The sequence below is a fragment of the Chiloscyllium punctatum genome, chromosome 27 (genome assembly GCF_047496795.1).
Source record: "Chiloscyllium punctatum isolate Juve2018m chromosome 27, sChiPun1.3, whole genome shotgun sequence".
In the NCBI taxonomy this organism is placed as follows: Eukaryota; Metazoa; Chordata; class Chondrichthyes; order Orectolobiformes; family Hemiscylliidae; genus Chiloscyllium; species Chiloscyllium punctatum.
In genome coordinates this window covers 22,925,124-22,986,071 of record NC_092765.1, presented here as the reverse complement: position 1 = coordinate 22,986,071, position 60,948 = coordinate 22,925,124, and the positions used below count along the sequence as shown (strand labels likewise).

Here is a 60,948-nt window from a genome sequence, read left to right as displayed (position 1 = left end):
CTGAAGCATGGAGAGATAAGCTAGAGGAGGGTGGGGGTGGGGAGAGAGTAGCATAGAGTACAATGGGTGAGTGGGGGAGGAGATGAAGGTGATAGGTCAAGGAGGAGAGGGTGGAGTGGATAGGTGGAAAAGAAGATAGGCAGGTCGGACAAGTCAAGGAGACAGTAACTGAGCTGGAAGTTTGAAACTAGGATGAGGAGGGGGAAGGGGAAATGAGGAAGCTGTTGAAGTCCACATTGATGCCCTGGGGTTGAAGTGTTCCGAGGCGGAAGATGAGGCGTTCTTCCTCCAGGCGTCTGGTGGTGAGGGAGCGGCGGTGAAGGAGGCCCAGGACCTCCATGTGCTCCCACCTATTATTTACTCCTACCTCCTCCCTATCCTCTCCATAAATAAAAAGCTTTTTTCTAGCTTTTTAAGTTCTAGAGAAGGGTGACTGGACCCGAAACTTTAACTTTGATTTCTATATACAGATGCTTCCAGACCTGCTGAGATTTTCCAGCAATCTGTGTTTTTGTTAGCTTCATCTTTGTTCATGTGCACTCTTTGCACCACCTAGAGGTGACATTTGTACAATTTGCAGCCTTCTCAAAAACCCAGTCTGCACTCTGTCTAATGCCTTCACCCCCTTCTTAAAGTGCAGTGCTCAAAACTGGACACCACACTCCAGCTGAGGCCAGAGTTACTGGGCTGCAGACTCTGGTGTGCCACTTCACCCTGATCACTGAGATCAGCGCAGATCAATCACACTGCATCCCATCATTGAGAAGCTATGGTCCTCCCAGCCTGTAGGCGGCGGTGTCCGTGGAGGAAGCGGGGGGGGGGGGGGTGTTGAGACGGCGAGCGGTCCTGGCTGCCCGCTGGGTGGCACAGCTGAGTCCAAGGCGGCAATTGAGTCCAAACCCGACCTCGAGTGACGCCGGAAAGAGCCGAGCGTTTCCGGAAAGAGCCGAGTTAGACAGTCGGCAGTCGCTGGGGCGAGTGAGCCGTCACGACAGTGTGTGTTTATCGGCGAGGTCCGGTGCTGGGGTGTGAGCCATCATGGGAGCCTGCTTGGCAATCTGTTCGCTGGCGAGTTGTGTGAGTATGTGTATCCCCTGTCCTTCTGCGGGAAGGTATGTGGTGTCCCGGGCCTCTTGCTGTACCCCAGTCTGGGGGGGCTCTCCCCCCGGTCTGGGCCTGGGGCTGGGGCCTGTCAACCCTTCACTCTACACCGCCAGTGGCTGTGGCCTCCTCCTCCTACACAACCTAACAATAAACTCCAGCCTTTATGTCTGGAGTTTATAGACAGGCTTTCCTTTCTATAAATTTGACCACTCCCTCCCCACATTAATGAATTTCTACTTATTTGTAAATGTGCATTTAATTATTAGCTTTCTCCCCAGGAGCTGGGAATTGTACAGTTGGATTGTTTTTTTTGTGTATAATAAAGATCTCACTTCCTGTTTAATGAACTTGGTGTCAGACCAGATTGGGTTTCCTCATAACATCTTTCTTCCTTTCTTTGCTTTGTTTGTTTTCGTTTTGATTTTGTTTTAAGCAACAACGTTCTTGCGGTGTGTTTTGTGGACATATTTTATCCGTATCGGAGTAATAGTTTGTTGTTTTCTTGGAGCTCACATTTGACGATGTAGTTTAGGATTTGCATCGTCACAAGTCAGATGTTGAATTTTCCGTCGTGACATTGTCCTTTTTTAGAGCAACACTTCCTGCTGGTAAAGAGGAATGCTGTTTGGAATGAGCCCATGATGGCACTGAGTTGCAAACACACTAATCGTTGTAGCTCACGTAATTTTATTTACTTTCACTATTCTCCTGAGAGTAGACGTCTGACAGCAGCTGAATCTCAGCGGGGGCGGCTCAAAACTGCATTGCTTTTGAACTGGAACATTGGGGCTGCTTGTGAGAGGTATCATGATTATTTGAGAGACTTGATTCTAGTCCCCTCAGTTAATTACACAGTCATGCTGTTGAGATGAGCTTACACATATGTTAGGTGTACAAATATTATGGGTGGTTATCAAACTGACCAAATATTTAAGTACTAAATTAGAATTGATAGGTTATTTATTTGAATTATTAATTTATCTGACTAGGTAACAATTTGCCAAACTGCTCCTCAAAACATAATCAAAGAGTAATATTTGCAGTAAACTTTGCACGCCAAATCAATGTGGGTGTTTAAGCTGCCTCCCGCTATTAACCTGTCATTGTTCTTCTTCTCCTTTCATGCTCATATGTTTCTCTTATTCTACAATGTATGTGTTCATCGCCTTAGCTATTCCTTGTACTGAATCCCATTCTCTGGTTCAAAATCCTTTGTCCTGAATTCTCTGTTTGGTTTATCAGTGATGTGAAGGAGCCGGTGTTGGACTGGGATGGACAAAGTTTAAAAATCACACAACATCAGGTTATAGTCCGACAGGTTTATTTGGAAGCACTAACTTTTGGAGCATTGTTCCTTCAGGTGGTTGTGGAGAATGAGGGCATAAGACACATCTTATAGCAAAAGATTACAGTGTCATGCAAGTGAAATGATATTTTGAACAAACCTGGATTGTTGTTAAGTCTTTCATCTTTTAGAACAGGTTGCAGGTTTCGGTTCATTAATATGAACAGCATGGGTCTGTTTCCATGCTGTACATCGCTGACTCTACAAAAGACTTAACAAACATCCATGTTTGTTCAGTATATTATTACAGTTGCATGACACAGTAATCTTTTGCTATAAGTTCAGTGTCTTATGATTTTATACTCTGCAACCACCTGATGAAGGAGCAGCGCTCCAAAAGCTGGTGCTTCCAAATAAACCTGTTGGACTATAACCTGGTGTTTGTGATTTTTAACTTGGTTTATCAGGTGAGTATTTTATATTCATTGGACTTGGAGTGGTTTCTCCTTGAAGTGGGAATGTTTTTGATTAGATTAGAAGATTAGAATCCCTACAGTGTGGAAATAGGCCCTTCTGCCCAACAAGTCCCCACCGACCCTCTGAAGACTAACCCACCCAGACCCATTTCACTCTGACTAATGCACCTAACACTATGGGAACTTAGCATGGCTAATTCACCGGACCTGCACATCTTTGGACCCGGAGGAAACCCATGCAGACGCGAAGAGAATGTACAGACTCCACACAGACAGTCGCCTGAGGTTAGAATCGCACCTGGGTCCCTGGCACTGTGAGGCTGCAGTGCTAACTACTGAGCTACCGTGCTGCCCCTTCTGTAAGATCATCCTGTTGCAGTTAATTTCCTAAAGGTGCATTCACCCTAATGCAATTTTAATAAAACTATTTTTGAATCTTCGCCAAGGCCTTTATTGTTTTTGTAATCAACTTGTTCAGACCTGTTATGACATGCATCCAGGGCAAATGGGGTTGAACCCTTCTGGCTCAGGCAGGGACAATACCATTGCATTGCAAGAGTTCTAAAAGCATTTAGTCTGATTAGAGATGTTTTTATCAACCTATTCAGCAATGTTATGACACCCCTTTGGAGTGGATGGGCCCTAAACCTTAGCTCCAAAGTGGGTACTATAGAACCATAATACAGTGCCTTTGTATACTTTGATACAATGGAGAACTTCACACATATTCCCAAGCAAAGTCTGACCAAGGTTCCACATGAGCATAACATAATTTCTCAGCTTTTTCATTTTATTTGTTCTAGAAATGTTTTTTTAATATAAAAAAAATCAATCACTTTTAGAGTTTTGTGTGCCTGTACTTAAAGAATCTTTGACTCCATGTTCCTACTTGTCTTTCAGGAGGTATGTCATAGAGTCGTAGAGATGCACAGAACAGAAACAGATTTTTCAATCCAACTCTTCCATGCTGACTAGATATCCCAAACCAATCTCGTCCCATCTGCCAGCCACCTGGCCCCTTCGGTCTCTTTTATATCTTTCCCATCTCACCCTAAACCTGTGCCCTCTAGTTCTGGACTCCTCCCACCCCAGGGAAGAAAAACTTGTCTATTTATCCTATCCATGTCCCTCATGATTTTATAAACTTCTATAAGATCACCCCTCAGCCTCAGATGGTCCAGCCTCTCCCTATAGCTCAAATCATCCAAACCTGGCAACATCCTTCTAAATCTTTTCCAAATCCTTTCAGGTTTCACAACATCCTTCCGATAGGAGGGAGACCAGAATTGCATGCAATGTTCCAACAGTGGCCTAACCAAAGTCCTCTACAGCCGCAACATGATCTCCCAACTGCTGTACTCAATACTCTGACCAATAAAGGAAAGCATACCAATCACCTCTTTCACTATTCTATCTACCTGCGACTCCACTTTCAAGGAGCTACGAACCTGCACTCCAAGGTCTCTTTGTTCAGCAACACTCCCTAAGACCTTACCATTAAGTGTATAAATCCTGCTAAGATTTGCTTTCCCAAAATGCAGCACTTTGCATTGATCTAAATTTAACGCCATCTGGCACGCCATTGGTCACAGATCTCCAATCTGAAAAACAACCCTCCACCACCACCCTCTGTCTTCTACCTATGAGGCAGTTCTGTATCCAAATGGCGAGTTCTCCCTGTATTCCATGAGATCTAACCTTGCTAACCAGAATCCCATGGAAAACCTTGTCAAATGCCTTACTGAAGTCCATATAGATCATATCTACCGCTCTGCCCTCATTAATCTTCTTTGTTGCTTCTTCAAAAACTCAATCAGGTTTGTGAGACATGATTTCCCATGCACAAAGCCATGTACGATCTACCAGTTCTTCCTAGAAATTAGTGCTTTGCCTTTATCAACATTGCAGTTTATTTGCTAATTAACACTCATTCGGAGGGTAGAAGAAGGCAGGGAAAGAGTTAAGTTCTGAGTTTTGTGAAACAAAAGGTTCAGCTGAGCATGACTCAGATCAGATGAGAACTTACTGTTAACAATGGTATGCTGGAGGCAAAGGCAATGGGTTAACAAGGTGGAAAACCAGTCATTATGTACAGCCGTTCAATAATATTGGAACCATTCAGTATGTGAGGTCAGCTAACAAGGGGAAAAGAATTCATTGTATGAATCCAGTTAACAAGGTTAAGAACACCCATTATATAACAGTAAAGGGCTTGATCGCTACTATTGATACTTGTTGATTGTAACGGTCTCCCAATTAATATGTATGTTGCCTAATCTGGATGCTTCGCCCCGTAAAATGACTGTATAGTTCATTGAGAAACTGCTGTTCCAGAGAAGACTCTGAATTCATGTCGTTGTGCACATGGGTGATCATCCTCTCTCCCGCCCAGGGCACAGAATAAAATGAAGGAGATAAAACCGTACTGCCTCTTTCTGAGTGTTTTGCTCCAAGTGAGGCGGCGGGGGGAGAAACGGGACAACAATTCTGAACGTTTATTTATGTCTTCCTGTAGTTTGTCACACTTCTCCTTTTATTAACTTAGAAGTTGTACTCTGAATTTGGCAGTCCAAATCATTCATAATGTTGGAAAATCCTAGGGCTGAACAGATGTAGCATTCCCTTTTGCTGTGTAGCAAAGCTAGTATTCAATCATTTACTTCTACCCTAAGTAGGATTTGGGCGGATGTTGCTGCAAGACCAACATTCGCAGACCATCCCTAAATTGCCCTTGAGCTGAGTAAGTTGTTAGGTCTCATAGATAAGTTCTTGAATGCCAAGGGGATCAAAGGTTATGGGGAGAAAGTGGGAAAATAGGGTTGACAATCCCATCAGCCATCGTTGAATGTCGGAGCAGACTCCATGGGCTGAATGGCCTGATCTCTATCCCTATGTTTTATGGATATTTCAGAGAGCTGTCAAGAGTCAGCAACATTGCTGAGGGTCTGGATTCACATGGAGGCCAGACTGGGTATGAATGGCTGATTTCCTTCCCTAAAAGGCATTAATGAATCTCTGTGGTCCCTATAACTGAGATTTATTGGTCCTTGCTCTTTTGAGCTCCCCACCTTTATTCTAGTCTATAACCCAGTAAACCATGTGGTACTTGCTGGAAGTTCATAAGTTTCAAACTTTTAAACTCTTGTCCAAGAGGTAGATTCAGTTGTGTTTTTACTTGGTTATTATTATTGCATGACTCTGTTCCCAAAATAAATCCATCAAGAAGTTATGGTTATTTGTTTTTTCAGAATGTGTCGTGACTGTACCTGTACACTCTCGATGTGAATTTTTAACAAAGGGTGTGCACTGAGAATCAAATACACACAGTAGCTTATCTCTAGCATGTTTGAATTTGATAAAATTTAACTTGTGATTGGTCCTGGTCAAGACAGAGTTATAGTTTAAGGTTATGGGATAGGCCATTTAGAGCTGAAATGAGAAGAAATCTATAAAACAAATGAATTTTGAGCCTGCGGAATTCTCTGTCATGGGTGGTTGGTTGAGGGCAAAACATTAAATGTTATCAAGTTGGAGTTTGATATCTGTCTTAGCACTAAAGAGATCACAGCTTGCAGGGAGATAACAGGAACAGGGATAATCATATTGAAGTAGGCTCAAAGGGCCTAATGACCACCACCTATTTTCTATGCTTTGAAAAAAAAACAAACTTTAAGGTACAATAATGCCTTAGCTTTGAATAACACAGTAGTGTATATTCCAAAAGATGCTTTATTTTCTGTCTGATTTAAATGTGTACCTATGTTTCAATTTTAATTGGTTCATTGTTTCTCAACAAAATTTAGATTTTAAAATATTATTCTTGGGCTATGGTGTAACTGGCAAAATTTGGATTTATTGTCTGTCCCTAATTACCCTGAAAAGGTGCCAGCAGACACCCTTCTTGAGTTGTCAGGAGCAGTTTGAAACAACAGAGTGGTATGTGAGGCCGTTTCACAGTGCATAAGGGTTAACCATGTTGATGTGGACCTTGAGTTGCACAAAGCTTGGGGTTAGTAATTCTTCCTTTTCAAAAGCCTATTGGCTTCCATGACTAGTTGACAACAACTTGATGGACATTTTAACTGATGCTCGCTTTTAGTTTCCAGATTTGACTCAGACGTTGTTACAGTTTAGACAGCATTAGCATGCCTTTAAAGATGTGGTGAATAAAAAGTTTGGATGTAAAACATAAGTTACAAAAGGTGCAACAAATACAACTTGTTGCCATACATCATGCTGTCTACTTGGATGTTTCAATGTAATTATAAAAGCATTAATAATTGCAGTGTATGTTTCCATGTGAGACTCAGAGCAAAACATTTGAAATTGAAGTAAACTAAAGTATTCTGCAGGCACATTGTTCCACTCTGACATCAATACACTTCCAGTACACTTAATGTTCATATTGTACATCAAGTTCCACTGACTCCAATCCTTGATGTGTTACGTCTGAAAGCCTTTAGACAGAAGTATTTTCCATTCCAACTCTGCAATAACTGCTCCAAATGTTAATGTATTATTCAGTAAGTCATCCTGTACCTTGGACTGTGCTAGTTTGTACTTCTTCATTAGGGACAAATATGCACAGTGGAACGAAAGGAAGTTCAGGCATTTCAAGTAAAGTTATGAATGAAATTTCAAGATATTTAGGGAGTTACTATTCCCATTTTATTTTCTTACCGAACTCCAGTTTTATAAGAAAACCTTTTTTTTTGTGGATGCTGGAGATTTGTACTAAAGGCAGAAAGTGCTGGAGATTCTCAGCAGCTCTGCCTGTATCTGGAGAAATAAGTATTCTGTTTCCCACTCCATAGAATACGATATGACCTTCTGTCCAAAGTTCTGAAGCAGTCATCCTGGATATTAACTCCGTTTCTCCAGTTTTACATTTTTCCCCAAGTTTTTGTGACAGCTTATCATAGAATGAGACAACACAGAACGAGACAATCATATTAGCACCAATTCTTTGAAAGAGCAATCTGATTCATCCTGCTCCTGTAAATATGAAGCATGTCAGTATAAAAATGGTGCATTTTATTTTCAACAAAATGTGAGTATTTGAAGTGCTATGTGACAGCTGGCCACTCTGGAAGAGCCACATGCAGATTTTCCTGTGAAGATAAATTAACTGAGACATGAGTCATGTTTGGTATGGATCACATTGAGTGTAAATAAATTTTGGTGAGATCAGCCATTATATTGCAACATGTCCTTGCTTTCTACCCCATTTGGTGGCATTCTGAGTCAGAAGGCTGTTATTTCAAGATCTTGCGTACATAACCTAAACTGGCACTTCTGTACAATAATGAGGGAATGTTTTATCATTTGCTGCAAAAAATACCTCTTCCTCTTGCCCACGTAACAGTAATTTGCATTGCCTTTGCATTAATTGTGTACAGAAATGCAAGTATCATTCAGGGTATTGCTAGTGAGTAGTATGAATCAGATGGGATGGTGAAGGAGTTGGATGACTATGTCAGGGCAATCAATGGAACACCAGAAGTGTATGCAGCTTGTTTGAAGACGCAGCCGGTGGTGACACAAGACTTAGTATTGGTGCTGATATGATTATTTTCATTATTAGAACTGACAAAAGTTGACAGGATGGTCTTCAATTTTATTCCCTCTTCATAGATTCTCAAGTTCGTAAGAATGCAAAATGGGCTAATTGAAGTTGAAGTTCTTCAGTTTCTTAGGGCAACTGCTGAGGGGTCTGTGTCTTGGTGTTGGACAAGAGTTGGTGATCTAGTAATAAGATTAGAATGAATTTATTTGCCCTGGGATTGTGGTCGCTGTGTCTAGAATACTCCCCAGAGGAGGGTGGTTACTTAATTGTAGTATATTCTCAAGACTAAGATTGATCAATTTTTGGGCCCCAAGTGAGAGAAGCTACTTCAGGAAGGGTGGGAGAGATTTTGAGAGGATGCAGAACAGATCTGAGAATGGTTTCAAGAATGGACATATGAAATTGAGGATAGACTGTAGAAGCTTTAGTTGCTTTCCTGAATAGAATTGTAGATTGAGGAGACATTTGATTGAAGTTTCAAAATAGTGTTGGTCTGGACAGAATAGAAAATCAGGGGACACTGTTTTTAGTTGATTGTGAAAGAATTGACAAAGAGCAAATAAGATCTGGATTGCAGTGTCAGAATATGGTGCATATAAGTACATTCAGCTAACAAAAAAGGGTGTTTGGTAAAACCCTTGGTAGGGCTGGAGGGAAAGACATGGTACTCAGAATAGTGTTTTTGCTGTTGCAGAGAACTGGGTGTGACATGACTGACAATGGCGTCATTTCGATAATGGGGGATGGGGAAAGGGAAGTGAGGTGGAGTTGAAGTAGAAGGCATGCCATGATCTTCTTGAATGTTAGAATAGGGTGGAAGCTGCATTTTTAGATACATTTACGTGAAAAGGGAATAAGAAAAATCCAGCCATAATTTCATTAAAATGTTGTAGATTGAGGTTTCTGGTATATAGTGAGGTGGTGTTTTGGAATTGAAATGATGGTTTTGGTAGTGGATCAGCAGTATGATATGCTCCTTTGTTTTGGGATGTTTGAAATAAAAATGAGGCATTTATAAATGCAAGTTCTTCATTCATCACAAGCCCAGCGATTTTTGGTAGTTTATATGAAACCGTGAGAAAGTGAACATCTTGAAGCCTGTTGCAGTTCAAATGTTTGTCAGTGAGTAGGAGATTTTTATTTGTTCATCTGTTCAAGTGCTTAATTTGTTTAGCCCCTGGAGACGAGGGAAAGAACTGGCAAAAACAAAAACTGTATTGAAATATCTGAAGTGTATATTCAGATGGCTTAAATGTTTTTGTACTCTGGAGAAAATGGGAATTTGATGAAACTGAATGTGTGATGTTAAGAATGTAAACAACAATGCAAAGATTTGTGCCTTTCTGTCAGTTCTGCTTTCAATGTGATAGTTATTTGTTGCTGATGTGTTATCAAAGCTATGATGCAGATTTGTGGCCATTGCTTAGTACGGAGCAAATTGGTCATATTGCATTTGTGTGCATGTCAGCTGATTGGAGATTCAGTTTTGCAAAGATAAGAGCACCTTACTCATTTCTCTTGGGAATCAAATAACGCAGAGCTTTGAAATCTAGAGCATGCAGTCATGTTTTCCCTGCACTGATGTTCAGCATACAAATTATGATCATGGTATTCTCATGAATTGAAAAGCATTCACAACATTAGCCCTCCGTTCTAGAGGCAGAAACTCATTCATTTTGGGAAGTAAGTGGTCTCCAACCTTTAACTCTTAAACTGTCAAAATGTATTCTAATTTTAATGTTTCCTCATTTATTTTTGATTAGTTTCTTCTCTTTATGTAGTTTTCATGCTTATATTATTAATTGTTTTCTCTGATACTTAGTATTAGTTAATTTGATTGAGGAAACTTGAACTAATCATTCAAAACTAGAGACTTGCAGGTTTGTTTGAAGTTGATTGATTTTTAATTGAGTTGACGGACAGCCTTTAGGATTCAGAAGGGGAGCTCCTCTCTGCAAAATTCCCATTCCTTGAGCTGCTCTTGTAACCACAGTGTTTATATGGCTGTTCCAGGTCAGTTTCTGTAACTGTTGGTGGAGGATTTAGCAATAGTAACACAGTTAAATGTCAAGGTGAAATGGTTAATTCTTTTGTTTGAGTTAGCCATTTCCTGGTACTTGTTAAGTATGTATGGGCACAATGATAGTAGGTGTCTTATATCTATGGCGGTTGCAGGTATAGGAGAGAAAATGAGGTAGAGTTGCTTCCCTTAAGTTTTGTTTCCATTTACTGCTGTTGGAAACGTAGTGCAAGGACTGGTTCCAATTTTTTGTGTTGCCCTTGTGATTAAATAATTGACTCTGCCTGATCCGGCTCACAGACGGAAGAATGGATTCTGTGGGGTTAGAACATTGCTGTCTCACAGCTCCAGGGACCTGGGTTCGATTCCCACCTCGGGCTGTGTGGAGTTTGCACGTTCTCCCCCGTGTCTGCATGGATTTCCTCCGAGTGCTCCAGTTGCCTCCCACAATCCAAAGATGTGCAGGTTAAGTGAATTGACCATGTTAAATTGCCCATTGTGTTCGATGCATTAGTCAGGGGTAAATGTAGAGTTACTCTTCAGAGGATCATTGTGGACTTGTTGGGCCAAATGGCCTACTTCCACACTGTAGGGAATCTAATGTAATCTAATCTGGGTATGTGCTTCATGAAGAGAAAACTTTGGTAGCAATGAAGGAAGAAAATATTCTGCTTGGTTGCCGAATAACCGCAAAAGAATGCTGATGTCTAAAAAGAAGAAATGCAGCGCGACAAAATAATACCATTTTTATGAACTCATCTTGGAATAATGCTCTTTAACTTAGTTTTAACTCTACAACCAATCCACCCATGTCAATTAACATGCAATAATCTCGTTGCAGGTATCAAATAATTGTTGAGGTCAGAGAATTCACAGTTCTTAGGTTAACCATATCTGACGGCTTTGGAACAGGGAAAGATATTGAACACTTAATATGGGAGATTTATTGCATCTGAAGCCCTCTGGGTGAAACTGTGTGCAGGCTTCAAAAGATACTGGTCTGAAATTTGTAATCAGCAAATCAGGAATGACAGTCAATTTTCACTACTTGCATAGTTCCCATATGTTTTTGTACAGGATGTTGAGTGGAGACTTGATTTCATTGAGCAGCCTATCGAAGTGAATTAGTATGTGTGAGAAAGGCAACTGGTCAGTGGTGTGCGTTTTCATCTAATTCCATCCTGAAACTTGCAGAATCTAAACCAAGAAGTAGAGTTGAGCTTTAAATAATTTATAGAAACTAAGCAAAAAGTGAGGTTGAGAGAGAGGAAAAAGACCTCACATTTCCACATCTTAAATTCTAGAGGAATGAGCTTCCAAATTCGTAATCCTGCCTGTGCCAAAGTAATTGTTTCACAACAAAGGTGACTTGTTGCACAGATTTAAAATTCATTTACATTTGAATGCACTAATCCTAATTTTTGTTTAGCGGTTTTAGCAGCTAAGTGCCCCAAACTCTCCTGACTGTATGAATCTATCAATGAATTACTGTTGTAGATCAACCCATGACGAAGCAGGATAATTACAATGTAAATTTTGGATTTTACACTTGGCTGCATGTGGCTACTCTGGAAATTGCTGTCCATAGATACCATGATAACAGTGAGTGTTGTTGGCTACGCTTATTTTTAATGTTAAATCTGGGCCAATGGTTTTGTAAGTAAAAGGAATGAATGTTAAAATAAGGCTCTCTAGTAGCCTAATAATTTGATAGGAACATTTTAGTGATGGCCAGTACCCTGTTCATCTCTTTTCCTTTTCTTGCCTCTTTACATGAATCTCTTTTCCCCCAACGTTGGCACTATTTGTCTAAGATTAAGCATGGATGCATTTTCTTAACAAGCATTCTAGGGATGGAAATCAAGTCAGTATGTACAGTGAAATATCTCCCAACTCCTCCCTTGGTTATCCACTTTTAGGGAATGAGAGTCATTGCAGTTCATTATCGAACAAAGGGAACGAAAAATATTGAGATTGTTATGCTTTACAGGTTTAAAACAAGACAGTGACTAATGACTATTTTAGTTTTTGTCAAATGCTGTAGGTTTCATTTAATACAGTAAAAGTAATTTTTAAATGTAAATTATTATTTAAAAAGTGGATTGAAAGTGGTATTGAATTATATTTCTGATTATTTTCTATTTTAGGCTTCGTGTCTGTGTGGAAGTGCATCATGCCTGCTTTGTTCCTGCTGTCCCTCTGCCAAGAACTCTGTGGTGACTCGCCTTGCCTATGGCTTCTTCTTGTTCCTAGGAACAGTTGTTTCGTGTATTATGATAGCACCAGGCATTGAAGCTCAACTAAAGAAGGTGAGTATGTAATATTTCTTTGAATTTAGTCCAGCCTGTCAAAAGTCTCAGTGCTGGGATTTGCTTTGTTGGAATCCAGCAGCCTAACAAATGCTTCACTGTAATTCTTTGTGTGATGTATGATGCAGTGCATGAAAATTATAAAAGGATAGGAATTCTGGAACCTGAAACCCTATCCTAATAAGTCATATTTTTAAGGGAGTAAATTAATTTAAGAACAAAAAACAAGAGACTTTTCACATCAAGAATACTTTTTAAAATTAATTTCTATACAAGAGAGTTCAGTTTGATCCTTAAGTTAGCATTTTATATCTTGGAATTTATCTATGATTCTGTAACCTTACTTGCTCTGCCCTGTGCTTCCTACAGAATATTAATTTCCTCTTGAAATCTAGATGTTTTAAATGGCACACAGAATTTGACGCAATATCATTCCTTTTATAGTTCTAAGAGTAAAGAAACCTGTTTGACTTGTCAGATGCTTGAGGAATGTATTATAGCATCTTGTTGAATGTTGTTGACAAATCGCTTGTTTTACTTGAATCTTTGATTTGCTGACTATTACAATGCATGCTTCTTTCTACCATATGGTATCCACCCACTGCACTGAATTCATGTTTCCTGTACCAATGGGCATTCTGTACAGTTGTAAGGTTATGCAATATCTGACACACCTTAGTTCATCGGATTAGTTTCAGTAGATCGGTTTGTATACAGCTTAACAAAAGATCCCCATTGTCTTACAGGACCATAGAGCATCTGTACCATTGGAGAGAGAAGTGACTGGTGATGTCTTAATTTGGGAGTCACTGCACCTCTAGTTGATTAGTTCAGTTGGCTGGATGGCATGCTACCAGTATTGCAGGTTCAATTCCTGCCTTAGCTGAGATCGTTGTGAAGGTTCCGCCTTCTCAACCTCACCCCTTTAGCCATGGCCTAACTAATGTCTTGTACAGTTCCATCATCATTTGTCTGCTGTTATATTCTGTGCTTCACCTAATAAAGGTAAGTATCCCACATGCCTTCATAACCACCTTATCCATCTATTCTGCCTTCAAGGATTTAGGAACGTAAGCATTAAGTTCCCTTGGATCATCTGTACTTTATTGAATCTGATCATTCATCCCTTGTTACTCCTCCATCATCACCTTACACTTTGCTGGATTAAATTCTTTTTGCTACTGTTCTGCCCTTCTGACTAACCTGTCCATGTCCTGTAGTCTAAGCCTTTTGGCTGTTTACCACACCAGCAATTCCCATGTCATCTGCAAACTTGCTGATCATGCCTCCTACATTTGTGTACAGGTCATTAACGTACATAACAAACATCAGTAGACCCAGCACCAAACTCTGGAGCAAGCCACTGGATATGGACTTGCACTTACAAAAACAAACCTTCTAATGTCACCCTCTGCCACGTGCTACTAAGCCGATTTTGGATCCAATTTGTCAAATGGCCTTGGATCCCTTGGCTCTTATCTTCTTGATCAGTCTTTCATGTGACAACTTGTCAAAAGCCTTACTAATGTCTACATTGACTGCACTGCCCTCATCTGCACCTTGTCACATCTTTGAAAAACTCAACAAAACCTGACAGACATGATCTCCCTCTGATATAACCATGCTGACTACCTTAACTCTCCAAGTGGAAATTAATTCTATCCCTCAGAAATTTTTCCAGAAGTTTCCCTTACCACTGATGTTAAACTCCTTGGCCCATCATTCCCTGGTTTATCCTTGCCACCCTTCTTGAATAATGCATTACATTTGCTGTCCTCCGCCCTCCTAATACTTTCCCTTTGGCCAGAGAGGATTTGATAGTTAATGGTAGGGCCTCTGCAATTTGCTCCCTTGCCTCCCACAGCAACCTCGGATACATCTCATCTGAATTAGGGATTTATCGATTCATATCACCTCCCTTTCAATTGTGATTTCAAGTATATCACAGTCCTCCTCCCAAATTCCTATATCTTAAATTATCGTTTCTTTCGGTGAGTAAAGATACAAAGTACTCACTTAAAATGTCACACATGTCTTTGGCACTTTGGTCCCTAATGGGCATTGCTTTTTCCTTGTTTATCCTGTTGAATCTAATATAGTTATAAAATATTTTTGGATGGTATTTTATTTGCCAGTGTTTTTTCATGCTTTCTTCTCAATTCCTCACTTCTTTTTTGAAAAAGAAATTCCCTCCATATTCTAAATGCATCTTGAAGGTTCTCTGTTTTGAGCCCTCAGTATCTACCATAATCTTCATTTGCTTTCCTTATCCAACTTTGAACATTCTTACACCAGGACTTGTTGGTCCAGTTCTTTACATTTACAAGAACATGTTTGGCCTTCATATTTGCTGTTTCCTTTTTGAAGGACTCCCACTCCTCTGATGTTCCTAGTTGCCGCAAGTCCACTTTGGCCAGATCCTGTCATATCTTATATTCAGATCATCCTGCTCCCAGTTTCAGAATCTTCAATACTTGTCCATCCTTCTTGACCTTTTTAATGGCTATCTTAAATCTTATTGAGTTGTGGTCAATATCACTGAAATGCTCCCCCATTGGAACTTATAGTTTTGGCATTGCTCCCTAAATTTAGGTCCAGTGCAGTCATTCTTTTGAAGGACTTTCTAAGTGCTGGTTTAAAAAGCTTTCCTGGATGAGTTTCAAAATTCCACCACTAAGTCTTTCAGACTTTCTCTATCCCAGTTAATATTGAGGAAGGTGAAATTCCCTTGTCCTGGTTAGTAGTGGCTGTGGGTTTGGAAGGTGCAGTGTATAAGGACCTTTGAATTTTTGTCATGCCTCTTGTAGATGCTCCTAACAACTACTGTGCCTTACTAGTGGAGGAAATGAATGCTTGTTTGTGAATGTGATGCCAATGAACTGAGTTGCTTTGTCCTGGATGGTGTCACACTTATTGAGCCATGTTGAAGCTGTATACATCTCGGCAAGTGGAAAGTATTCTCTATCATCTTCCTGACTTATATGTTGTAGATAATGGTCACAGTGTGAGGAGTTATTTGCTGCAGGATTCCTAGCTTCTGACCTGCTGTTGTAGACACCATACTTACATGGGTTGACCAGATGAATTTTTTTGATCAGTTGTCATGTCCAGAATGTTGATAATGAGGGATTCAGCAATGGTGATGCAGTTGAATGATGAGTGGCCCTGGTTAGATTGTTGGAAATGGTGACTACTTGGACCTGTGGTCCTTGAATGTTAACTTATCAGTTGCCAGCTCAAGTCTTGATATTGTTCAGGCATTGCTGTATTTAGGCATAGACTGCTTCAGCATCTGAGGAGTTGTGATTGGTGCTGAGCATTCTGAAATCATCAGCCCACATTCCCACTTCTGATCCTGTGATGGAGGGAAGCCCTTTGCTGAAGCAGCTGAAGATTGCTGGGCCTAGCACACTACCCCGAGGAACACCTGCAGAGATGCCCTGGAGCTGAGATGACTGACCTCCAACAACCATTACCATCTTCATTTCTAATAGGTTTGACTCCAGCCAAGTATGTTTCAATGACTCCCATTGAGGTCAAGTGTGTAAGGGCTCCTTGATGACACTCTGAAATGCTGCTGTAAGGCCAGGGGCAGCCAATCTTACCTCAGTTTTGACATTGAACTCTATTATCCTTGTTTTAACTAAGGCATTCCTGAGGTCAGGAGCTGAATGGCCTTGGTGAAACTCAATCTGAGTGTCAGTAGCTGTATACCACTGTTGATGACTTTTTCCATCGCTGTACTGAGGAGTAAGAGTAGATTGGAGAGGCAATTGACTGGATTGCATTGGTGTACGATATACCTGGGCAATTTTCTACATTACCAGTTTGCCAGTGTTGTAGCTATACTGAAACAGCTTGACTAGGGGTTGCTAAGTTCTGGAGTGCCAGTCTTCAGTTATATTGCTGGAATGTTTTCGGTGTTTACAACCTTTGCAATGTTCAGAGTCTACAGCTGTTTCTTGATAATGTGGAGTGAATCATAATGGCTTAAAACTGGCGCCTGTGATGCTGGGGACCTCTGGAGGAGGCCAAAATGTATCATCCAGGCAGCATTTCTGGCTGGAGATTGTTGGAAATACTTCTACCTGATCTTCTGCATCAATGTCCTTGGCTTCCTTGTTACTGAGGATGGAGATATTTGTGGAGCTGCCTCCTCTAAGGTCTTTTTATCTGAGATTCTTACACACTTGATGCAACTGCAAAAGCTAACCTCTGAATAACAACCAAATTTTATTAAGCAAATACAGTACAAACTTTCTGGAGGAATCTTTAACCCACACACTTTGCAGGGCTTACTGAGTTGTGTCAAAGTACAAGAGTTTGACCTTACAGTTAGTAATGCCCGGGACAATCCTCAGCCACTCCCCCACAGTCACCTGAAACTCAAGACACAATGTAGTGATCGCATCATTTCCAGAAACAATATAATGTCAATCATCCCTTCATGGTCAAATCTGTTGGGAATATTTTTTTTAAAAAAACTACATGGAGTAGTCAAAATTCCAACTGTAAAGTTCTTATTGATTTCTGATTGGGGGATGAAAGTGTAAATAGTTGGAGATGACAATGTAACTTGGCTTCTGATTAACTAGGAGATGGCCATGCAGTTGGCTCTGAATGGCAATGGATGGGAATGTAACTTCCTTACATTCTACCTGTAGAACAGAGACATCTCACCCTAGCCTTGCCATCCAATTTCCCACAGGTCAGCAATATCTCTCTTCCAATGAATTATTTAATTGTCCACCACCATTCACAACTGAAATTGTAGCACTGCAGAGCTTAAATCTGATTCTTTGGTTGTGGTATTGTTTAGCTTTGTTTATTAGTTGCTGCTCGTGCTTCGAGGCATGCAAGTAGCTTTGTGTTGTAACTTCACCATTTTTAGGTGCTGCTTCTGATATGTCCTTTTGTATCCTTGGCGTAGAGTTGACCTCTGGCTTAATGGCCATGATAAATTGCGGGGCTATGTTGGACCATGAATTTGCAGATTGTTTTTCAGAACAGTTCTGTTGCTTCTCATGGCCCTCAGCACTTCATCGATGCCCAGTCATGCATTGCTATACCTGTTTGTAATCGGTTCCATTTACCATGATGGCTGTGCCACTCGTGATGGAAGATGTCATTATAGAGCCATAGAGATGTACAGCTTGGAAACACTGTTTGGTCCAACCTGTCCATGCCGACCAGATATCCCAACCCAATCTAGTCCCACCTGCCAGCACCTGGCCCATATCCCTCTAAACCCTTCCTATTCATTTACCCATCCAAATGCCTCTTAAATGTTGCAATTGTACCAGCCTCCACCACATCTTCTGGCAACTCATTCCATACACGTACCACCCTCTGCGTGAAGAAGTTGGCTCTTAGGTCTCTTTTATATCTTTCCCCTCTCACCCTAAACCTATGCCCTCTCGTTCTGGACTCCTCGGCCCCAGGGAAAAGACTTTGCCTATTTATCCTATCCATGCCCCTCATAATTTTGTAAACATCTATAAGGTCACCCCTCAGCCTCCGACGCTCAAGGGAAAACAGCCCCAGCCTGTTCAGCCTCTCCCTATAGCTCAAATCCTCCAACCCTGGCAACATATTTGTAAATCTTTTCTGAACCCTTTCAATTTTCACAACATCTTTCCGATAGTAAGGAGACCAGAATTGGGCGCAATATTCCAACAGTGACCGAACCAATGTCCTGTACAGCCACAACATGACCTCCCAACTCCTATACTCAATACTCTGACCAAGAAAGGAAAGCCTACCAAACGCTGCCTTCACTATCCTATCTACCTGCGACTTCACTTTCAAGGACCTATGAACCTGCACTGCAAGGACTCTTTGTTTAGCAACACTCCCTAGGACCTTACCATTAAGTGTATAAATCCTGCTAAGGTTTGCTTTCCCAAAATGCAGCACCTTGCATTTATCTGAATTAAACTCCACCTGCTACTTCTCAGCCCATTGGCCCATCTGGTCCAGATCCTGTTGTAATCTGAGGTAACCTTCTTTGCTGTCCACTACACCTCCAATTTTGGTGACATCTGCAAACTTACTAACTGTACCTCTTTCTTCGCATCCAAATCATTTATATAAATGACACAATGTAGAGGACCCACCACCGATCCTTGTGGCACTCCACTGGTCACAGGCCTCCAGTCTGAAAACAACCGTCCACCAGCACCCTCTGTCTTCTACCTTTGAGCAGTTCTGTATCCAAATGGCTAGTTCTTCCTGTATTCCATGAGATCTAACCTTGCTGATCAGTCTCCCATGGGGAACTTTGTCTTAGTGAAGTCCATATAGATCACATCTGCTCTGCCCTCATCATTCCACTTTGTTACTTCTTCAAAAAACTCAATCAAGTTTGTGAGACATGATTTTCCATGCACAAAGCCATGTTGACTATCCCTAATCAGTCCTTGCCTTTCCAAATACATGTATATCCTGTCCCTCCGGATGCCCTCCAACAACTAGTCCACCACTGAGGTCAGGCTCACCGGTCTATAGTTCCCTGGCTTATCTTTACCACCTTTAAACAGTGGCACCACGTTTTCCAACCTCCAGTCTTCCGGCACCTCACCTGTTGACTATTGATGATACAAATATCTCAGCAAGAGGCCCAGCAATCACTTCTCTAGCTTCTCAGAGTTCTCGGGTACACCTGATCAGGTCCTGGGGATTTATCCACCTTTTAACCATTTCAAGACATCCAGCACTTCCTCCTCTAATCTGGACATTTTGCAAGATGTCACCATCTATTTCCCTACAGTCTATATCTTCCATATCCTTTTCCACAGTAAATACTGATGCAAAATATACATTTAGTATCTTCCCCCATTTTCTGTGACTCCACATAAAGGCCACCTTGCTGATCTTTGAGGAGCCCTATTCTCTCCCTAGTTACCCTTTTGTCCTTAATATATTTGTAAAAACCCTTTGGATTCTCCTTAATTCTATTTGCCAAAGCTATCTCATGTCCCCTTTTTTGCCCTCCTGATTTCCCTCTTAAGTATCCTCCTACTTCCTTTATACTCTTCTAAGGATTCACTTGATCTATCATGTCTATACTTTTGCTTCCTTCTTTTTCTTAACCGAACCCTCAATTTCTTTGTTAATGTGAAGAAAGTGTGTCATCTCTACGAGAACTATGCAGTGGAAACGTCTACTATGCCTGACATGGACAGATGCTTCTGTGCCAAGCTTATCAATAAGAATGAGGTCAAGTATGCTTTTCCTCTTGTTGGTTCTCTCACCACCTGCTGGAGACGTAACCAGTCTAGCAGCTTTGTCTGTTAGGACTTCAGCTCAGTCAAGAGTGGTGCTGGCGAGCCACTATTGGTTATGGATGTTGAATCCCATTATCACTTCCTTCAGCTGGTGCTCCACCTGCAGTGAACATGAATTAGGAACTGAAGAGGGCCCTGTGTTCTCTCAAGGCTGCTCCAACTTCCAATAAAATCATAGCTGATCTGTTTGTGTTCAATTTTGATATTTCCACCTACCTCACCTCCCAATGTTCCTATGCCTATAAATATTGATGTACCTCCAGCTTAAAACTATTCAATTGCCTCTGCCTTGGTCTTCTGGGTCAGTACTCCAAAGTTGTGCAATGCTCTGTGAAGAGAAAAACTTTCCCATATCTCTGTCCTACAGTGTGACCCCTAATTTTTAAACTCTGCCCCTTGGCTCTGTGTTCTCAACAAAGAATAAACATAGTTTACATGTCCATCTTGTCAAGACTTTGCAAGATCTTTTAAACTTGGATCAAATCACCCCCTATTCCTCTAAATTCCAGCCAGTATCAATAAGGCATGGTCACTGGAATCAATGTTGGGGACTATCTAGGCAACTCCTTCCTAATTGTCTCCCACCACCATTGCTGGGAACGGGGCATAGCCAGGAATGATGATGATAGTGTTTTCTAGGATATTAGAGTCACAGATGTACAGCACAGAAACAGACCCTTCAGTTCAACTTGTCCATGCCGACCAGATACCCCAACCCAATCTAGTCCACCTGCCAGCACCTGGCCCATATCCCTCCAAACCCTTCCTATTCGTATACCCATCCAGATGCCTTTTAAATGTTGCAATTGTACCAGCCTCGACCACTTCCTCCGGCAGCATATTCCATACAAGTCCCACCCTCTGCATGAAAAAGTTGCCCCTTAGGTCTCTTTTCTATCTTTCCCCTCTCGCCCTAAACCTAATGACCTCTCGTTCTGGATTCCCCCACCCCAGGGAAAAGACTTTGTCTATTTATCCTATCCATGCCCCTCATGATTTTATAAACCTCTATAAGGTCACCCCGCAGCCTATGACACTCCAGGGAAAACAGCCCCAGCCTATTCAACTTTTCCCTATAGCTCAAATCCTCCAGCCCTGGCAACATTCTTGTAAATCTTTTCTGAACCCTTTCAAGTTTCACAACATCCTTCTGAATTGTCATAAAGTATATGCCTGTATGCCTGTGTCAGTTGTTCCATGACCAATCTGCAAGATAGATCTCTTATTTTTGACACTAGCCCCCAGGTGTTCTTAAACAGGACTTTGCAAACTCAGCCTTGTGAACCTTGCAGTTTTCATTTCTGGCACCTATCTAAATGCAAAGTGGATCATCTGGTTTCATTCTTTTGAGACTTCATTTAGTGCAACTGAGTGGCTTGCTAGGCCATTTCAGAGGATAGTTAGGAGATGGCCACATTGTTGTAGATCTGAATTCACATGTAGACCAGATCAGATCAGATAAGAATGGCCGACTTCCTTCCTTGAAGGGTACTGATGAATCCGTTCGCTACTACGGATTCAGATTATTTTCAATTTAAATTCCACCATCTACTGTGATATGACTTGAACCTGGGTCCTGCAGAGTACTGCCTGGGTCTCTGGATTATTTGTCCAGTGACTGTATGGTCACATCATCGCCTCCCCTATGGATACATAATGTCAAGTATGCTTCTGAAACTCTAAGGCATTAACCACAATTCAGCTTGCATTTCATCCAGATTTGAGTATTAACAGCTTCTGATTTAGAGACTGAGTAAGTGAATCAAATATCATCTGAGAAGAAAATGAGCATCTTTTCATTGTCATTTCCTGATTTGATGATGCTGATCTAATATTCCACAAGGTGGATTAATGTGCACAGTCTAGCATAACTTTAACAATATTGATATTAATGACTTCACTGGAAGTGATACTATAATTTCCTTCAGGGTAGTTACATTTGGATTTGAATTACAAATGTTTTACCCATGAATGATTTGAGATTCTACCTTTTAGAATTTTCTTAATCTGTTATGGTCTGCAACCTAGTACATGCCCAAGCACTGTCATAGCTGTCAAAAGGACTTTTTTTTTCAGACAACAATTGCATGTTTAATTAATAGGAAGGATATTACTAAATTGGAGGAGGTTCAGAAAAGATATCTCAGAATGTTGCTGGGAAATGGAGGGTTTGAGTTATAAGGATACGCTATGACTATTTTCACTGGAGCAGAGGAAGTTGAGGGGTGACCTTGAGATTTATAAAATCATGAGGGGTGTAGATTAAGTGATTCGAAGTGTATTTTCCCTAGGGTGGGAGAGTTCAAAACTAGGGGGCACATATATGAGGTGAGGATAAATCTTACGACATGAGGCAACTTTTTTAACACAGTGGTTCATGTGTGGAATGAATTGACAGAGGAAATGATGGCTGCTGATACAGTTAAATAGTTAAAATACATTTGTAGAAGTACAAGAGTAGGGAATGTCTGGAGGGACATGAGCCAAATACATGCAAGTGGGGCTAGCTTACTTTGGGAGCATGGGGTTGGTGTCAACTACTTGGACCCAAGGGTCAGTTTCTGTGCTTTAACTATACATGTAATCTATACATTTTCCTGAAGTTTGCTTATCTTTATTTCCACCACGGACCCTCACCAGCGTCTTTTGTTCTTTCTTTCCTCTTGCTGTTATTCTTACATGTGTTCTCCCTCCCTCATCCCTTGCTTTCCTGCTTGCGTGCTCTCACTTGCTCTCACTCTCCATCCCCTTCTTTCCCTTTCCCCCTTCCCCTCTATTTCCCTTGCTCTGCAACCCCCCCCACCACCTCCACCACCCGCCACTCCCTCCACCACCCGCCACTGAGATCTATTGCTCTGTTGGGACCATCACAGCCATGCTGTTGTCATTGTAAAGTCAGGTTGCATCCCCGTTATCAGATTAGCACTTTTCCATTCCAAAGAGGTGTGTAGGTTGCCAAAAGTAATGAACAAAGTAAAGTTTCCATCTAACCTCATTTAATTTGTTATCTCTTATTTCTCTCTTGTTGTTTAGATTCCTGGATTTTGTGAAGGAGGTGCCAGTATTCCCTTCATTCAGGCAAATGTTAACTGTGACATCATTGTGGGTTATAAGTCTGTCTATCGCATGTGCTTTGGGCTGGCTGGCTTCTTCTTTCTGTTTGCTTTGATCATGATCCATGTGAAGAGCAGCAAAGACCCCAGGTCTGGATTGCAGAATGGGTAAGCCACTGCAAACAAAAAAGTTCATTGAAGTTACTGGTAAAATTATAATCAAAAAGACTTATTTTGAGGGTATGTTACATCGTGCAACATGTCTGATTTAACACTAGTAAGAATATAATTATCAACAAAAACATTATATCACTAGAATGTATTAGATATCCAACAGGTCAGGTATCACTATCATTATTGTAAATCTTCTCTGTACCCTTGATATTACCCCCACTGTTGCCACTGTATATTTTGGAAAAACCTAGACAGTGCCTTCATAAAAATCCCAGAAAAACATTGACAGCTTTTGGCTTTCTGTCTTCAAACAGTCCATTCTACCAGCTGTTCCTCTGATTTTGTTGATTAGTCTATTTTGACAAAAAGAGTTTCAATGAAATGCTTATAAAAAATTCTGATAAATTACACCCACTGCATTGTCCTTGTCTACTCCTTATCATCTCACTGTAAAATTTCATAAGGGAGGTCAAACCTCTTTGGATCATGCTGAATATTCATTATTACATTTTGTAATGTTCTTCCAATCTGTCCTTCAGTATGTTCATACTGGACTCGCACCTTAAGTACAGTAGTTACATAGACTTTCCACAAGTCCTCTGTCACTGTACCTTTTTCTAATGAATTAAGTATGAGCAGTGATGCTTCTGCTGTCTCTTCCTGAGATTTAACAACAGAAAGGACATGGTAATAAGTCGGGAAATGCAGAATAATTCTGAAGCAGGACCACTAAGGGTACTAGCCACTGCCAATCCACATCATCTCGCCCCCACATCAAATAAATGAATCTTGATTTGTAAACCATGAATTTAGAATTAAATTGCAGTAAATGTCAGAGAATTGGAAGTAGGACATTCAATTGTTCATAATTTCAGAAATTCCCGAAGTACTTTACAGTTGAATTTCTTTTGAAGTGTTATAATTATTACATAGCAGGAAGCACACGAGTGAATTTGCGTATTATAAAGTCCCAGACACTGTGACGTGATCATGACCAGATAATTTGATTGAGAGATAAATGTCATCCAGGATGCTGGGAAGAACTAGTAAAAGAGCTGAGCACTTAAGTGATGAAAATATTGAGCAATGTATAACCGAAGGTGATTTCACTTTGCCTCTGATAATGGCATTAATTCGAGCTGGAGTACCATCCAGCAGCACAGGCAATCCTTCAATATTTACTCACTTGATGGCCCAGCCATAAGTGTTAGCAGTCTGCAAGGTCATTGCAGCCTTGGCTAATTCCGTTCTAGCTTAATATCGTCAGCCAGGCCTACTGCATAACAATTTGGGAATTCGCATTCTGCGTGGGTTTCCTCCAGGCACTCCAGTTTCCTCCCACTGTCCAAGGATGTGCAGGTTAGGTGAATTGGCTATGCTAAATTGCCAATACTATTCAGGGATGTGTAGGTTAGGTGCATTAGTCGGGGCTAAACATTGGATCGGGGGAATGGCTCTTTGGAGGGTCAGTGTTGACTTGTTAGGCCGAGTGGACTATTTCCCACTGCAGGGATTCTGTGATTTAAGTGTATTCTTTCTTATCATATTTAGAGGGTAACTGTCAGATAGGATATCAGCAATTCACCAACTAGCAGTTGACCAAGTAATACAAGTGGAACTTTGAAATGAACTATTTCATTCGTTTCTTAAACCTACTCGTCTGATGCATTATCTCCTTGAAGCAGGAAACTAGCTGCCACTATAATCCTTTTGAGTGCATTGGTAACTCCTGCTGTGGGTAACTCATGATGCCAATGGCCATTTGTTTGTGTTTTTGTTTAGATTCTGGTTTTTCAAATTTCTGGCCTTAGTGGGAATCACTGTTGGCGCTTTCTTCATTCCTGATGGTACCTTTACAACAGGTATTGTGCATAACAACTTTATATGAGAAAAAGTATTTGTGTAAAAAGTGTCATAAGAATTCAAAATCTCATTTTTGTTCTTGAACAAAAATACATTGAAAATTTTCCAGTTATCCATGGGACTAGTGCACTAACGGATTGACATCACATTTTTGACCTTCATTGTGGCCAGGTGCAACAGAAATACAATGTTTCTCATATCAGTGACTGTTTACATTGAGAGGATAAAGCACTTTCAATAAAGTAGGGGCTGACTTCACTGATACTGAAGAGGGAGGATCATGTATTGATTAGGTTGGGGTGTCAATGTTGGATGGACTTCTGGAGGGGAGGAGATGTGGATGGTGGGAGTAGGAGATGCAGAGGAGTCCTTTATTTTCCATTGCAATTACCTTTTCCGAGACATTATGTGCAATTTGTTTTCCCCATTTTTCTTTTATTTCCTTCTGAAAACATGGACTTGTGTTGGAGTATGGTTATTAGGTACCAGCGATCCTCTGGTATATTAACTTTTTTACACAGCCAATCTTCACCAGGGTCCTAATAACCCTCCTTCGTGGGTATCTGTTGTGTGAAGGGCATCACAACATAAATTATCCTGGCCTCCGCTGATAGCAAAATGACCAATTTCAATCCAGAATAAGGAACAGGACTATTGGCAGATTGTAATTCCTGCTTCCAAATGATAGAATTAAGGCAAACTGTTGTATCCTTATCAAAGACTCTGCTGACACCAGCTCGCAGGAGCAGCAGTGGAGGAGCCAAATAAGCTGAATCACTTAATTACATGCCAGTGGATGAAATCCATCTTGATTGGAAGAAAATTATCCTTTAGGACAACTGTACAACAGCATTTGCATTTTTGTAAACATAACAATTTTTAGGAACTGTGCTACTATTTTGGTAATGAAGCCAAGAGCTGGTGAAAGATTTTGCAAATCAGACCTTCACAGCTCAGTTTTGTTTTGCCCTCACCTGCTTTAATCTGAATGCTCTTCTACTGTTGAGCCTCACTCTTCAGCCACAGATATTAATTTTCTAAAAGCTTTCACCATGTCATTGTCAGGAGGAGGTTTGGTGCTGACTGAGTCAATGTCAGTCTGATCATCTTGGTACTGACTGAGAATTGAAGCTCGGCTTTCATTTGTATATCTCAATGCAGCAACATATTATTCTGTTAAGTTGGTGTTCTTAACTAGCTAATTCATATTTTACTTTTTCTCAGTATGGTTCTACTTTGGTGTAGTTGGAGCTTTCTGCTTCATTCTCATCCAGCTAATACTTCTCATCGATTTTGCTCACTCTTGGAGCCAGCTCTGGGTTGAGAACATGGAGGAGGGAAATTCCAAATGCTGGTATGCTGGTATGTAAAAATGTTTGCCAATCTTACCCTTTAGTGTTTCCATTAACAAAGTGCTTCGAAAGATGTCTTCGCACAACATTCATGGACTATTGAGAGGAGAGGGAGACAAATCTCCACAAAATCCACTTCCACTCCTGGCATTACCTTGTTTAGTACATGCTGGCCCATCAAGTTAGAGAGACTGCTTTTTTTTTATTTCTCTCTGTTTCAGGGACTTTGTGTCTTCGTTTGATCCAAAAGCTGATACCTAGAAATATATCATGGGCTCTGCTCTTGTTGATAACATTCTTGATTAGAGACCAGTTCATTATAATATTTTGACACTTTAAGGCATCAATGGATGTTTAGTAAGTCAAACTGACTATGATATGTCTGCTGGGGAGTGCACTGGAAATAAGCCCAAGTATCCCTGGAGCCATCAGAAAAGTTTAAGATTTATATAAGTATGGCAAATAACCCAATCTACCTGTACCCCAGCACAACATACACAAACAAAACAAATAGACACGCAAGGGTGTTGTGGGCCAAGAGAGAGACTAGGAGGGCTATTCACTGGTCTCTTTTCATTGGGTTTACTAAGATGATCATTTTGGCTGATTGGGACAGGCTACTCCTCGGCATTTCTTCTCAAGGTACTTTCACTTGCTTGCAGGATGCGCAAGGTGATTGATTTGCACTTGTAACATCTCTGACTTATTGGCAAAGAGCCACAGCTTAAAGCAACTGATGAGAGAAAACAAACTGGGATTATTTTTTTCCGGCTTCTTTTACTGCAGAGAAAGGACAGTTCATTCCTGTTGGAGGTCTAATAGCTTCAGCATAATGTTCACATCCACAAGCTGTTTCGTTACCTGAGAGTCAATCACATAGCTGTTGGTAGGCAGAAGGCCTTTGCCATTGATGGCTGGTCACCATTCCACAAATCCATCAGCTAATTGTTGCCAGCGGAGTCTCATTTTGTATGCAGCCATGTGTCCCCACTTCTGTAGTAACCTGTCCCATTGCTTGATCAAACATCAGTCTAAATATCATTTTAAAATGGTATCAGACAGTGAGAAAGGAGTTATTTTTCGTTGCTTCTCTTGAAGATTTTCACATTTTAATTAGCTATATCATAAAATTTGAGAGTATATTATGTGTTCCCTTCTAGTGCCACTGTAGAAACAATATTGAAGCTTAATGACAACAGAATATTGCATGCATTTTCCACTTGGATTAGAAGGGTTAGAATCCCAATTGTGTGGAAACTGGCCCTTCGGCCCAACAGTCCATACTGATCCTCTGAAGAGTATCTCACCCAAACCCATTCCCCTACATTTAGCCCTGACTTATGCACCCAACCTACATGTCCCTGAAAACTACAGGCAATTTAACATGACCAATTCACCTGACCTGCACATCTTTGGACATGGGAGGAAACCGGAGCACCCGGAGGAAACCCATGAAACATGGGGAGAATGTGCAAACTCCACATAGACAGTTCCCTGAGGTCTGGTTCATCATTTACTTCAAATGCTTTTGTTAAATTGAAAATACACCCTGTATCAAAATATTTGTAATTGTATGCATTTTTGTTGTTATGCTTATGGTTCATGTCTTTGTTTGTGAAACTGATTGCTGTCTATTTCACAGGTATGTTTACTTTTCATTTTAATGTATGTGTAGAATATGGAGGTTTATCTGGCTTAATTAATATGCATGCTCAAAATCTGTGATCTTAAGTGTAGTAACAAACCTCCAACCATCAAAACTTTGTCCTGGGGTTCTGACACATTCCTGGCTATCTCCCACAACAGATAGGTCATCCAAACTCTGCTGCTTATGTCTTACCTAAGATCAAGTAGAAATCCCTCATGAACAATGCACACTGACCTATTGGAGTTTCAACACCGAGCAATTTATTGCTTTTAAAATTTTCAGCCTTGTTTTCAAATCCTCCATGAGCTTTCCCCCCTCTATCTTCAACTCCAAGATCTCTCTGCTATAAGCATGTTACTAATTATAAATGTTGCACTGTCAGTTGTCATGCCAACAGTTGCCTAGGCCCCAAGCTCTGGAATTTCTGCCCTATATTTTTCTGTCTCCTTGTCTCCTTTGAGGCACTCCTTAAAAACTGCCTCTTTGTCCAAAGTTTTCATCACCTGACCATGTCGATCTTTATGTGGTTCAGTATCATGCTTTGCATCTTTCATCATAATGAAATGTTCCATGTAGGTATAAATTATTGATTAACATAGCTTGAAAACCAATGTGCCCGTTTTCTCACAATCTTCCATCTTCCATCTTCTCTTTTACAGCCTTATTTACCTGTACGGCTTTAAACTATCTCCTCTCAATCGCTGCAGTTATAGTGTTGTACATTTTTTACACAAAACCTGATGACTGTACGGCAAATAAGGTGTTCATCAGTCTGAACCTCATCTTCTGTGTTATTATTTCTGTTGTGTCCGTCCTGCCAAAGATTCAGGTAAGAATATGACGAAAGAGTTTGTGGTTTGCATTGTTGGTACAGAACTAAATGCCCACGTGCATATCAAAAATTCACCAGCTGTTTCACAGTTCTTTTTATGAGGAGGCAGTAGTGTTTGAGGAGATGGGTTTGTATCCCACCGTGGCATACGGTGAAATTCAAATCCAGTAAGAATCTAGAATTAAAAACTCACCTTGTGACAACTGTGCAACTAATATAAAAACCTATCTGGTTCACTAATGCCATCAGTGAAGGAACACTGTTGTCCTTACCTGGTCTGATCTCCACGTGACTCCAGATGCACAACAATGTGTCAGCTCTTGAATGCCCTCTGGACACCTGGGGATAGACAATAAATGCGGCCTAATCAGCAACACCCACATCCCATGAATGATTTTTAAAGAAAGGTGTGATTTAATGATTCCACACAGTGGGGCATTCTGGATTTTCAAAAATATTTGTAGAGTACCTTGAAAACAAGTTTGATTTTTGTTTTGTTATGACAGAAAACAAGGCTTAACTAGATACCCCATTTGCGTGAATGCATTGCTTGACCAGGAGAGTCTGACCTATGTTGAATTTACTGATTTGAGCTGCTGCTAAGACCAGCTTGTGTCGGCTATTTAGATATCATGTTGTCTTCATTGTTCAAGGAAATCATTGCTGATCTGATAATCCTCAACTACACCTTTTCCCTACAACCCTTGATTGCCTTGCTGATTTAAAAATCTGTCTGTCACGACTTTGGATATATCTAAACCAGCCTCGACAGCCCTCAGCCGTAAAGAATTTTACAGATTCACAACCCGCTGAGGAAGGAACTCCTCCTTATCTCTGTCTTAAATATGCAACCCCTTATTCTGAGATTATGCTGTCTGGTCCCAGACTGCCCACAATGGGAAACAACCATTCCACATTGACCCTATCAAATCTTCTAAGAATGTTTCAGTAAGGTCGCCTCTCATTCTTCTATTTTTCCATGAGTACAGGCTCAACTTCTCTTCCAAATTATTCTTCCATATTTGGTATTAGCTTAGTGAGCCTTCTCCGGACTGCCTCCAATGCCAGTGTATCTTTCCTTTGATTAAAGCGCCCAAAATTGTTCACAATATTCCAGTTGTGGTCTGACAAGTACCTTATGAAGCTTTAGCAAACCTTCCTACTTTCATACTGAATTCCCTTTGAAATAAAGGCCAACGTTCCTTTTGCCTTGCCCATCATCTGCTGAACTTGGCTGCTCGCTGAGGACTCCCAAATCCCTCTGTTCTGTCGCTTTCTGCAGTCTTTCTCCAAATCAGTATGTTAGGACACTGGGTAAACCCGTCTGCTAATTTAAGCCAATAATATAGAAAAGATTGACCCCGTGCTGTAATCTGTTAAATTTCAAGAGGCGAAGAACTATCCCAAAAGTCACTATGTCAAGTAAAAATTAACAACTTTATTTTTTTTAAGTCTAACAGAGATTAATTAACTAACAATTATTTAACTAAACAGTTCCTTTCTCTCAACCTATCTTTTACCTTCTCTACAATACTGGTTTGATTAAAAATCCCGATTACGATTTATGAAGAAAAGCATGTTTCAAAACCTGGCAGCGTAGCTGAGTGTCCTCTATAGATTTTCCTCTGTCACCTTTTATTCTTAGGGATTCTGCTTCACAGGTCTTTGATCGATAAAGGTACCTTTAAGAGAGCAGTTCTGCTGGGAGTCTGTATTGTTCTGTTTTTGTTTGTGCTCTTTGCCGCTCTGGGGTAGCTGTTCAAAACTTCTGATATTTATACTCCAAGCATCAATTGTTTCATTGGTTTTAATATTGTCAAAATACTAAATTCAAACTTGATTGAAATTTGGGATATAATTTAAATTGGCCAAGTTTGGATTTGTTTTTGTATCCAGGCAACACAGCTCTTAGCTATTTGAGCAAATATTACATTGTTGCCTTGTTCAGAACACTGTGGTAGCCAGACATTTTAGCTCCTTTATAGATACAGTACACCTACAACTTCATAACAAATAATTTCAGCTCTTCTATTCTTCCTGTCAAAGTGCATAACCTCAAATTTTCCCATGTTATATTTTATCTAAGTTTTTGACCCAATTGCTTAACCTACCTATATTCCTCCTACAGACGATCATTCTCTCCAGTTTGTGTTTCCATTTACTCTTATATCATCTGCAAACCTGACTATTGTACATTCTCTTTCTTCGTCCAAATTATTGATGCACACTGTAAATAATTGTGGCCCCAATACTGATCACTGTGTCACTCCCCTTGTTACAGGTTGCCATCTTGAATGTACACTTATTCCAACTCTGCCTTTATTAGTTAACCAGTCCTCTTTCCATGCTAATATAATCACCATAGATTACTTAAAAGGCAAGAGCAGAATTTGTGGTACTTTATCAAATGCCTTTGAACATCCAAATACATTGCATCCACTGCTTCCCTTTTGTCTATTCTGCTTGTTACCACTGCAAAGAATACTGACTGTACTGGATTGTATTACGAATTTCTAAACGTTTTGCTCCAACTAGCCTTTACAACCCTGGGCTATGTAGGGGAAATCAGCCATGATGTATATTCTTTTTCAGGCCAAAGTGAGAAATGTTTTATCTCAGTAGTATTGAATCTTTGGAACTCTCTCTTACTAGAATATTTTAAGGTTGCTGGATACATTCTTAACTGTTTAGGGAGTCAAAAGGTATCAGGGGTAGTTAGGGACATAGAGTTGAGGTTAGAATCACATCAATATACGTTGATTGAGGCACTAAATGGACTATGCTTGCAGTTAATTTTAATTTGGTTTATTATTGTCACATACTGAGATACTGTGAAAAGTATTGTTTTGTGTGCTAACCAGACAAAGCATGCCTTATGTATGTACATCAGGGTAATAGAACAGGATACAGGATATAGCACTACTGCTACACAGAAGATCAACTCTAATATGTGAGAGGTTCATTCAAAGTCTGATAACAGCAGAGGAAAAAGCTCTCCTTGAACCTGTTGGCAAGTTTCTGAACATTTGTATCATCTGCACGATGGAAGAGAGTATAACTGGGATGGGAGGGGTCTTTGATTCTTGGTTGCTTTTCCGCAGCAGTGGGAAATGTACTTGGAGTCAGTGGGAGGAAGGCTGGTTTTCATGATTGGGCAAAGCAGTTGTCATACCAACTTGTAATGCATCGAGATAGATGCTTTCTGTGGTACATCTATCAAAGTTTGGCAGTCATTGTGGACGTGCTGAATTTCATAGCCTCCTGAAGAAGTAAAGATGTTGGTGTCCTTTCTTGATTGTAACACCAATGTGGATGGACCAGGATAGATCATTGGTGAAATTTACTCCTAGGAGTTTGAAGCTCTCCTCCATCACCATCTTGGCATCATTGATACAGATAGGGACATTTGTTTCACTCTGCTTCCTGAAGTCGATGACCAGCTCCTTCATTTTGTTGACGTTGAGGGAGAGATTGTTGTCTTCATACCATGCCACTATGCTGCCTCTTAGTGGATACAAGTGTAGCTGAGGCTGTCGGGGCAGTTGACATTGCTCATCTTCAACAGAAGATCAGAGAAACATAGAATACATTGAGCTCATTGGGGAGAGATGCATCGATGCATTGTTGTCAGCAATTCTACTCCACTTTTGCTTTGTAGCCTGTTATACCGTGTAAGCCTTGCTAGAGTCAACATTGTTTGTGTGCTTAGTCTGGTATTGTCTCTTGGCGTCCTTGATGGCTTGCAAAGATTGTTCCTAGATTTCCTGTGTCTCTCAGGGTCACTCAAACATTCATTTTCTTAATGCTTATATAAAAATAGTTTGAAAGTGTTGAGGCAGCTGGGATCCTTGGTACAATTTCAAGTTCACGGAAGTGACCTATTTCATAGACATTTGAGTTTCAGAGCTGAAGGTTCATTCAAGATCAGCTTGAATTGACAAGAGATCTACTAAGTGTACATTGGAAAAGGAGGGAGATAACCCTGTAGTGCAAAGATAATGATTCATTTTTGAAACTTCTAAGCTATTAATCTCTGGAATTACAAGTTAGAGTTAAGTAAATGGGTTGCAGTAATGCTATAACTGGGTAATGTGAAACTTTGTTTCCCATTTCAAACTCTGATACAGGCTTTGGAATGAATTGTAATTGGCGCAATCCATTTGGATTAAAACTGAACTTTGCAAATTCAACTTAATTCTTAGTGACCATGTGATTGATGCAGGAAACTGTTTTAATTTGATGCAGCCAAGCATTAATCTGTCAATAAAATACTGAATAAAAACTGAAAGAACTGTGGATGCTGTAAATCAGAAACAAAAACAGAAATTGCTGAAAAAGCTCAGCAGGTCTGGTAACATCTGTGCAGAGAAATCAGAGTTGTTGAAAACCCAATCCCTCTGTTTGTGTATTTTAAGTGCTGTATGATCTATAAAGTGTGTCACACCATCAACTGTGAGCAAATTCTACACAATTCCATAAAACGCCTTTATAAAAATGAGTACTCTATTGTTCAAATATTGTTAATATTGTTTTTGAAAGAATTTTAGTAACCAGCGAATGTCTATTTTCTATTTTAACTGCAGCATAACCTTAATTTAATTTCAGTTAATGTTATAGCATCATAGAATGATGCAGCACAGAAGAAAAATTGTTCTGTTAATAAAACTCTTAAATGACTTAATTGAAAGGGCAGATAGTGAAACTTGTAAGCTATGAAAGTAGGGTGGTAGAAAAGAAGAATTAGATTCCAGTATCCATTCAGTGGGCTGGACGTCGTTCTTCTTTGCCTTAATGCTTCTATAACTCGAACTGAACAAATATCTAGCTTTTTTCATTTTAGCCATCATTACTCAGTAGTTACCTCAGTAGAAATGATAATCTGTGTAAATTGGGAGCTTGTTTAGTCATTGAATTGTTTGCTTCTCAATTCAATTCTACAGGAAGCTCAGCCTCATTCAGGATTGCTGCAAGCCTCTGTCATCACTCTCTATACTCTGTATGTGACCTGGTCTGCCATGACAAATGAGCCAGGTAATATTGCTGTTTGGTATTAGTTTCTGTCATATGTAGTGCTTTCTGAGAGCTTGGCAATTAAATGTTTAAAGCTTGTGTCACAAAAACATTTGACTATTTTGTTCAGTGTTCTCTGCGTGCTTGTGAACTTGGTGGTGTGGATTTTAAAATATCTTCCTTCATTCTATGCAGAAAGAAAATGTAACCCCAGCCTACTGAGCATTGTCCAGCAAACCATGAGCAACTCGACTGTTGCTCCGCCACCTCATTCGTTAGTCCAGTGGTGGGATGCCCAGAGCATTGTCGGATTGGTTATCTTTCTTCTTTGTGTGCTTTATGCAAGGTCAGTACTTTCATGCCTTCTGTTTTGCAATTCCTTGGAAAGATTCCAAATAATTCTCTCCATAAAATATTTTTTTTGAAGAAAAAGCATGAGCAGATGTGAGGTAATGTAGAATCATAGAATCCCTACAATGTGTAAACAGGCCATTTGGCCCATCAAGTCTACACCAACTCTCTGAAGAGTGTCCCATAATTCCATCCTACCCCTGTAACCCTGCATTTCCCATGGCTAATTCTCCTAGCCTGCACACCCCTGGACACCATGGGCAATTTAGCATGACTAATCCACTTAACCTGCACATCTTTGTTCTTTGGGAGGAAACCAGAGCACCTGGACTAAACTCATGTACTCACGGGCAGTGGTCCGAGGGTGGAAATTGAACCGAGACAGCAGTGCAAGCCACTGTGCTGACCTACATATGTATGAGTTAGGAATTTGATTCAAAACCTCAACTGACTGCAAGCTATTTATTGCTGAAATCTTGCTTTCCTGTTTTTGGCTCTTATTTAAATGGAATCCTGATGGTAGTGGGGATCAAGTGGGTCTCTGAGCAAAGACTTATCCCTGGGGTAGATGTCAGCTGGATGGGGAGGGGAGGAGTGGGAATAGTATTTGTAGCCTTCCCTGTTCTTTACTCATAATGGAGTTCTCAAACGGAAATTGTCACTCTTGATCTTAGTCTGGATTTTTCCCCATGAAATGCAAGTTTTTAATTTTTAATGTGTTTAATACCCTATTGATTAAGGGATCCTTCAACAATTTCCTGTGCACCATTCTCCTGGTCACTGATCAACCCAGACATCTCTGCTCATTTCAAAGAACCAGTAATTTGTTGTGCATTTTCCACTTGATTTCTAATGCATTTTCTTTTGGTATTGACGAGAATATAATGTTATAGACATTGAAACTGTTTCAAATTGGAGTAAAGGCCAAAAGACTATGTGGAATTTTTTTGGCCAGCCTTGTCTAGTCGTCATGTGTTCAACTTTAGTTTGCCAACAGAACATTTTGTGGCTACCTGTGGCAACTTCTGGACTGTTTTGATATTTCATTAGAAAGTGAGAGCAGTCAATTATACGTAAAGAACTCTGCTTCAGGACAGAAAAAGTTATGAGAGGGTATGAAAGGAATCAAGTTAAATTGTTTTTATTTACACTTTCACGGAATGGCATTTGTTGCCCATCTCTCATTACCCTTGAACTCAGGCCATTTCAGAGAGTAGTTATTATTGTGGGTTTGGATTCGCATGGGGACCAGGCTAAATGTCTCTTCCTGAAGGACCTTCGTGAACCAGCTGGAGTTTCATGAGCTACTGGTGAGAGTAGCTTTCAGTTCCAGATTTTGTTAACAGAATTTAGATTCCTCCAACTGCCATGTTTTGAACTAGTGTTCCCAGAGGATTAACCTGCACCTCTGCAATTCAAGTCCAGTGAAAATACCGTTACATCACTGCCTCCCCTCTCCATATTTTTGGTTGTGAACTTCAGCATTTTTTTCAAAGAAAAAGTGCCAGCAGCATACTGTTCTACACATAATGTTCTGTTCTTCCTGTTCCCTATAGCGTCAGATCATCAAGTAATGCACAAGTTAACAAGTTGATGATGACTGAGGGAAGTGAAAGCTCAGTGGGTGACTTCTCTGCTGCCCATGAAGGTGGATTTCATCGTGCAGTGGATAATGAGCAGGATGCTGTTACCTACAGTTACTCGTTCTTCCATTTCTGCCTGTTCCTGGCCTCTCTTTACATCATGATGACACTTACCAACTGGTACCGGTATGTTTTGCAGATACTGATTTGGTAGTGTAATGTAAAATGCAGCAAGGCATCCTTTACTGTGTTATATACTTAAAAGAAGTGAAACTAATGGCTTTGTTGTCAGAGATGGCTGAAGGAACAGGCCATTCAATATGGTTTGGATCCTTTAATTCCTCAAGACAAGATTCTAATCCCATCTCGATTGCTTTGTGCAGGCAAACAACTTAAGCAATTAAGGATTTACTCAGAAGCAAGAAAATAGCTAAAATTTGAAGGACCAATTAGTTAACAGATGATAGTGACTTGCTTATAATTAGTCTGGTACTCCTCTCACATTGGTACAGCAGTAATCCACACCAGAACATTCCACTTTCTATTATTTGTTAAAACTGAAATAATTGATCTTAAAATCTCTTATGAGGTGCATTTTAAAATGCTCTTTATTGCTTTTCAGTAACTCATTTTGGAAAGCATGTGTGTAGAGATATGTATCAGAAAAACACAGGGTTCAGAAACTCTCTTGCAGACCCTCAGGATTTGCTTCGGGTCATAGTTTTCACAGTTTCCTGCTTATTTGCTGTTTATCTGATGGGCCGATTGCCCTTTAAGTTATAAACCATGGTTCCTGACTCTTAACAATGGTTTGAGAGCTAGAACAAATGTCAGCCTAGCACATTGCTTTTCCTTGCTACTGATTGTTAACTGGCAGATTTATGATTTTTGCTTACTAATTGTTTTCCAATTGTACTGTCTTCCTAGTCCCAACTCTGATTACTCGGCTGTGCAGAGTGCCTGGGCAGCTGTCTGGGTGAAGATCTCTTCCAGCTGGGTTGGACTCCTGTTGTACCTGTGGACTCTGGTTGCTCCTCTCATACTGTCAAATCGTGACTTCAGCTAAGCTAATTGATGCTACTCAGCCACCTGCTATTTTATATATTTTCATTGGACTGAATTCTTCCACTACCTTGATTATAAACATGGAAACTTAAACAATACTTCATACTTGTGGCACAAAGTATGGTACCACACCATTTTGGAATTGTTCGTTTCCAATCAGGATGTCTTTTTATGTATTTACTAAATTTTTGTCACTGATTTTCCATATCTTTTTGAAATGCAACTTGTACAACTGTTACAGATAATGAAACCATTTTCTGCCTCTCCTGTCTGACAAAGTTGGTGTTTGATGCTGCCATTTTAAATATTTTAAGAAACCTTCCTCAGGTTGGTTAGCTTTACTGTGATCAAAAACTTTTTTTGATAAAACCTGAAGGGAAATCTTTTTATTTTGCTGTATCCATTGCCTCCTGTCTGTGGAGGTGCTGTAGTGCCACCACAAGTAGGAAGATACAGTAGTGTTACATATTCACATAGACAGATTCCATCATGTGCACATGACAATTTGAATGCAAATGTAAGGGCAGGTGGTATTACTTTGAGATAAGGGCTCAATGATGAACATGTAAACTTGTTGAAATATTCCTTGTCCTCTAACTTTGTTTACTTTGAAAATTGTACCTGGTGTATCCTTTCCATATACAGTGCATCAAGCTGACCTAATTTTTAAAAGGGCCTTAACCTGCTGTGGCCTGGCAAGAAATATAATCACAAAATATTTGCAAATATGTGCATCATGTCATTAATATTTTAGCTTAGTTTATCATTAGCATATTTTCAGTATTTAAGAAACTTGCGTGAGTTTTGGGTGATAAGGGAACTGTGACTTGAGGTTACAAAGATTTATGGCATATTGTTTAGACTTATTAACAAGGATTTAAAGTCGAAGTTTACAGGAACAAGAATGAAACAGTAATGCAAAATACTGAATCGCTTAGTGACATTTTTTAAAGAATTCATAGAAATAATGAATGGTACAGTGCATCAGAAGGGAGTTTTTTTGGAATTAAAAAGGCAAACTTGAAAGTTGTATTTTTAAAGCTTGCAGTGCATAAGAGATATTAAACAGTCACCAGACAATGTTGGCTTTTATTGAGTCTCCTCATGCCATTGTGAAAACTGCCAATGGAAGCACAAAGATGACCAGATTTAGTAAGGCTGGGACTGGGATGATTTACTTAAAAGATATGCAGGAGAATGATGTTTTATTCACCTTTGCTGTTATTTTTGTCCACATTGATCTTCAAAGAAAATAGGGAAAGATAAAGCTATCATATTTTAACTAATTCTGAAGTTGGAAGTGCTTTCCATAGAGTGATTACTTTATTTTGGGAGTGCTGGAAGGAAATTTTGATTGTGTTGTTTGTGTAGATGTTGCAGAAGAGTGTTCAAACGAAGCTGGTGCAATCTTCTGGCAGCAACAGAGAAGCTAGTTGCAATTTGATTTCAAATAAAGTACCCCAGAGGAAGGATTGTTTTCTTTTTTTAAAAATGTAAAGCATTCTAAAATGGAAAACTTCATTCGCAGGGATATAATCTGTGCTGGAACAATAATTATTGATGTAGTGATTTAGCAATTCACTGTGACATGATGCAGCATGTTTAGACCAGACAAGATTTGCAGCACTCACTATTGCTTTTGAATGCTTATCAAAAGTACTAATTCAAAATTAGGAATGATATCTGCCACTTATAAACCTCACTTGTAAACAAGTGGAAGGTAAATGAGTTTTTTTATACATTGTGATCTTGAAATTTTATATTAAATGTTGTACCCACCTAGCTGTTATGAGTGGTTGCTGAAAATTGCCTTGATTTTTGAAAAACCAAGTATAGGAAATGATTTACTGCCTGGAAAATTAAATAGCTTTTTGAAGCATCAAAATATGCCTTACCAATTGTGCCTAATTTAGAAGATATTGTGCTTGATGAATTTCATTTGTTAATGAAGGCAAATCACTTTGTCCTTTCAGATCTTTATTTTCTCTACCTTCCCCACATTGACAATTTATGCAAACAAGATCAGGTACCAAATCTTGCCAGCATAGAAATCCATGCTGTAATTGTGCACATTGGTCACAAGGTGTCGCACCACTTCAGTCACTTGCCTGAGTGGTCGTGTAATTTCCTTTTCTAATGAAACTAACAAATTCTCCAGGGAAGGAAGGACTTTGCTGCATTTGATTGTGCTTTTCTCCAAAGTGTTTTGCTGCAATGTATTACTGCTGACTGGGAAAGGAGACTCCTTGAAACAGTTAGAAGAAAAAAATATTTTAATGTTTTTGTATCTTTCTTCAGAACAAGATCAATGATTGGGAAAATTGAAACATATGTATTTAATCTTGTAGTTATTATTAGTCACTCCTGAGCAGATTGCTGTATTTGTAAAATATGCGCCATTTATAAATCTAATGTAGGGTGTATCAATAAAGACCTCTTTTCATCAAATTTGAATTTTGTTTCCAAGTTCAATGATGTCTGCAATGAAACATAGAATTCTAAACTAGCAATAAAAAGGAAAACACAAAATCCCTTTTACATTGGTCTGTCACTTTCCGAATCAGAAAGGAGTCCCTATATAAGCTAATATTAGTAGTTATGATTTTGTCACATGAGACTAGTCATATATCCTCCTCTTTTCAGATGATGAGTTAACTTGTCAATATTTTTCTCATGTTCAGATTTACTTGTTACATTTTTTCCACCTTGTAAAATGGTCATATTTTAATACTCAAACAACAGAGCTGAAGCTTTGAAATCCCTTCCTTGGGGTCTGTCTTTAAGGGATGGGGCTGCTTTCATGTTCCCGGTTTGGGTCCTCCCACTGGTTACGAGTCTCGGGACAATATACATTGCTTCGGATATGGAGTGAGGAGGATCTGACAAAATGAAGGGCCTGTCTGCCTCTGGCTTAACTAGCCAACATTGGAATTGCCAACCAATTAGAAGCTGGCAGCTATCCATCGCTAACACCAGGTGGCTTTGGCCCAGAAATTCTGATGCCTTTACCACAGTTTGTGGGAGGATCAGAGATCATCACGAGAGAAGGGAAGTGGTTTAGATCCAAGGATGGGATCTGCAGCTGTCAGTGGAGTGTTTATCTTTCTCCCTCTTCTCCCTCCCGGCCTCTCCCTCTCTCTCTCTCTCCACCCTTCTCTCTCTCTCCTACCCCTCTCCCTCCCTCCTGTCTTGTGGGCACGCCCCCTTGCGCTCTCCTTGCGCGGTGTCTCATTCTGTCCCTCGTGCGGGCTCTCTTCCCCTGTGGCACGCATGCCCCCCCCACCTTTTCAAAGCACGCATGAGAGAGAGAGACAGAGCGCGTGCATGAGGTGGGGTGGGGGTGGTGGTGAAAGGCTGGAGTTTCATTTCACATGTGAACCTCCTGCTGTACATTTTTAAAAAATTGCCCCCATATATTTTTAAATCTCTCTCCTTTCAAACATGTGCCCCTAGTGTTGAAATTCCCCATCCTGGGGAAAAGACAACTACCATAACCACCTCCTATACCTCGTTAATTTATAAATTTCTATCAGGCCGCCTCTCAGCCTCCTCTCCAGTGAAAAATGTTCCAGCCTATCCAGCCTTTCTTTATGAATCAAACCTTCCATACTGAACAACATTCTGGTAAATCTCTTCTGAACCCCCTCTAGCTTAATAATATCCTTCCTATAACTGGGTAACCAGAACTGGACGTAGTATTCCAGAAGACTCCTGACCAATATCCTGAACAACCACAACATGACTTTCCAACTCCTCCACTCACAGGACTGAACAATAAAGGCAAGTGTGAGAGAGACCAGCAACACTGATCTGTGAGAAGGGAAGAACGACAAAGATGACGAGTCAAATTGGGCTTTTGTATTTTAGAACATATCTAATAAAGATATCAAATAAGGGTAATTGCTAAAGGTTAGAGTCATAGAGATGTATGGCATGGAAACAGATCCTTCAGTCCAACCCATCCATACTGACCAGCACTCTGCCCATATCCCTCCAAACCTTTCCTATTCATATACCCATCCAGATGCCTTTTAAATGTTGCAATTGTACCAGGCTCCACCACTTCCTTTGGCAGCTCATTCCATACACTCATCACCCAATGCGTAAAAACATTTCCCTTAGGTCTCTTTTATATCATTCCCCTCTCACCCTAAACCTATACCCTCTAGTTCTGGACTCCCCCACCCCAGGGAAGATATTTTGTGTATTTATCCTATCCATGCCCCTCATGATTTTATAAACTTCTATACAGTCACCCCTGAGTCTCTCCTGCTCTTGGGAAACAGCCCCGGCCTATTCAGTCTGTCCTTATAGCTTAAATCCTCCAACTCTGGCAACATCCTTATAAATCTTTTCTGAACCCTTTCAAGTTTCACCCTTTCAAGTGTCTTTCCAATAGGAAGGAGACCAGAATTGCATGCAATATTCCAAAAATGGCCTAACCAGTGTCCTGCACAGCTGCAACATGACCTCCCAACTCCAGTACTCAATACTCTAACCAATAAATTAAAGCATACTAAATGCCTTCTTTACTTAGCTTCTTGAAAGTGGAGTCGCAGGTAGATATGAACCTGCACTCCCAGGTCTCTTTGTTCAGCAACACTCCCTAGGACCTCACCATTAAGTGTATCAGTCCTGCTAAGATTTGTTTTCCCAAAATGCAGCACCTCGCATTTATCTAATTTAAACTCCATCTGCCACTCCTCAGCCCCTTGGCCCATCTGATCAAGATCCTGTTGTAATCTGAGGTAATCTTCTTTGCTGTCCACTACACCTCCAATTTTGGTGTCATCAACAAACTTACTAATTATACCTCTTATGCTCACATCCAAATTATTTGTATAAATGATGAAAAGTAGTGAACCCCGAACCGATCCTTGTGGTACTCCACTGGTCACAGGTCTTCAGTCTGAAAAACAACCCTCTACCACCACCCTCTGTCTTCTACCTTTGAGCCAGTTCTGTATCCAAATGGTTGGATCTCCCTGTGTTCTATGAGATCTAACCTTGCTAACCAGTTTCCTACGGGGAATCTTATTGTATGCCTTACTGAAGTCCATATAGATCACGTCTACTGCTCTGCCCTCATCAATCTTCTTTGTTACTTCTTCAAAAAACTTAAGATCATGAGACATGATTTCACATGCACAAAGCCGTGTTGACTATCCCTAATCAGTCCTTGCCTTTCCAAATACATGTACATCCTGTCCCTCAGGATTCCCTCCAAAAACTTGCCCACCACCAACATCAGGCTCACTGGTCTATAGTTCCCTGGCTTGTCCTTACCACCTTTTTTTAAACAGTGGCACCACATTAGCCAACCTTTAGTCTTCTGTCACCTCACCTGTGACTATCGATGATACAAATATCTCAGCAAGAGGCCCAACAATCACTTCCCCAGCTTACCACAGAGTTTGAGGGTATACCTGATCAGGTCCTGGGGATTTATCCATCTTTAACCATTTCAAAACATCCAGCATGTTCTCCTCTGTAAAATGGACATTTTCCAAGATGTCACCATCTTTTTCCCTACAGTCTATATCTTCCATGTCCTTTTCCACAGTAAATACTGATGCAAAATACTTGTTTAATATCTGCCCCATCTCCTGCAGCTCCACACAAAGGCTGCCTTGCTCATCTTTGAGGGGCCATATTCTCTAGGAGAAAGTGAGGACTGCAGATGCTGGAGATCAGAGCTGAAAATGTGTTGCTGGAAAAGCGCAGCAGGTCAGGCAGCATCCAAGGAGCAGGAGAATCGACATTTTGGGCATGACCCCTTCTTCAGGAATGAGGAAAGTGTGCCAAGTGGGCTAAGCTAAAAGATAGGGAGGAGGGACTTGGGGGAGGAGCATTGGAAATACGATAGGTGGAAGGAGGTTAAGGTGATAGGCTGGAGTGGGGGTGGGGGCGGAGAGGTCAGGAAGAAGATTGCAGGTTAGGAAGGTGGTGCTGAGTTCAAGGGTTGGGACTGAGACAAGGTGGGGGGAGGGGAAATGAGGAAACTGGAGAAATCTGAGTTCATCCCTTGTCGTTGGAGGGTTTCTAGGCGGAAGATGAGGTGCTCTTCCTCCAACCGTCGTGTTGCTATGGTCTGGCGATGGAGGAGTCCAAGGACCTGCATGTCCTTGGTGGAGTGGGAGGGGGAGTTGAAGTGTTGAGCTATGGGGTGGTTGGGTTGGTTGGTCTGGGTGTCCCAGAGGTGTTCTCTGAAACGTTCAGCAAGTAGGCAACCTGTCTCCCCAATATAGAGGAGGCCACATCGGTAAATGATGTGTGTGGAGGTGCAGGTGAATTTGTGGTGGATATGGAAGGATCCCTTGGGGCCTTGGAGGGAAGTAAAGGGGGAGGTGTGGGCGCACGTTTTGCATTTCTTGTGTTTGCTGGGGAAAGGTGCCGGGAGTGGAGGTTGGGTTGGTGGGGCGTGTGGACCTGATGAGGGAGTCACGGAGGGAGTGGTCTTTTCGGAACACTGATAGGGGAGGGGAGGGAAATATATCCCTGGTGATGGGGTCCGTTTGGAGGTGGCGGAAATGACGACAGATCATACGATGTATATGGAGGTTGGTGGGCTGGTAGGTGAGGACCAGTGGGGTTCTGTCCTGGTGGCGATTGGAGGGACGGGGCTCCAGGGTGAAGGAGCTGGAAGTGGAGGAGATGCGGTGGAGGACATCATCGATCACGTCTGGGGGGAATTTGTGGTCTTTGAAGAAGGAGGCCATCTGGGTTGTACGGTATTGGAACTGGTCCTCCTGGGAGCAGATGCAGCGAAGACGAAGGAATTGGGAATATGGGATGACGTTTTTACAGGGGGCAGGGTGGGAGGAGGTGTAGTCTAGGTAGCTGTGGGAGTCGGTTGGTTTATAGTAAATGTCCGTGTTGATTCGGTCGCCCAAGATAGAAATGGAGAGGTCTAGGAAGGGGAGGGAGGAGTCTGAGACGGTCCAGGTGAATTTGAGGTCGGGGTGAAAGGTGTTGGTAAAGTGGATGAACTGTTCAACCTCCTCGTGGGAGCATGAGGCAGCGCCGATACAGTCATCGATGTAGCAGAGGAAAATGTGGGGGGTGGTGCCACTGTAGCTGCGGAAGATGGACTGTTCCACATATCCTACGAAGAGGCAGACATAGCTGGGGCCCACGTGGGTGCCCATGGCTACTCCTTTGGTTTGGAGGAAGTGGGAGGATTGGAAAGGGAAGTTGTTCAGAGTGAGGGCCAGTTCAGTCAGTCGGAGGGTGTCAGTGGAAGGGTACTAGTTGGTACGGCAGGAAAGGAAGAAGCGGAGGGCTTTGAGTCCTTCGTGATGGGGATGGAGGTGTACAGGGACTGGATGTCCATGGTGAAGATAAGGTGTTGGGGACCGGGGAAGTGAAAATCATGGAGGAGGTGGAGGGCGTGGGTGGTGTCCCGAACGTAGGTGGGGAGTTCTTGGACTAAGGGGGACAGGACCATGTCGAGGTATGCAGAGATGAGTTCGGTGGGGCAGGAGCAGGCTGAGACAATGGGTCAGTCAGGGCAGTTAGGTTTGTGGATTTTGGGCAGGAGGTAGAAACGGGTGGTGTGGGGTTGTGGGACTATGAGGTTGGAGGCGGTGGATGGGAGATCCCCTGAGGTGATGAGGTTATGGATGGTCTGGGAGATGATGGTTTGGTGGTGGGAGGTGGGGTCATGGTCAAGGGGGCAGTAGGAGGCAGTGTCTGCGAGCTGGCGTTTAGCCTCAGCGGTGTAAAGGTCGGTGCGCCAAACTACTACCGCGCCTCCCTTGTCTGCTGGTTTGATAGTGAGGTTGGGGTTGGAATGGAGGGAGTGGAGGGCTGCACATTCCGAGGGTGAGAGTTTGGAGTGGGTGAGAGGGGTGGAGAGGTTGAGATGGTTAATGTCACGGCTGCAGTTGGCTATGAAGAGATCAAGGGCAGGTAAGAGGCCAGCACGGGGTGTCCAGGTGGATGGGGTGTGTTGGAGGCGGAACAAGGGGTCGTCAGAGGGTGGGCGAGAATCCTGGTTGAAGAAGTAGGCGCAGAGGCGAAGGCGGCGGAAGAATTGTTCGATGTCTCGCCTCGCGTTGAACTCGTTAATCCGAGAGCGTAGGGGAATGAAGGTGAGGCCTCTGCCCTATACTCTCCCAAGATACCCTTTTGTACTGAATGTATTTGTTAAACGCTTTAGATTCTCCTTAGCTTTGGCAAATAGAGTTATCTCATGTCCCCTTTTTGCCCTCCTGATTTCCCGCTTAAGTATACTCCTACTGCCCTTATACTCTTTTAAGGATTCACTTGATCTATCCTGTCAATACCTGTCATTTGCTGCCTTCCTTTTCTTAACCAAACCCTCAATTTCTTTAGTCATCCAACATTCCCTATACCTACCAGCCTTTCCTTTCACCCTAACAGGAATATACTGTCTCTGGGCTCTCAATATCTGATTTCTGAAGGCTAGCCATTTTCCAGCCATCACTTTATCTGCCCCCAATCAGCTTTTGAAAGTTCTTGCCTAATACCATCAAAATTGGCCTTTCTCCAATTTAGAGCTTCAACTTTTAGATCTAGTCTATCCTTTTCCATCATTAGTTTAAAATGAATACAATTATGGTCGCTGGCCCCAAAGTGCTCCCCCACTGACACCTCAGTCACCTGCCCTGCCTTATTTCCCAAGAGTAGGTCAAGTTTTGCACCTTCTCTCATAGGTACATCCACATACTGAATCAGAAAATTTTCTTGTACACACTTAACAAGTTCTTTTCCATCTAAATCCTTAACACTATGGCAGTCCCAGTCGATGTTTGGAAAGTTAAAATCCCCTACAATAACCACCCGATTATTCTTACAGATAGCTGAGATCTCCTTACAAGTTTGTTTCTCGATTTCCCTCTGACTGTTAGGGGGTCTATAATACAACCCCAACAAGGTTATCATCCTTTTCTTATTTCTCAGTTCCACCTGGATGCATTTCCGGGAATATCCTCCCTCAGTACAGCTGTAATGCTCTCCCTTATCAAAAGTACCACTCCCCCTCCTCTCTTAGCTCCCTTTCTATCTTTCCTGTAGCATTTTATCCTGGAACATTAAGCTGCCAGCCCTGCCCATCCCTGAGCCATGTTTCTGTAATTGCTATGATATCCCAGTCCCATGTTCCTAACCATGCTCTGAGTTCATCTGCCTTCCCTGTTAGGCCCCTTGCATTGAAATAAATGCAGTTTATAATTGATCAGTCCTACCTTGTTCTCTGCTTTGCCCCTGCCTGCCCTCACTGTTTGACTTGCTTCTGTTCTCAACTGTACCAGTCTCAGATTGATCTCTTTCCTCAGTAGCTCCCTGTAACACTGCTCCCGCCCCCACCCCACAAACAGCTGACTCGTTTAAATTCTCCTGAGCAGCTCTAGCAAATTTCTCTGCCAGTATATTAGTCCCCTTCCAATTTAGGTGCAATCCGTCCTTCTTGTACAGGTCACTTCTACCCATTAAGAGATTCCAATGATCCAAAAATTTGAATCCTTCTCCCATACACCAGCTCCTTAGCCATGCATTCATCTGCTCTATCCTTCTATTCCCGCCCTCACTAGCTCATAGCACTGGGAGTAATCAAGATATTACTACTTTCGAGGACCTCCTTTTTAAATTCCTGCCTAACTCTCTGTAATCTCCCTTCAGAATCTCAATCTTTTCCCTTCCAATGTCGTTGGTTCCAATGTGTACAATGACCTCCTGTTGGCCCCTCTCACCCTTGAGAACATTCTGCACCCTCTCTGAGACATCTTTGATCCTAGCACTAGGGAGGCAACACACCATTTGGATTTTTCTCTGCCGGCCACAGAAACATCTGTCTGTGCCACAGACTACAGACTGCCCTAACACAATTGATCTCTTGGAACACGTCATACCCTCATTGCATTAGAGCCAGTCTCAGTACCAGAAAATTGGCTGTTCGTGCTACATTTGCGTGAGAATCCATCACCCCCTACATTTTCCAAAACAGCATACCTGTTTGAAATGGGGACAGCCACAGAAGATTCCTGTACTACCTGCCTACTTCTCTTACCTTCCCTGAAGTTAGCCCATCTATGTGACTGTATCTACGACTTTTCCCCCTTCCTATAACTGCCATCCATCACATCTCCTTGCTCTTGTAAATTCTTCATTGCCTCTAACTGTCACTCCAACCAATCCATTCGATCTGATAGGATTCACAACCAATGGCATTTATTGCAGATATAATCCTCAGTAACCTGTAAACTCTCCCTTAACTCCCACATCCGACAAGAAGAGCATATCACTTACTAAAGGCCATTTTTGCTTCTTTCAATCTGCAGACCCAGAAAATAGCACCATCTTAAAACACTGCTCCAAGTTAAATTAATACTTATGGCTTATATTTTTATGTTTAATCAAGAGATATATCTCAATATAACATATATTCATGAAATAACCCATTCTACTCACTACTGCAGACTTACTGTAAGGTCGCACTTAAAATATTCACTTAGCTGTTTCTGTGCTGACCTCTCCCAAACAGGTTCCTTTAAAATTAGTTGTGAATTTCACTGTTTGTTAATTTTCCCAAACACAGGGTTACTGTCACCTATAATGTTGTACAACTGCTTAAAACATACACCAAAGTCTTGTCTGTGCTATTGGGTTGCAAATGTTTGATGGTTAATTTTGTCATTTACTCCAGCACTGGCTAGCTCCTGAAGACTGCAGCCTCTGTTCTCTGAAAGAGTTAACTCTACTTTCTCTACGCATTTTTTTGAAGGTAGTTTGTTGTAATAGGTTTGGCCAGCAAGTGGCACTGTTGTCTATATTATTTTGTGATTTTTTTAAAACAAAGTTTCCAGTTGAGTTTCTGTTTTTATGGTTAAACCTAATTATCTCTTATTTAAGCTGATATGAGACATTGTTTTATTGTGGTCCGTGTAAGCAATTCAAAATCACCTTCAATGTATTTAACCCTGGAAGGGGGAAATTATAGGTCCCATGTTTTCAAATCTCCTCTAACTGATAGCCTGATATTGCAGAAGGGTTATCTCTCTGCTGAGCTGCCCAGGTTTTGGAATAACATATGACATTGAGAAGCTTTCATAGAATCTGTGAATTGTTAAGGTACTGAAGGTGGTAATTTTGCTCATTGTAACTTAAGTCATCTTACTCTGCAATTTCTTTGTCTGCTGTTCAACATCTTGTTGCTTGGCAAAAGTTGTGATTGAATCTCCCTGTATTGCACTCTGACAATACTCATTTCAGATCCTAATCGCTTGCTGTATAATAAAAACTTTCCCTCATGTTGCCTCTGGTTTTTGTGTTTTCCACTCATAGGGGTAGTCTTGCATTGATCTGTTCAGGCTCTTCACTACATTCAACACTTGAATCACATCTCTTAATTTTTCTTCACAATGGACAATATCCTCAGCTTCTCCAACCCATCCACAGAACTGAAGTCTCATCTCCTGAATGGTTTTCATAAATCCTGTGTCCTCAACAATGACTTCATATCCTTCCTCCACTGTGTTTTTGACCAGGAAAATAAATTGAAACAAGACTCTGCTCACTGCTCGACTCAGATTTGAACTTCTAAAGTTTGCAACATCTCTGCAGCTATCAACATTCTGGTTAAAGATTTTTGCAAAACGTCAAAGCAAAGTTGTTAACAGTCTGGTGTAATTTTGGCCTCTAAGGCTCCTCACATTCAAACCTTTCTGAACTTGTGCATGTTGCATTCCTGGCAATTACTGGTTCCCTCCGTGTAGCTCAGGATTATGGGACCACAAAAGGAGAAAAGTGGCTTTCTTTATGAATGCTGGAGGTCCCAAGCCAAGCTGCTTGCAAATACACCCAGGCCTTGTCGGGTGAGGACCCCTATAATTTTAACTCCTGTTTTTTTAATGCATTGAGAAAGGATGAATGACTTCATTTGGAATGGTTCAAATAGACTGGGTGTGGTATGATAAATGGTGACATGCAGTCTGGTGGGCGTGGAGGGGGTCAATGATTAATGCGGAAGATTCAATGAGAAACCCAGGTTAAAGCTGCATTGCTGGAATTTCTAAACTGCACAGATGAGCTGTTACAGTACTGAGCGGAGATATTGCCTGTCCAAAGATATAAGGAAAGATAACAATTGGAATTTTTTTTTGGATGATGATTCTTTCAGTATGCTCTTCAATGTAAGCCTGAATACCACAGAATCAGTGACATCAAAGTCCTTCCCTTCCTTCTGTTTGGTTAAGAGGAAGTCCCCAGGCTACAGTTGGCCAGTGAACAATGCCTCCCCTCAGATCAAGCTGCCATCATCTCATCAGAGTTTCAATGGCTCCAATCTCTTGATCAGTTCTTAGTTTTGACAGACCACTGGAATGCAAACATTCTGCTGAGATCATAGTGAGCAACTGAGTCAGCCTGTTATCATCCCTCAGATGGATTAACTCTTTAAAATAAAACATTTCTTTTCTCCAATTTCCCTCTCCTCCTAAAAGCCTCCAAGTCTGGCTACAATGCAGTTACAAGACAACTGGATACCCTCAGATTTGGTTTTCAGTTCTAATTGGACGTACTGCTGGAGGTTTCTTGACATGCCTCCTTGCCATTGTTTGGAGATGCCGGTGTTGGACTGGGGTGTACAAAGTTAAAAATCACAACACCAGGTTATAGTCCAACAGGTTTAATTGGAAGCACTAGCTTTCGGAGCACCGCTCCTTCACCAGATGGTTGTGTAGGGCACAATTGTAAGGCTCAGAATTTATAGCAAAAATTTACAGTGTGATGTAACTGAAATTTTACATTGAAAAATACCTTGATTGTCTGTTGAGTCTTTCATCTGTTTGAATACAATGAAAGAAGTGAAACTATCCATCAATCACAGTATTGTTACAGCACAGCAGGAGGCTATTCAGTTCATTACATCTGCACCAGCTCTCTGAGTGATCAATTCACCTAATAATCTCTTGAAATCAATGGTGCTTAAGGACAGATTTATTACTGGGGGAAGTACTTGACAGTTCAAACAAAATTATTTCGGAATCTCTGCAGAAGGTCCAAATTTTAAATAGTAAATTGACCAAGTGCAAAACTAATTACTGCTTTTGTTTTATCTGACAACTCCACTAAAATAAGAAGTCACACAACACCAGGTTATAGTCCAACAGTTTATTCGAAATCACAAGCTTTCAGAGCATTGTTCTTTCATCAGGTGAAGGAGCTGTGCTCCGAAAGCTTGTGATTTCAAATAAACCTGTTGGGCTTTCAACTGGTATCATGTGACTTCTGACTTTGTCCACCCCAGTGCAACACCAGCACTTCCACATCATAACTCTGTTCAAGCAATTGAAAAGAAAAATCAGATTTGTCCAACAATAACCTCAAAGTATGAAGTCTAAGTCTCTAGTCTATCGATGGTGTTGCAAGTAGTCAGCGAACATTTAGAAAGCCCATTTGGATTTCACTGGTTGAGCTGTGATATTAGCATGGGAAGAAAATTAACTTCTGTGTTTCTACGAATTAGCACATGGCATTCTTCTGCAAGGGAATGTAGTCAGATTTTAAAAAGGAACAGAAATATTGTGTGCTTACTGATAGAAATAAAGAACTAACTGGCATTTACTTCCAACCTCATTAAGTCCTAAATGTCTCTGCTCTTAGAATATTTGAGAAGTTTAGTAAGTGTTTCTGTCTCGGGAAAGCGTAAGAACTGCTTCATGTTCATCAAGGTCCTACAAGTTACAAGTATAATAAATGGTTAACCAGTTGTGAGGAATGAACTGATGGAAAGCCCCATCCTTCACACGGCGCCACAGAATCTTGTAGATTCATTTACCAAACCCCAATGGGACGATTGCCAATACATGCCTTCAGCACTGCTCCCAATTGCCAATTGTGATTGTATGTCCAAAAGCTCAAATTGTGATTGAGCCCATGACCCCGTGACCCATAGGCAAGAGTTACTGAGTCAATCTGACACTGAAATCTGCATTCTCCAATTGTCCGATGTGTGTTAACATTTTTGTTATTGATCATCCACTCATGCAAGTATTCCTTGCCTCCGTACTGTTCTCTCACTGGTTTGAGTCCTTCTGTATGATGCAGCTGCAGATGAGATATTGAAAATAAATTTTTAAGAAGTAGTTCTGAATTCCACGGTAGTGAAAGGTGACATTGTCTAACAGGCGATAACACTTTACCAAGTATACTTACCATCAAGTTCCTATGTGTAGGTTCAGTTTGAGGGAATGGCAGGAGGAAAACAAGTCAAAAACACTTTGTCCATCTCCTTATGTAGCAAGCCATTGGCAGGATGGACAGCAGCACATCTGGGCTTCTCAATCTAAAGGGTCTAAGTTCTGGAATTTTTATCCATAGCTCCCTCTCATCTTTACTAACTCTTAGGTAAAAACAATGACTGCAGATGCTGAAAATCAAATACTGGATTAGTGGTGCTGGAAGAGCACAGCAGTTCAGGCAGCATCCAACGAGCAGCGAAATCAATGTTTTGGGCAAAAGCCCTTCATCAGGAATAAAGGCAGTGAGCCTGAAGCATGGAGGCTCACTGCCTTTATTCCTGATGAAGGGCTTTTGCCCTAAACGTTGATTTCGCTGCTCGTTGGATGCTGCCTGAACTGCTGTGCTCTTCCAGCACCACTAATCCAGTATTTACTAACTCTTAGCCCAATCCCCAAAGCCCACCTCTTCAATAACCCTCACCCCATCCCCAAAGCCCAACTCTTCACAAATCCTCACCCCAATCCCCAAAACCCACCTCTTCACTAACCCTCACCCAAAGCCCAACTCTTCACTAACCCTTACCCACAATCCCCAAAGCCCACCTCTTCAATAACCCTCACCCCAATCCCCAAAGCCCAACTCTTCACTAACCCTCACCCCAATCCCCAAAACCCGCCCCTTCACTAACCCTTACCACAACCCCCAAAGCCCAACTCTTCACTAACCCTCACCCAAACCCCCAAAGCCAACTCTTCACTAACCCTCACCCAAAGCCCAACTCTTCACTAACCCTCACCCAAACCCCCAAAGCCCAACTCTTCACTAACCCTTACCCACAAGCCTCAAAGCCCACCTCTTCACTAACCCTTTCCCCAATCCCCAAAGCCAACCTCTTCACTAACCCTTTCCCCAATCCCCAAAGCCAACCTCTTCACTAACCCTCACCCCAATCCCCAAAGCCCATCTCTTCACTAACCCTTACCCCAATCCCCAAAGCCCACCTCTTCACTAACCCTTTCCTCAATCCCCAAAGCCAACCCCTTCACTAACCCTCACCCCAATCCCTAAACCCCACCTCTTCACTAACCCTCGTCCCAATCCCCAAAACCTACCTCTTCACTACCCCTTACCCCAATTCCCAAAGCCCACCTCTTCACTAATCCTCACCCTAATCCCAAAGCCCACGTCTTCACTAACCCTCACCCTAATCCCCAAAGCCAACCTCTTCACTAACCCTTACCCCAATCCCAAAAGTCAACCTCTTCAATAACCCTTACCCCAATCTCCAAAGCCCACCTCTTCAATAACCCTCACCCCAATTCCCAAAGCCCACCTCTTAAATAACCCTCACCCCAATCCCCAAAGCCCACCTCTTCACTAACTCTCAATCCAATCCCCAAACCCCACCCCTTCACTAACCCTTACCGCAACCCCCAAAGCCCAACTCTTCACTAACCCTCACCCCAATCCCCAAAACCCACCTCTTCACTAGCCCTTACCGCAACCCCCAAAGCCCAACTTTGGCTCAGGGTTAATTTGTGTCTGATTTTTTTTAATTAATTCATAGGATGAAGGTTCACTTGCTAGGCCAGGATTTATGGCCTATCCCTAAGTTAAGAGTCAACCACATTGTTGTGGGTCTACAGTTACATGTAGGCCAGACCAGGTAAGGATGGCAGTTTCTTTGCCTTAAGGATATTAGTCTGCTTACACTCTCATGAAACACCTTGAGACACACCCTATGTTGTTGGTGCTGCCTAAGTACAGGTTGTTGCTGTTCAGAGCAGATATCATTTTGGAAGGGGAGAGGGCCAGGGGTCAACTTGAACCAAGTGATAGAATTTTGTAGATATGATAGCCTCTGGTTGAAAATGTCATTGGTATCTTGATCTGTGCAAGTATAGGTTGTAAAACATTAACTGGCAGATGACCATTTGTTTAAACAGAAAGGTGTTTCTTTGGTGAATTGGGACACCAATAGAGTTTGATAGGATAAACGTAGACACTAGAAGGAAAAAGAAGTTGTAACTCTAATATAGTCACTAATTAATCCAGCAGAGAGTTCAGAAGAACCATGTTCATCCAGAGAGTGGTTTAGAATCTAGAATCAGCTATCAGGGAGAGCTGAGATGAAAAGCATGGAAAGCTAGATAAACACGAGGAGAGAAAAGAATAAGAGATGAGAGAGTGAGAATGGGCTTGTGTGGGGCATAACCTGCAGCATGGAATTGTCAGGTCCAATGGCCTGTTTCTGTGTTGTGAGAATTAGGTAATAATTTAAATATATCCTGCAATGTTTACAGAAACTGCTGTAAATGCATCGTCTGAAATGAACAAGAAGAGACGAGCATTTTATTTAAGGGACCTTTGTCTTTTCTATTTTTATCTTAGATTTTCAGCACTTGTGGCTTTTTGGGGGGGCTCTTTTTAAGAGATTGTCCTACTTTCATCATATTATTTCTCTTCAACTCTTTCACATTGTCTAGATCAATGAGCAGATAGCCATACAAATGGAAGTTTGAATGTTATCACACTGTGGAATTCATTGTAGTATCCAACAGTTCTGGGCCGAGTGCCTCACTTTATGTGATCAATGAACAAAGGGGTCACAATCTTCTTCCAGAGAACATTAAGGAACAAAACGTTAAACTTTAAGACCAATTCTTACTAAATTATTAATTAGTTAAAAACTTACATTTGTAAAAAAACGTCCTATGAAGCTTTTACCAACTGATGCTGGTTTGGCGTTTTTTATTTAATAGAATCCCTACAATGCGGAAACAGGCCATTTGGCCTCAACAAATCCACACTGGCCCTCTGAAGATCATCTCACCCAGACCCATCCCTCTACCCAAGAACCCTGCATTGCCCTTGGCTAACCTATACATCCCTGGATACTATGGGACAATTTAGCATGGCCAATCCACATAATTTGCACACCTTTGACTACGGGAGGAAACCAGAGCACCCAGAGGAAACCTTCACAGACATGGAGAGTGTGTAACCTCCACACAGACTGTTATCTGAGACTGGAATTGAACCTGGGTCCCGGGTGCTGTGAGGCAGCAGTGCTAACCACTGACCCACCCTTTTATTATCTTCTATTCATCGGTGGGAAATGCCTGAGCCCTGACAGGTAGTTGTATTTTGACAGGAAATCTGTCACCAGCACCAAGCCTTTTTTTGCCCTTCTCAGATGTTAATCTGATGAGGTGGCAGTTCTCTTGCATATACTGAGATTTTCCTATCAGATCCCCAGCTAGATACAAACTGGGGAAAGATCTAGGGGTGCAGTTTCTGATACATGACTCACACACCTCATTCTGAATCCACCGTTTAACCCAATTGTTTGAAATTGGTTTTATCAGGCTTCTCAAGAAGCAGAGATATTGACTTTGATGAGCAAAGATAACACGTTGCATGTGTGCATTTTTACAGGTGGCACAAAAAACCGATAATGATTTAATTGAACTGAATTGAATTTATTGTAACGTGTAACGAGGCACAGTGAAAAGCTTTGTCTTGTGAGCAATAAAGGCAGATCACGGAGTTAAGTAGCATTGATAAGTAAATAATAGGTAAACAGCAGCAAAAACAAAACAGAGGTACAGTCGAACATTAAGAGTTTGTGAGTCCATTCATTATTCTAACAACAATAGGGTAAGAAACTGTTTTGAAACCGGCTGGTGTATGTGTTCAGGCTTCTGTACCTTCTCCCCGATGGTAGAGGTTGTAGAGAAACATTGCCAGGGTGGATGGATCTTTGAGAATGTTGGAGACCTTTCCTTGACAGGGGCCTGGTAGATGGATTCTATAGATGGGAGGTTGGCCTTTGTGATTGTCCGGGCTGAGTTCACCTCTCCGTAACCATCTCCGATCTTGAATGGTACAGCTGCCATCTCAGGTATATCAAGACAGATAGCTCTCGATGGCGCACGTATAAAAGTTGGCAAGGGTGTTCACTGTCATGCCAAATTTCCTCAGCTGCCAGAGGAAGAAGAGACGTTGTTGGGCCTTTGTAACCAGTGCGTCCACATGAAGAGTCCAAGAAAGCTTGTTGTGGATGACCACTCCCATGATGAAGCACAATTATGTGGCTAGAAACTTGACTTTTAGGTTTAGGAAAGTTAGGAAAGTGAAGATCGCTACAGTTTAAGGCCTAGAAAAAGATGCACGAGGTTTTCAAAGGTGCAAAAAAAATGTTGAATAGCAAAAAATGAAGGACAAAATGTTGGGAATACAGGGAAGATCCATCAGGTAGGAGAAGAGAAAAGGCAGATGAATGACTCAAGGGAGTGAAATTGGTCTTTACCATTGAACGAAATGGAATGGGAAGTTGCCAAAGGTGCCTCAAAGGTTTGATCAAAACAAGTGGAGCTTGTGTAAAGTATTAGTTCAGAGTGCCTGGAAGTAGCTGAAAAGATATTAAAACTGGGAAAAGATGAAGAAAAACAACCTTCATTTCAACACAATGCAAGCTACTGGCATGACTCATGAACTCAAATTGAAACCTTGTGATTCATTGCACAATGCAGAGAAAGTGTAGCAAACAGGGTCATCAGCAGGACCTGTCTTGTCACATATTGTACATTGGAGGAGAATGTGTACTTATACTGATTCATCACCTTTGTTTAAATTCCTTCCCTGTTGGTTTAGCTGCATGTTGAATTCTCTGTGGTCAGCCAATGTTAGAAATGATTCAAAAACACAAGACTGCTGGCACCATGTCTTGACAGATTATCCCGCCTGGAGTTACACTTTGTCAGCACTGTGGTTATCAGGAATCTGAGAAACTTCACAAGTTCAAATATGGCAGCATTATTACAAACAAAGTCATTCAGCCCATTGTGTCTATTCTGGCTCTTTGTAATAAACTGCCCACTTGTCCCCAAGCCCCTTGCTCTTTCATTATCACCCTGCAGCATTTCCTGTTTATCCACTGCATATTCTTAATCTGAGATGAGGTGCAGCAAATGGTGGAGGAGTCAGTTTGGAAACTGTTACCAGTTTGCATCATTGGTGTGCGGAAATATTCTCTCTTGTTTTCCTGATTGAACAAAAACTTAAAAGTCTCCTAAACAAAAATAGAGATTGCTGGAAAAGCTCAGCAGGTCTGCCAGCATTTGTGAAGAGAAATCAGAGTTAATGTCTTGGGTCCAGTGACCCTTCCTCAGAACTGGAGTTAACTTGAAACATTAATTCTGATTTCTCTTCACAGATGCTGCCAGATCTGCTGAGCTTTTCCTGCAATCTCTATTTTTGTTTCTGATTGACAACATCCACAGTTCTTTTGTTTTCTTCCTTTAAGATCTCCTTTTCATTCTCATCAAACCACAGTATGTGTTTAACAATATATGGGTAAATCACTCCAATTCCTTTGTCCTAGACATGTTCAGATAAAGAAAGGAAAGACAAACATTTGTAAAGTGCTTTTCACAACCTCAAGACATCCCAAAGTGCTTTAAACCAGTGAAGTCACTGATGCATCTTGTCACTGTTGTGATGTAGGAGATGCAGCTGTTGATTTGCAAACAGCAAGATCCCACAAATAGAAGCAGCGCAAACTCACTCTTTTGTATTTTCAAATCCCAGTCTCATATCTCCTTGTATTCTGTACACTTATGTGCAGGGATACAGATGATGGGTGAATTTTTATCTTTGTGGGGAATAAACAGGTGGGACAGAAATTGGAGGAATGAGTAAAAGTTGGGTTTTATGATGGGTCCAGACATCAGATCTCCCCAGGCCAAGAGGTAAAGGCAAGATCCCCTCTGTAGTCTTGTTTTCCCTTTGCTGACCAAATTAAAACACTGAAGCTTATTTGGTGCGTGTCAGTGAAGGGACTGATACAAAGTAGAATGGGATAATGTCTACCAGGATTTGTTTGAAACTGGTCTCGATCACTTAGCAAAAAGCCTCATAGGTTTGACAATTGTGTCAACTGCAAAGAGAAAATGACCCAGGTATTTCAGAAGGGGGTATTATTGAAAGTTGAAAGCATTTAGCTAAAACTCACCCCATCATTTTTAGTTAGTGGTGAAGTAAAGATGATGTTAGTGACTTAGTTTAATTTGTGTAGTCCCTCAGAATGAGGACAATGTTGCTCATGAGAAGTGTTTGTGTGCGTGTTTGTTTTAACATGAGGATGAGGAGGTTGATAGGTTGCAGCTACCACATGGTTTGGATTGATTGGGAATCTTTCCTACCCTAAGTGTGTCAGAAGCATTTATAGACTCATAATCAATCTGTTTGGTTGCCAACATTCAACATGTTCTGGTACACGATATCTCATCCTACTCAACGGTCTGAAATGGGACTTGAACTCAGAGCTTCCAGCCTAGAGACAAGGATGCTACTGCTACACCTCAAGACCTCCCACATTTAACTACTGGAAAGGGAAATTCAGTGAGGGATTTCAGAATCAGATTGAAATAGTAGAAAGAAAAAGAAAAGAAAGGAAAAGAGAGGAGGAAGGCATTTTTTTAAAAAGGGAGGAAACGAAAATCAGATGTTTAATATGTCATTACCTCTGAACCAATGGTGGTTGGAGATAGTGCTGGTAATCAATTTGTAAACAATATATCTCAAAAGGTAATGGGTATAGTTCATTAAAATGGACTACACAAATAGGCCATGGCTCAAGGAAAAATTGATCAGTTTTGGCCAGAAGTGTGGATCTGGGTCTTGGAAATTTTTTTAAAGGTTCTGCCTGTTAACATTGGGAGTTAGGGCAAATCTGATTTCTTTTGATTTAGGAAATTGTTGATCGTTTCAAAATGTTGTGGAATTTATCACAGCTGCGCACGTTTTCAGAGCAGGTTATCAGATGTGAATTGGCCTGAAGCCCGTGAGCTGAGATGAAAGCTCTTAATGAAGGATTTATTGTCTCAGCTTTGCAGTTACAGAGCTTCAACCAAGCTGAGAAAAAACCTTCAAAGAAGAGCTGAGGAATTGTATAGTATTGAATTAACACAACATGGTGGAAGTAATTGCTCCATTGAATGCCCTCTTTTTGTATAATGTGTAAAACTTTATTGAAGGAAGGGGAGGAAATGGCCTAGTGGTATTATTATCACACTATTAACCCAGAGACCCTGGTAATGCCCTGCGACCTGGGCTCTAATCCTGCCATAGTAGGTTGTGGAATTTGAATTCAATGGGGGGAAAAGAAATCTGGAATTAAGAGTCAGATGATGACCATGGGAAAAAAAACTCATCTGGTTCACGGATGTCCATTACGGAAGGAAACTGCCATCCTTACCTGGTCTGGCCTACATGTAACTCTAAACCCACAGCAATGTGGTTGACTCTTAAACTGCCTTCTGGGCACTAAATGTTGGCCTAACCAGTGATGCTCTTGTCCTATGAATGAATTTTTAAAAATATTGTTGCATTTTGGGAGAATAATGTTTGTATTGATTAATATAGTGTCAGTTCAGCTGATTATTAGCATTTTTCTCTCTGAGTCGGAAGATTGGAAGCTCAGAAAAGAGGGTTTGCACTTCTAAAGCATCTTCAGGAATGTCCCATGACACATTACAGTCAATAAAGTACTTTCAAAGGGTACTGTGCACAGCAAGATCCCACAAATAGAAACGTGATAATGAGCAGATCGTGGGGACTACAGATGCTGGAAAACCAGAGTTGATAAAATATGGAACTGGAGAAAGTGCAGCAGGTCAAGGAGCATCGGAAAAGCAGGAGAGTTGATGTTTCAGCCAGAACATTTTATCAGTCCTGCCCGAAACATCGTTTCTCCTGCTCTTCTGATACTGATTGACCTGCTGCACTTTCTCCAGCTCCACATTTTGTCGATAATGAGCAGGCAATTTGTTTAAGTGAGGTTGATCAAGAATAAATGACCAGGGGCTGACGATGATCTTCCCTGCATTTCTTTGGGATAGTGCCATGCAAACATTTACATCCATCTGTATTTACTACCTCATCAATCAAGTCCCCATATGGATTTGTGCAGGTAACCTAGTCTGACATATGAATGCAACGTTGAGGACATTAATTTTGGAATGAAGATTTAAACTGTGGTTCTCTCTGTCGAGTAGGATGCAAAAGAGCCGCTGGCACCATTCAAAGATTATCACAGGATTTTCATGGTGTCATGACCAACATTTCTTCCTGGACTAAAAGTGACTGACCTGATTTTTAGTCTCAATGGTTATTTGTGAGATTTATGTATCCACAGCATCAATGACTACACCTCACAAATAATTCATTGGATGTAAAATGCTTTGGGTCATTTGTTATATTAAAAATGTCCTCTTTCTTTGTATAAGCTCATGGACAAACATTGTGGCCAATGTGACATGTACAACTTGTCACGTATTCTGTACCAATGAAAGTCTCATGTACATAGCCAATAACTGCAAGTCTCAGAGACGAGAATTGAGAACTTCTACCACAAATGTCATTGGTTTTATCTCAAGCAGAGGAAAGTTACAGACACAGCTATTTCAGTTCATATTGCCTCATTCCTACACAAGTAATGAGAAGAATGAAGAGAGACAGTGTGAACCAAATTCAGTGAATAGACCTTTAAGTATAGCAGCTTGGACGTCAAGTTGAGGTTGTATAGGACGTTAGTGAGGCCTCTTCTGGAGTACTGTGTCCCCCTGCTGTCGGAAGGATATTATTAAACTGGAGTACCGCACTTGCTTAATAAAATTTGGTTGTTGTTCACAGAAGTTGGCGTATTGCAGTTGCATCAAATGTGTAAGAATCTCAGGAAATAAAGAACTTAACATTTGGTGGCAACAGTGAGACTCCAACATACACGGAGCTTCTAGGCAGACTGAATAAGTGATCGTCTGAGTGCCGGTTGGGTGAGACAGATGGGCCCATGAATAAGATTTACCTTGATCTCTCTCCTTAACCTATCACTCAGTTGACTCCTCGTCCCCTAGGACTCTGTGGTGATGGAATCTCTGAGGTAACTTACGCACTTGCATGCCAACGTGTTTGCTTTCAGAATCATAAGTTACTGGGAAGAGAGGTTAAAGGCCCCCTGGAATTTGGAGATGAAAGTCTTACTGGGTAAAGGAGGTTAAAGTCCCCCTGGTTAAAGAGGTTAAAGCCCCCCCTCCCCCCCCCCCCCCCCACGTAAAGGAGGTTAAAACCCCCCTGGATAAAGGAGGTTAAAGTCCCCCCTGGGAAAAGTACTTTGGAGTCCTCTCGTGGAGAGGTTTGATGCTCCTGAGTATAAAAAAAGTTAGAAATCAGGAACTTCAAAGGAAAACATCTAAACAAAATTTGGTACTTCTTAAAGTTATCACCATTATCCCTCACACCTCCCCTTAGAAGTACTTTTAGGACAACATAGCGTCACCCAGAAAAGGAGAAGAAAGTGAAGCCGATCCGCTCGGATCCCGACAATGAAGTGCATTGACTGCCGGGGAAGCTTTGTCCGGGTTTTTGTTGTGAGTCTTTCTTCTGGAGGAGGGGCTGGCATGGACTATGGTGCTGCGTGGTCTGCTGCGAGGGTCTTCTTTTTTGCGGATGTGGTTTTGTCAGGAGGGTGCGACTGGTCTTTCTTTCCTTCACTGCCTCACCCGGTGGTGAGATGGCATTCCTTGCTCCGGTTTCTACCAATATGAGGATGTTTTAGTGATCTTTTTGTGTGTGCGTAAAGGAGTGGGGTTTGCAGAGCTTTGGGAATCTTGGACCAATGCTTGTGGGTTTTTTTTCTGTGCTATGGTGGTTGATTGGGAACCCGTGGACCTGATTTATTTTTGTCTAGCTCTGGTGTGGATCTTTT

The 60,948-nt window shown here is 41.3% G+C and overlaps 1 protein-coding gene across 1 annotated transcript; it reads left to right on the top strand.

The window, feature by feature from the left end:
- The first annotated feature begins 926 nt into the window (after positions 1–926).
- On the top strand, positions 927–39,431 carry LOC140453539 (serine incorporator 1-like). The gene is made up of 10 exons (XM_072548307.1): positions 927–1,077; positions 12,599–12,760; positions 23,080–23,267; positions 25,056–25,135; positions 26,361–26,498; positions 28,796–28,965; positions 33,909–33,999; positions 34,174–34,324; positions 35,886–36,098; positions 36,840–39,431. Exons 1-10 carry the CDS (start codon positions 1,039–1,041, stop codon positions 36,976–36,978), a joined length of 1,371 nt encoding a protein of 456 aa, XP_072404408.1. The 5' UTR covers positions 927–1,038; the 3' UTR covers positions 36,979–39,431.
- The last annotated feature ends 21,517 nt before the right edge of the window (positions 39,432–60,948 follow it).

Excerpts from the sequence above, each read along its gene's own strand:
- LOC140453539 (XM_072548307.1), top strand. The coding sequence starts at position 1,039 with ATGGGAGCCTGCTTGGCAATCTGTTCGCTGGCGAGTTGT. Across the intron at positions 26,499-28,795 it reads TTCCAAATGCTGGTATGCTG|CCTTATTTACCTGTACGGCT; the intron begins GTATGTAAAAAT and ends TCTCTTTTACAG. Across the intron at positions 34,000-34,173 it reads TGCCATGACAAATGAGCCAG|AAAGAAAATGTAACCCCAGC; the intron begins GTAATATTGCTG and ends CATTCTATGCAG.